The sequence below is a fragment of the Trichosurus vulpecula genome, chromosome 6 (assembly GCF_011100635.1).
Source record: "Trichosurus vulpecula isolate mTriVul1 chromosome 6, mTriVul1.pri, whole genome shotgun sequence".
NCBI classification, from domain to species: Eukaryota; Metazoa; Chordata; class Mammalia; order Diprotodontia; family Phalangeridae; genus Trichosurus; species Trichosurus vulpecula.
In genome coordinates, this window is record NC_050578.1 from 191,442,152 (window position 1) to 191,514,240 (window position 72,089).

The window sequence follows — 72,089 nt, forward strand, 5'->3', positions numbered from 1 at the left end:
ATTCATTCTTAATTCTTCAAAAGCAGTTGTATTCAATAGTCCACTGTCACATAGTAACACCAGTAGACTGTTAGTATTTTTTTGACCATTTGCTATGCAATAGGCCAGAAAAGCATATCTTGATTTTGCTTTAAAATATCATCCATGTAGCCAGATTTTCTCTTCCTATATCATCCTTTCTCTTTCAAACTCACAGCTCCAGAATGAAAAAGAGACTAAAAAATACCATTTGTAGCCCCTACTCAGGACTTCAAAATCACTAGAGATATGGTCCAAGTTTCTATGAATACATTATTTGTTCCTAAGTGAATCAGCTGAAGCAGGCAACAGTTGGTAGATTTGATGAATCTTGGCAGGGTGTCCAACCTACCAAAGACGCATGCTGTAAGAAGACAGCATAACTTCTGATTAGTCATGTCAAGTCTATATATGTCCACCTCCATTCCTGTCTGTAAGAGGTCATCAAACCCTCACAACATGTCTCTAATTCTTGGGGATGGGAGCCAGACTCACCATTTATGCGCCTGAGCTGCTAAACCTTGTTAGACTTTCATTTGCTTGGTGCCTCAATGACATCACTTTCTTCAATTTTCACCTGAGGCTCAAAGCCCAAGATTTAGGAGAGGGGGCACAGACCTACAGACCTCTACAGTGGATGTACTATAGGAAGGGAATGGGCAGAAGACAGGGAAGGGGAAGCAGGAGATTGTAGCACTGGACTAAGAATCAGAGGCTGAGTTCTAGTCATTTAATGGTTCAGCACTAACTTTCCATCTCTCCTCTTCTTTAAAATGAAGGAGTTGGATGAGGTGATCTCTAAAATTCCTTTCAGCTCTAACAATTTATGAAATTTGGCCTCTATCTAGTAGAGAACAGACCTGTGATTTCATTAATATAGGGAATTCCTAGATAAGAAAACCCTCTCTACCAGTGCAAGTTAGCACCTTCTCTGCAATATATGGTCTTTGAGTACTGAAAGTAACTTCTCCAAGCTCACATAGTCAAAGGCAGTACTTGAACCCATGCCTTTCTGTTTCTGAAGCTACCTCTCTATTCACTACGCAACACAAACCTCACTGGCTCCGTTGGACTATTTCTCATTGCAAACCTATAGAATCATTTGGCATTACATTACAAAAAATAATCCTGCACAATTATTTCTCTGTTGAGAATATATTTAGAAGACGTTAACAAAAACATTTTTAAAGAGCTACCTGTTCAAAAAAAATTTATAACAGCATAAAATGCAACTGAAAAAATAAACTAAAAATAACCTAAATATCCAAAAATAGGGGAAGGGTTTAAATAAATTGTGGTTCATTAATGTAATGGAATATTCTAATGCAATCAATGTCAACAAGAACAAGAAATATGGATAAATCATAAAAGACCTTTATAAAATAATACAAAGCAAACAAAACAGAAGTAGAATGATATACTACATACTTTCAATGTTCTTCAATTGTTCGGTCATGACTGACTCTTCACAACCCAATGGACCATGGCACCCCAGGCCCTTCTATCCTCATCTCCCAAAATCTGTCCAACCTCATGTTCATTGTTTCCATGACACCATTTATCCGTCTCATTTGCTGCCATCCTCTTTTCATTTTGCCTTCAATTTTTTTCTCAATATCATGGCCTTTTCCAATGATTCCCGTCTTCTCATTATGTGACCAAAGTATTTAAGCTTCAGCTTCAGTATTTGACCTTCCAGTGAATAGTCTTAATTAATTTCTTTAACAATTGACCAATTTGATCTCCTTAACATCCAAGAGACAGTCAAATTTTCTCAAGCACCAGGTGTTCCATGTTCACTTCTAATTCTTGCTTCTTGGCCTGTATACAGGTTCCTCAGGAGATAAGTAATATAATCTAGTACTCCAATCTCTTCGAGGAATTGCCACATTTTGTTGTGACCCACACAGTCAAAGGTGTTAGAGTAGTCAATGAAGCAGAAGTAGATTTTTTTCCTGGAACTCCCTTGCTTTAATCGTAATCCAACAAATGCTGACAATTCGGTCTCTAGTTCCTCTGCTCTTCAAAATCCAGCCTGCACACTTCCAGTGATTCTTGGTTCACATAATGCTGAAGCCTAGCTTGCAGAATAATAAGCGCAACCTTGCTGGCATATGAAATGAGTGCAATTATCTGGTAATTTGAACATTCTTTGCCCTTTTTTAGGAATGAGACATAAACTGATCTTTTCCAATCCAGTGGTCATTGTTGAGTTTTCCAAATTTGTTGGCATGTTGAGTGAATCATGGCATCATCTTTTAGGATTTTAAATAGCCTCGCTGGAATTCCATCACCTCTACTAACCTTATTGTTAGCAATGCTTCCTAAGGTCCACCTAATTTCATTCTCCTGGATGTCTGGCTCTAGATCTGTAACTATACCATCTTAGCTATGGTGATATTAAGATCTTTCTTGGATCGGTCTGTATATTCTTGCTACTTCTTCTTAATCTATTCTGTTTCTGTTAAGTCCTTGCCATTTTTGTCTTTTATCATGCCCATTTTTGCATGGAATGTTCCCTTGATATCTATAATTTTCTTGAAGAGATCTCTTCTTTCCCATTCTATTGCTTTTTTCAATTTCTTTGCATTGCTCATATAAGAAACCCCATCTCTCCTTATTATTCTTTAGGATTCTGCAAACAGTTGGCTATAGCTTTTCCTTTCTCCTTCACCTTTCACTTTCCCTCTTTCCTCAACTATTTGTAAAGTCACATCAGAGAGCCATTTTCCTTTCTTGATCTTCTTTTTCTTTGTAATGGTTTTTGTTGCTGCCCCCATCCATAGTTCTTCAGTCTATCTATCAGATCTAATCTCTCATGTTCTGATCCACAGTTAGCTGCAGGTATTGTTTTAACTAACTGTATAGAGCTTCTCCACCTTTGACTGCAAAGTATATAATCAATCTGATTTTGGTATTGACCATCTGGTGATATCCATGTATAGAGTCACCTTTTGGGTTGTTGGAAAAAGAGTGTTTGCCATGACCCGAGGATTATCTTGACAAAACTCTGTTAGTCTCTGCCCTGTTTCATTTTGTACTCAAAGTTCAAACTTGCCTGCGATTCCAATTATCTTTTGATTTCCTACTTTAGTATTCCGATCCTCTATGATGATGGTGACGATAATCTTTTTTGGTATTATTTCTAGAAGATGTTGTAGGTATTCATAGAACTGATCAATTTCAGCCTCTTGGGCATCAGTGATCAGAGCATAGACTTGTTTTACTGTGGTGTTGAACAGTTTGCCTTGGATTCAAACAGATATCATTTGGTCATTTTTGAGATTATACCCCAGTGCTGTTTTTCTCTTCCTTTTTATTGACTTTGAGGGGTACTTCATTTCTTCTAAGCCGGGATTCTTGCCCGCAGTAATATATGTAGTTATCACCTGAATTAAATTCACCCATTCCTATCCATTTAAGTTCACTGATACCCAAGATGTAGATGTTTAATCTTTCCATCTCCTGTTTGACCACACCCACATAACCTTGGTTCATAGATCTTACACTCCAGGTGCCTATGAAGTATTGATCTTTGAAGCATCAGACTTTCCTTTCACCGCCAGACACAACCATAGCTGAGCTTCCTTTCATTTTGGCCCCATCACTTCATTGGTACTGGAGCTCCTTGTAGCTGTCCTTCACTCTTCCCCACTAACTTATTGGACACATTCCAACCTGTGGGGCTCATCTTTTATCTCTTTTATCATTTTAATACTATCCATAGGGTTTTCTTGGCAAAGATACTGGACCGGTTCGCCCTTTCCTTCTTCAATGGATCATCTTTTGTCAGAACCCTCTACTATGACCTGTCTGTCTTGGGTATCCCTGTATGGCATAGCTCATAGTTTCATTGAGCTACACAAGCCCCTCTGCAGTGATCCAGGAGGGGTTGTACACACTAACTCTGACTAAATAAAAAAAGGTAAATGAGAATGAATGGAGCGGGAATTCTCAAAGGACTTGAACTGATTGAAATAGTATCCTGATACTTAATGCACGACAATCAATTTAAATGTAAATAATTACTAAGCAAGTTGAGTTGTTTCTATTGATGTTGTATTAAATTTTTAATAAATCATTTAAAATATAAAGACTGGGAATAAACCTGTTAATCTGGTGATTTTATTGGTGTAGGTGACTTGCTCAAGGTCTCCCAGCTAATATGTGTCCGGGGCAGGGCATGAGCCCAAGTCTTCCTGGGTTCAAGGCTGGCTCTCTACCCATTACACTATTCTGCCATAAGAATATATGTTTATGTATACAGTTTACTTCACCTCATCCAAACCTCAGTTTCAGTAAGAATTGAATAAGCCTTCCTCTGTGACCTAGGGCAGGTCCCTTTTCTTTCCTGGGGTTTTAGTTTCTTCTGTAAAATTAATATGATATACTAGATAATCCATAAGATTCTTTCTAGCTCTAATATGACAAGTTTTGCTTTGTTTTGGTGTGGGGGAGAATGGTTGACTCTAGGCCCTTCCCCAAAAGCATGACTCTCTGTAAGGATTACAATTCCATTCCCATTCCACTTCTGCCCACCACCCACCCCTCAGTAATGGGCTTTCTGATGTAAAGATACTACATCTGACTTTAGCACCTAGTTCTCAAGGATTAGTTTAAATAGAAAGTTACCAAATGGCCTAGTTGGTGGAGGTCAGAGGTTGGAAACTCACCACCAGTCTTGGGGTATCTTGGGGTCTCTTTGGTTGAAAGTTCTTGTGCCTAACTGAGGGTGTTTTTCATGCCGCTTGCCTTGCATGGACTTTGTAATACTTGTTCCAATTACAAAAATTCCGAGTTATGTTGCTGTCCCTAATGCCACTCCCTCTTGCTTCTTCTGTGACTTTGCTCCATCGACCATATTCTTTCATTCATTCTCCCTCTCTGCCTCACTCTGTTTCTGTCTCTTTCTTCCTCTTCAACATTTCCTTCTCCACTGTCCCCTTACCCTCAGACTTATTCAGCTATCCTCTTACTTGAATATTCCCTATCCAATTTGCTACCCTATCCAACTACCATCCCATCTCTCTGCTCCCTTTCATAGCCAAAATTTTTGAAAATGTAGTCCACACTGTCTTCCTCCTATTCCTTAGCACTCATTCATTTCTAAATTCTCTTCAATGTGGTTTCCAGCTACTCTCACTCTACTGAAACCACTTCTTCCAAGATCACTAATAACTTCCTATTCCTTAAATACAATGGCCTTTTCCTAATCTACACTGTCCTTGACCTCATTGTAGCATGACACTTTTCCACCATGTTACCTCCTCTGTGAATAAAGTTCAGATTCATCTACATGGTATTCACGGTCTTCTACAATCTACCTTTCTACCCTTATCTCATATTCCTCCTTTCTATGTGCTCTATGCTCCAACTCTGCCTCTAGAACATCCAATACTACCCAGGCTCTACTTTTGCTCACACTGTTCCCAGTGCCTGGAGAATGTATGCTATGTGGTCCTGTGGAAGGAGCAAATTCTATGGAACAAGACAAATAGGGCTCAAATCCTACCTCTGACACTTACTACATACATAATCCTGTATTAGTCACAACCTCCCTGAATCTCCATTTTCTATCTATAAAATGAGAGGGTTGGACTATAAGGTCTCTGAGGTTCCATCTGGCTCTAGATCTATGATGCTATGAATTCTTACTCAATTTTTAAGGTCTGACCCAAATGCTAGCTATCTCCTCCACAAAACCTTTTCTGATCCCCCAGGTCAGTAACAACCTTTCCTCCTCAGACCTCGCCCATCACTTTGTTTCATAACTGTCTTATTCATTCATATGACAGTGTATGTTATAGCTATCCATGTCCATGTATTTTTCCCCTAGTCAAGGGACCAGGGTTTAAACCTGGGTTCTGCTACTTACTAGCTATGTGACCACCTTGCTTCTCTACACCTCAGTGTCTCCATATAGAAAAGGAGGCAACTGGACTAGATAACCTCTAAGCTCTGCCCAGCTCTATAATCTTTGATCTTATAAATGTAATCTCTTTGAGTATATGGACTGTATTTTATCTCAAGTTTGTATCTTCTCCAGAACAGTACCCGGCATGCAGTTGGAGCTTAATTAATGTTTGTCATATTGTCTGTAAAAGGAACATGATTCCATTTACAGACCCTCTCTTGGCAGGAACATATCTATGGCACAGAGTGAGGTCTAGCTGTAACTATTTTCACCCTGGGAACTGACTTTGTCCATTGTGAGAAAGGAACATTAATGCAGCCAGACGGCTGATTTCATTAGGATTTCATCCCCGAATCAAGTCATCTTTCAGACTGGCATAAAGTTTGGATAACCCAGATCAATCTTTTTTAGAAAATAATCCTAATGACTTTCAAAGCATTGCAATAAATAGCAAATTAAGGTTTTCATTCCACTGGGTTCTTATTTGTCTCTAAGATGGCATGAAACATAATTTAAGTTGTTCACAATAACACATCTTAATTGATAGACCTCTTCCTTATGTTTTGTTCCCAAGAATTAATGTTTGTATTTAATATCATACTGTCATTATCTTGTTTCCTCCACAGTGAAAGGAGATGTCTGCTATTTGCAGGTGCAGAGGGCCAGCTGGGTACACAATTCCCTTTCCTCCCCTCCCCCTCACACTGATCACTAGTTATTATGCATAATTACATGGAAGCATGTATTAGACTTTATTATAATGCATGACAGTGTGTTTTAAGTAAATTAGGAATTTGCATATCAATTCCACAAAACCGCTTAAGATATTTTATTTACATTATGAGGAATCCTCACATTTTACAGAAGCCACTTTTATTATCAGGCTGGGTTAATCTTATGTTAAAATCTGAGAGCATCATGAAATTAATGGAGGAGGGGAAGAGGAAAGAGGGTTTGCATTTTGTGTCTTTTTCTCCTCCTCTTCTTAGTAACCAGTCAGGTAAATGGTTACTTAGTAACCAGGCAGGTCATCCATTGGCTACCTGAAAAAGCAGTTAGCATCTGCCTCAAGAGCTCAGCTCAGTCAAGGATAGCTGACGTCACTCATCGGGACTTCTGGAACCAGCAGAAGTCAGCCAACAGTCAGCCTGCCCTAACTAATGTAATTACCACCACTCTCTCTGGGGTGTCAAGAAAGGGAGGGGAACAGGACACAGATAGCCCCTATAATTAACACTACTCTTGTTCCACCCTTTGTCATCTAACACAGATTCTATTAGCTATAGTGACCAGTTGGATCTCTGACCCAGGCCAGAGAGAGACCTGTCTGTTCTATGGACAGGAGCAGTGGAAGAGTTATCTCTAAGCCTGGAGGAAGGGAAAGAAATATATTTCTGTGGGAAGAACCCAAGCTTTGTCTGTGGGTGCAAAATCATGCCTGATGGTTATTTATGTTCCTTGGCTCATTAAGATAATTTTGAAGACTATATTTTTGCCTTTGGGATGCATCATGTTCTGTTAAAGAATACAGTTTTCCCTGAGAAAGCTCCTAGCAGATCCTACTTCTAAAAAGCTTTGGTTCCAATCTTCTACCGCATGTGAAAAATTATCCATTCAGAAATTCTAGGAGATAGAAGATTATTGTTATCTTACAGGGGAGGGGGAGGGGAGGAGGAGAAGGCATGAATGCTATTCAAGGGAGAAGGAATCCTATTCGAGCCTTTCCTCTGTCCTAAAAGGAAGTTGATTTCCAATCTTTTTTTTTAATTTAACAAATATTTAATAACATGGTAGAGGCAGCTGAGTCATATATGAATAGAATACCAGAAATTAAAAGTCAGACAATCCTAAATTGAAAACCTGCCTCATATACTTAACTAGCTGCATGATCTTGGGCAAGTCACTTTAACCTCTTAGCCTCAGTTTCCTTATCAGTAAACTGATGATAAAAATAGCACCAACCTCTCATGGTTGATGTGTAGATCACACGAGATAATATATGTAAAGTACTTTGCAAGCTGTCAAGCACCATCTAAGTACTACTATTGCTGCTGCTGAAAATACTACCACCACCACCACCACCACTACCATCACCACCATCACCACCATCACCTACCTACAGGGTACTTTAAAGCTTCTAACAGCCAAAATTATTTAACTTGAAATATTTTGGCTAAGAATGATCAGAGGTTGAAAATGGTATAAAGTCTGAGGCAACAAAGAAATCTCTATTGTCACCTGCTGAAAGAAACTATTAGTAAACCCAACTAGTCAAACTGAAAGGGGAGCCTTGATAGTCACTATGAGAAGACATTTCTTCAAAATGTGGTAGCAATTGTTTTTCAGAGGTCATTAAATTAGCATCGATGCAAAAGGCAAAACATATCTCTAATATCAACCTACTTTTTAATATCTTTCGTTAAGATATTTTCTAGAGCATTTCTCTCCAGCAGTGGCTTCCTATAGCATTTTGCACAGGCTAATCACTCCCCCGGCCCTGAGAGGTAGCAGCACCTTTCAGGCGGAATGCAGTAGCTGTGGAATAGCACAAAGCAATTCTGGGATACTGTTGAGCTTGGTGCTGCCACAGGAGAAGGATACCGTAACCAATTGAAGGGGAATAGGAAATCGAAGCAGGCAGGCAGAAATGCAATTACCTGTATTACAATCACACCAGAATGCCAGGATTAATATTCTGGGGCTACAGAAGGTGCCACGGAATCTATTATGTTGCACTCTTAAGAGCCCAGATCCCAATTCTACCAGGTCACGGGGCTCTTTGAAAAGGGTTTAGTAACACAACACTAATGGGAACAAGACTGATAGGAGAACCAGCTGCTCTGTGGGATGAAAGGGTGACCTCCCATATGGTAGAGGGCAATTACATCTCACCTTCAGTCACTTTAACATTTCAACTCCATCCAAGAGGTTGTTTCTCTCGTTAACAGCCACAACTATCACAAATGTAAAAGAAACAGCTGGATCCCCATACCTTTAATCTCTAAGTAAACTGTTTTTTAAAATAATTCACCTTTGTACATAAAGCATAGGATTCGAAAGCTTTAAGGGCCATTCAGCCCAACCTGCTCTTTTTACAGATGGGGAAACTGAGGCCAAGGAAGATGAAGTAATTTGCCCAAGGTCACACCAAAAGTCAATGGAATAGCCAGTTCTAGGACACAGTTGACTCCTGATTTAGTGCACTTAACAATATACCATGCGGCCATCTGTAACTCACTAAATTCAACTGGCATTAAAAGCATTAAGATCATGGCTACAGGATATAGGTCTTGGAGTGACGTGAAATGAGCATCAAACACCACCCACAGTGAAAAATACGATTTTTAAAATATATTTATATTTGTATATGTATGTATGGGTGCCTATATATTTAAAATACCTAGGAAGGCTAGTATATTTTATATAAAGAGAATGTAGATAATTTAAACTTTTTCCTGGACAAATAGTAAAGACACTTGAGCCCTTACATCATTATGAATCTCCCAGTTCTATCGTTCTGCAAGTCAAAAGGTTGATTACAGTAGAATGTGAGCTGTTGAGGGAAGGAACTATTTTGCTCTTCTGTCTTTGGGTCCTCAGTGCCTAGCATACATAGCGCCTGGCATATAGTAGGAACTTAGTAAATGTCTGTTGAATTAAAGAATAGAAGAGGGGGGAAGATAAAATAAATGGAGGGAAGGGGAGAAGGAGAGAAGGAAAAAAAATGGGAAGAGACCTTAATAAGAACTACTTTACCTACTTTGCACATGGTTGTAAAGGTGAAATGAGATAATGCATGTAAAGTGCTCTGTAAGAATAAAATGCTATATAAATTTAACCTATTACTATTGCTGTTAATTATAAAAATGCTTAAAGTGATTTGTGGAGGCTTATTTTTTGTAAAACAAATCATCACTGTCAGGATATGCATTCTATCATAGAATCTGAGGGTTTGGTGCAGAGCATAACAAGAATTAGTTTTCTCAAGGAAAAGAGAGCTTCACTCATAAATTGTCAATATTCTCCTGGTTTGGGGATTTTTTTTAACTGATCGCCTGTACTCCCTCAGTCTCTCACTCAAGAAACAACATAATTGGGTTGTTTTTTTTTTCTTTCTTTTTCTTCTCCCTCTCATCTCCATGTAAAATGGTTCTCTGCAGTCTTAGCTAAGGAAATTAATGAGTTGAGGCAGAGCAGAAGAAAATAATAATAATATAATTAATAATTTTACTTTTCTATTGTGCTTTCATGCAAAATGCTTTGAGTGCCTCATAAATTATATATACAGGAATCACTTAACCTACTCCTCAAATGCAGCCACTCTTAAAAGGAAACACTCTATAGTCTCTGTAGCAGGAAAAGAAGGTCATGTCTGTTTATGACTGCAAGAGGGATTTTAAGGAAGTAAGAGAATCTCATTCCCTACATTGTGGCAAAGGCACTGAGACTAAAAGCACCAAACTACTCTTCTGAAAACCCTTATGGGAGTTTTAATCACTAGGAGTGGTCAACATTGTGTTTTTTGGGTCTCATCCAATTGAAATGGAAATTTCAGGCAGAAACATTCTCCCCCAAATTATAGGGAGGGGAAAACAGAGCACTAATTCACAAGCAATCTCCTTTCACAAGTGACATGAGAAAAACAGGTGATTAAATTGGAACTCTGAAAACTTAAACTTAAAATCAGTCATGAAGTTGGAAAAGAAAATATCATTTCATGAATGAATATATTTTTCTTGTTTGGGAGACCCTAACAGCACCATATGTACACCCTTCCTGAGTCCTTGAATCTACTTTGTCTTGAAAGATCTAACCATTTTGAGCTGAAATGGACCTTAGAGGTTAAAATCTGACCCCTTCATTTAGGTATGAGGAAACTAAGGCCCAGAGAAGGAAATAATTTATTTCCCCTCAAAAGTAATAAGTAATAGAGTTGGAGTTCAAACTGAGGTTTTCTGTGTTCAAACCTAGTGCTTTCCAATCCTAGAACTCTATGGATCCTTGTTCTACAATTCCCTGAACATCCAAGAAAGCTTTTCATGACTTTCCTATGTTCCTATTCCCAAAGCCCTAGATGGGAGACAGACAAAAGGCTTTAGGCTTGTAGGCTAGAACCACGCATGAGTCATCAATAGTGGCAGAAACAGCCAATTCCTGGCAACCCAAGACCAATTCCAAAGTCTTGTTCCACTACCACCACTGAGTAAAGACTCCTCCATTAAAGTTGATACCATTCAATTATACTGTCTTTTCCACATTCTCATCTATTGACCTATACAGTGCCTTACTCAAAGTAGATACTTAATACATGTTTGTTCAATTGAATTGAATTTTAAGACATCACTTCACTGCTCAAAAAGTATGCTGCCTATCAAATGAAGTCTATGCCTCTTAGCCAGGCATTCAGACCTTAATAATGTTTCCCTTACCTACCTTTCTAATCTTATCTCACATTTTTCCCACTAAGATCCTATGCAAAAGACATTGTTTGCTGCTTAGCACAGTGCCCTGGCATGTTTTCAGGGCTTAATAAAATGTTTATTGATTTACTGACTATTCTTTGTTCTTTCTTGCTTATACATTCCCTCTCCTGAAATACCCTCTGTACCCCATTTTTACTCATCAATTTCCTGGCCCTTGGATGATCCAAAGCCCAACTCAAAAGATATTTCCTAAAGTATTTCTTCCCTGATCTGCTCAGCTGAAAATCATCCCTTCCTCCTTAGTATTGGCACTTATATTGTACCATTCATGGGACTTATTGTAAATGTTCTATCCTTCCCAGTCCCAAAGCTAGATTATAAATTCCTTGAAACTATTAATTTCCCCATGACCAAACAGATACTAAATGTCAGACATGGGATTTGAACTCATTTTCTGCCTCCAAGTTCAGTACTCTTTCTACTATGCCATATTTTGGAGAGGGAGTTGAGGGTATAGGGTATGGAGAGAACCGTATCTGCAATTTCATTTGCATATGGAAATCCCAGCAAAGAGACTCTCCTTTAGCCAATATATATTAGAGGTAATATTTGCACTCAGCTCTTCCTGACTCCTAGACTCACTCTCTAGAAATTACATCATCCTTTCTCTCAATAGTTAATTCATAGGGCCTAAAGATACAACTTAACAATGATCTTCATACATCTTACCTCTCCATAAAATTTCTCCTGCAATCTCTTCCCTATGTTCAAATGAGCTCTTCTGGACACAATTATATGGTCTGTTGATTGAAAGATATATTCAAACGTCTTCTTCATAAACAAATCAATTGCTATCATTTCTATCAATAAAGTTTAGCCAAATAAAATGCCTTCAAAGCCTAGGACATGTCCTCATGAAAAAATATAAAACTCATGAAAGAAAGAGTAAAAACATTCTCATTGCCGCAAAACAAATTGGAAATGAAAATTCAGCTGCCCTCTCTAGGAAAGGGAACAATAGTTTCCTCAGAGTTCCTTCATATCATTTTTCCCTTTAAATGCTTCCTCTCAAAGTGATGAGCATGGCCAGGGAGGAAGAAATTGAGAAAAGGTGAATATACCCACTACAGCATTTCAAATTTCCAGGGATATATACATGCAAATACCAAACATTTGAATCCTAAGACTCTCATATGTGGGTATCATTTAGACTTCAGTACCTACTCATCCATTTGCCTTGTTTAAAAATTCTGTAGTCTTAAATCTGGACAGACAGAGCATCCAATAACCTTTCTCTGTAATTAGGGTAATCTTTATAAGGACATCGTATCTTATTTCAACGTCTACACAGCAATTAGATGATTATTGGTGCCCAGTAAAAATATAGCATTAAGCATTAAGGGAAAAATACTGATGAACAATAACCACACTGTATTTTACATGGTGCTCTAACCTGAAGCATAATAATTAACATGTACTATAATCTGCAGGATATAAATAACAGCGTGAGGGCAAATTGAGTGCAGCAATAAGCTGAATCTCTAGCAACCACAAAAACATAGGCTAAATCAAGAGAGCAAAAACACCTTTTTATGGGGGAGGGTGAAATGTGGAGAATTTTAATAATGTGGTCAATTGCATTGAGCTTAACATAAGCGATCTCTGTATGCAGTGATCCATACTGCTTGTTGCTTTCAGGTAGGAAAGAGTGAAGGAGTGACCCAATACCACAAAAACCTGAGACCCAAACATGCCCAGTGTGTGTTAGGTTATATCTATATTGGATGGTTTTATATTGATTATACCAGCTAAGATTTATACAGCCCTTTAAGGTTTGCAAAGCTCTTTACATACAGGATGTCCTAAAAGTCTCAGGGCAGTTTCAAGCTTTAATTTAAGACTTTTGGGACACCTTATACATGTTGTTCTTTGATCCTCATAACATCCTTATGATGTTGGTACTGTTAATGTTCTCATTTTACAGATGAAGAAACTGAAGCTAAGAGAAATTTAGTGACTTGTACAGAGTCAACTCAGGTCCTGTCTCACACTAGCACCTAGATGCCTCTGTTATCTTATGGATCTTGTTTAATAACTCAGTAAGGTAAATTTGGCAGGTACCAGCCACTCTTACTCTATAAGTGAGAAAGCAGACATTCTGAGACTGCAAATAGCTAACCCAAGGCCACACAGTTAGTCAGAACCAGAGTCAGGACCTATACCCAAGTCTCCAGACTCCAGACCTAATGTTTTTTTTTTCCATTAATCCAAGTATGAAAGTGATACACTCATTAAGGAGCCTTTCATTGTTGTCCAATTAAGATATTTCGCATGAAAAGAGCCTTTAAGAGACCTTCTAGCTAAATTCTCTTGCTTTGCAGGTTGAACCCCTCTTCCATTTCTATATATCTATACTATATGTGTATCTATACATATATACGTGTACCCAAACATACATACACAGATAGACCTAAAACTAAGATGGAGTGATTTACAGAATGTCACAGAACATTCACACAAAAAATGTTATTGTTTTTCACCTGGATGCTCTACATCATGTCTCCAGAAACTCATCTTCTTGCAGGATGATATTAAATTTAAAACTCACACCTCCTCAGTACTCCCTGCCCCTACAGTTTCTCTATCTGGTTGGAGATGGTAGAAGGCAGACATTAGCGAGTTCTTCCCAGATCCTCTTTGCATTAGTTCACTTAAGTCTTTCCAGGTTTTTTCCAAAAGCATCCTGTTCATAATTTCTTATAGCACAATAGTATTTCATCACAATCATATACTACAACTTGGTCAACCACTCTCTAATTGATGGGCATCCCTTGAATTTCCAATTGTTTGTCACCACGAAAAGAGCTTGCTATACCTATTTTTGTACATAGAGGTCCTTTTCCTTTTTGTTTTTTATCTCTCTGAGATACAGACTTAGTAGTGGTATTGATAGATCAAAGGGTATGCATGATTTTATAGTCTTTTGGGTATAGGAGCTCATATTCTAATGAGATAGAACATATGGAAGGTTTTCAGCCACAAGTCAGATAGAAAATCCCATGGTCCTTACTTAGGGTGTGGCAACAAAGCAGCTATTAATGCCTTTTCTTTAGTGTCTTTTCCACTGATAAAATCATATCAATTATGACATTGAACCATTTGACAGTGCCAAGGATGTTAATGACAAAGTTACTGAGTATTTTCCCTGGTAGTAGTAGTATTAGTAGTAGTAGTAGTAGTGGTGGTGGTGGTGGTGGTAATAGTCATAATTATGTTAATAATGGCATTTATATTGTGCTTTAAGGTTTGCAAAGAACTTTACATCTATGTTAATTCATTTGATTGTTACAACTCCATAAGGTGGGTGCTATTATCATATCTTTATCTTACAGAGGAAAATGAGGCTGAGAGGGAGAGGTTAAGTGACTTGCCCTGGGCCACACAACTAGTAAGTATCTTAGGCAAGACTGCTGATTATGCTTCTTTTTAGATGTTAAATGGTTTGCAAGTGCCTCATTTCGTTTCAATCCTGAGCTTAAATTGCCAGAGTAGCCTGAGTCAGGTCCAGACAAGAACAATGAGGAATGCACTTTGTAAACCTTCTAGAAATGTACATAGAAATAAATAGAAATGTACATAGAAATATTAGTCGGCATTATTGTTATCAGCTTAGTAAGTTAAACAATGATGACTATTGTGCAAGTCTTAGGTTTAATTCTTACCTAAGCTATGGCCACAATGGGTTTTTTGTTGTTGGTGGTGTTCAGTTACTCCAGTTGTATCTGACTCTTCTGACTCTGACTCCATTTGGGGTTTTCTTGGCAAAGATACCAAAGTGGTTTGCCCTTTCCTTCTCCAGCTCATTTTACAGATGAGGAAACTGAGGAAAACTGGGTTAAGTGATTTGTTCAGGATCACACAGCTGGTAAGTGTCTGAGGCCAAATTTGAACTCAAGTCCTCCTGACTTATGCTAATTAGCATTCTATCCACTGTGCCACCTAGCTACTATACAGTGGGTTTATCAAAGTACCAATCTTCTGTGTCACAAATGAGTAACATTGGACACAAGAGTCTCAAGGCATCAACACAGACCCATCCTTCCTTCCTCCAGGGAGAAAAGACTCAAAATGTATAGTAAGTAATAATGCTGAGCGCTCATCGTAGAGGATAGACTTTACAATGGTGACTAGATGGTGAGAGACTTTGAATCCATGTCATAAGAGGATCACCTGAATGACTTGACCTGGAGATGTTTAGTCTGGAGAAGAGATGACTTGGGAATGGGAAGAGATCAAGAATTTTAAGGGTTGTCATATGGAAGAACTGGACCTCCTTTGCCCGTAGGAAGGGGAACAATTGGCTAGAAACAGGAAGAGAGGTAGCTTTATCATGATAGGAGGGGAAATTTTTCAACCATTACAGCCATTCAAAAATGGAACAGGCTGCCTTAGTAGGTGGTATGTTCCCATCACTAGAGGTCTTCAAGTAGAAGCTGGGTAACTATTTGACAAGGATAATTCACAGGAGATTCCTACTCAGGTCTAGGTTGTACTAGATGACCTCTATGGATTCTTCCAACTTTGAGAGTCTATGATTCTCTGAAAATAAGTGCTCACATCCTTCCTGAATACCTCTAGACAGGTAAACCCTCTGTCCCAGTCAAATCAGAGTTTTCTTTGCTTTCATACCATACCATATGAATTCCTACCTCCATGTTCCTACCACTATTTCTATGTGAAATTGTGTCTTTCCTTTTGGCCTATCCAGTTCCTCACCTTGCTCTAAAACCCAGCTGAAGTCTCCTTAAAGTCCCCCCAACTCTATGAGGTTTTTCCTGATTACCCCCAGCTTAAATAATCAATCCCTTTCCTGAACCCCTACAGCATTTATTTTCTGTAGTATGCATTTGGCACTGAGAGAGAGAGAGAGAGAGAGAGAGAGAGGGAGAGAGATACTCATACATACACATATCCATCCATCCATAGATACATAGAACAGTATGTACTAGACACTGTGCTAAGCATGGAAAATAAATATAAGGAAAAAAAGCAGCTCCTACCCTCAAGGAGCTTACATTCTAATGGGGAAAGACCACACATAAAGAGAAGCTAGAAAAGAGGATGGGAGAGGCAACACTGGGTGCAGAAAACTGACCTATGAGGGCCCAACGTCCTAAAGGTGGAGTTTAAGTTTCAGTTGGGAGGTGGGGAGGCAGAAAAGGGATGAGAGGCCAGAGTCTAGGCACAATGGTGTGGGGATACTACTTTGTACTGTTCTTTAATCTTTTTATGCATACGTCCTATCTTCACAGCTGGACAGTAATCCCATAAAGGACAGGGACGATGTATAATATCTCTTTGTATCACTATTCCTAATACAGTTTCCTAAACAAAGTAGGTGATTAATAAGCATTATATTGATGATTAGTTGGAGACAGAAGAGTTGACGAATTAGAAGATTATGGAAAACAGGGCTGAGATGATAGTAGATGGGAATCTGAGTTTTATTGCCACTATGTCATTAGGCAAGAAATTGCTTTGAATATATTTTAAGATGACACTTTAACACTTCAAGGATCTGTATAATTTCATTGGTGAAGGCACTCCCTCCTGGGATGCAGGTCACCAGCATCCTTCACATCATAAGAGTCTTCATGAGTTTCAGTGGCTCAAAATATTCATTACCTCATGGCCAGTTTTCCTGGATGTGAGCCTTGTAAGGCTGGTCTTCAAATAACAGAAACAGTCTGGAACTAGAGAAAAGCCTTTTAAGTTTGGTGAGACCTGCCAGAGATTCTCACCAACTGTTGTCAACTCTCTATGATATTTCAGTTTGGATTTTTGTGCAGATCTCCCAAATCTAGGATTTCATCAGTGTTAGAGAATTCTGTGTGGAAACTCCCTCATTGATACAAATTGGCAACTAATCTGTAACTAAAAATCTGAATGAGTGACTAGGGGACACTGAAAGGTTAGCTGAATTGCCCATGGACATCTAACTTAGTCAGTATGCGTCCAAGTCAGGACTTGGACCCAGTTCTTTCAATGGGTTCACACAGATAAGTCTTCTGTCAACTGCCCCATGCTGCCTTTCTGTCAAAAATATAATGATGATGACAGAAGCAGTGTGGCATGGTGGCTAAAAGACAAAACTTGGAGGGGTCAATGGAAGATCTGGGTTCAAGTCCTGCCTCTGACCCCAGGTGGCTAAGAAACTATAAGAAAGTCATTTAATCACCCAACGTGCCAGGAAGCTCTCTAATTATATAGCCAAGTCATGGAGCTGCATTATTTGAGGGAATCTTCATGTCTAGTTCCTAACACTAATGAAATCATAGATCCAGACTCCCCTCCACCAAAAACAAAACAAAATGCTAATAATTGCCAAAGTTTATATAGCACTTTTTGGTTCGATAAACATTAATTAAACACTGATTATGTACCAGACATTGTGCTATGCATTGGGGATACAAATGAGAATGAGATAGCCCCTCCCTTCAAGGACATTACAATCTAATGGGGAAAGACAACACACAAAAGAAAGCTGGAAAGACTGGGGACAGGAGGAGAGACACCAGGACTATCTGGCAAAGGGGCATCTTGTCTGGTGGAGTTGAAATCAAGCAAAGCTGCAAATGGATATTGGAATAAGCTGGAAAATTAAAATGCTGTCTTTCATTATCTTGTTTCATCCTTCCAGCAGTCTGAGAGATTCTTATTATTCCCATTTTAAGATGAGGGGACAAGGTTCTGAGAAGTGAAGTGACTTACCCATGATCATCCAACTAATAAGCAGAAGAGCCAAGAGTTAAACCTATCTGTTATTAATGCAAATCTAGACTCTGCCCTCGATACCTCAGCGAGGTGATAAAACCACAAAATAACATCCAGCCTTCACACCCTCCAATCACACCGGGCCTTCATTGCAGAAGGTCTCAAAAATTACTTCTAACCGAGTTATTCATCACAGAATTAGTCAGATTGAAAGAAACCAATATGGTTGTGTTTGCCAAGTTAACATCTCTCTAAGTTAATTGACCTCTGCTCCTGAGAGGAAACCACACAAATTATGAGAAGTCGGGAAGGGAAGTACACAGCAGGCCAGTTCACGGCACAGACAAGGCAAAGATTCCATCCCTCCATGGACTAATTGTCTGTACGGCTGGTGATCGAGGGCACAAACCTCCAGAAAACGTTACAGGGTTAACCGGTGATCAAGGGTGAGCAGAGCAGGTCGGCGGCAACAGCTGTCATGGCAACAAGCAAGTGAACATAAAGAGAATGATGTGAAAATTAAAAATAAAAAAAAACAAGAACAGAAATTGATATATTTTTTTTCTCCTAGAAGAAGTGGATTTTTGTGCTAGGAAGAACACTGATCCTCCCCAGCCTCAGATCTTGACTGTGATCAGAGCCAATGCTAAATGCAAAGCCAGCTATAGAAAGAATTAAGAAGTTGACAACATTTGTCTTCTATGCCCCCACCCAAATCCCATTCCACCATTAGCACTTCTTTGCATCCCCCTGTGCTTTCATGTAGTCCTCTGAAGCATTTACGTGGCACAGTGGATAGAATGGACTTAGAGTAAGGAAAATCTGAGTTTGAACTCTGCCTCAGAAACTTACTACTTGTGTGACCATGGGCAAGTCACTTAACTTCCACCAGTTTCTCCATCTTCTACCTGAAGCACCTCTCTAGACCTAGAATTCACACATCTAAAGTATCCTCCATTTCTAAGGCCTCTCCCTATGATTAGATGCCTCCTCCCAGACCCTCCAATTAAGGAGGGTACCCAAGCCAGTCACTTCACTTTCCTCTCCAGGCTGAACTTGGGACTTCCTCTACTATCCCTTTTCTGCCTCCTTTTATGCTGTCTTTCCCCATTAGGTTATAAACTTCTTGAGGATAGGGACTGTCTTTGTCTTTGTTTTTAAAGCACCTTCATTCGCCAGTTGCCTTATTCTCAGAATTATGGGAATGTTCAATAAATGTAATCAAGGAGGGCTGAGGTCTCTCCTACCCAAACGAAATAGTTTTGCTAACCAGCCTTTGATGTATAGGCCATTATACTTTATTTTGATTGTTCTATTTTGTACTCTGTACAAGCAGTTCCAGACTCTTTTCAGGGAGAGGTCCCTAAAGGGAAAAAGACTTTGGCATGAAGCTGATATGTGGGGTATCCAGTTGGGAGAAATCTGCATCCATTTTTGCACTTTGTAATTCACATTTAGGGCAGCTAAGTGGCATAGTGGATAGAGTGCTGAGCCTGGAGTCAGGAAGACTAATCTTCCTGAGTTCAAATCTGACCTCAGGCACTTACTAGCTATACAACTCTGGCCAAGTCACTTAATCCTGTCTGCCTCAGTTTCTTCATCTATAAAATGAGCTGAAGGAAATGGCAAACCACTTCAATATCTTTGCCAAGAAAACCCCAAATGGGGTCATGAAGAGTTGGACAAAACTGAAATGATTAACTAAGAAAATTCATATTTACAGACTACATTATGTTTTCCAGAACTCAGAGCAACCCTATAAAGTATGTAATGTGTCATTACCCCCATTAGTAGTACCTTTGCTCAGACTGGTACTTTTAGAAGGTGTCAGAATCAGGCTACTCATAAGATTTCAGGTGCAAACCTCTTAAGACTGTAAATAAGGAAATAAAAAATTATACAGCAAAAAGAGTATGGGGTTTCTAGATAGCTGATTTAAGACTTGCCTTGGATACTCCCAAGCTATGGGCAAATCATATTTCTTAGACCCGATTTCTTCATTTGTAATATGGAGGATTATAATTTTTGCATTATTTATTTTTTTTTACCTAACAGGTGAAGGTGATTTTTTTAAGTATGTTAAACACTATACTTGTAACCCACAGTGCAAAGCTCATTGAGGAGGGTGTAAGACTCTCCTCATTGGCAGAAATTGATTATTCAATGCCATGTAACTATACAAGGGGAAAGGTTGCCAAGAGCTTGTGAGAGAAGCCATTTTCACCTTCTGGTTTCCAACTTTGAGAAAGAAGATACACAGTTCCAGACTCTTTTCAGGGAGGTCCCTAAAGGGAGAAAGAGACTCTGGGATGAAGCTGATATGTAGGGGATTCAGTTGGGAGAGATCTGTATCTGTGTATCTCTCTCTCTCTCTCTCTCTCTCTCTCTCTCTCTCTCTCTCATACATCTCACTCCCAGTGAGAAAGTTCATTCACTCCATGTATTAACTTGCATATTCTCATTTATATACCTTCTCTGATTTCTTTTTGCTAGTGGCTTGAATAAATGGATAAATTTGCTATTCACTATTTGTATTCTTTGTGGCACTTGCATTTGGTGGGAAGGGGGTCAAGTGTTGGATAAATGGTTTGAAGCATTCCTTCCCCGTTAAAAGAGAAAAATCAGGAGCTCAGCCTGAACCTAAAAGTTATTTCCCCTACACTAATAATAATAAGGGGGATGGATAGATACATATAATTCTAGCCCAGTACTCCCTCTTTCTGAGAAGAATTTCTGGCACCAAGCTTCTATTTCCCCTCCTGGGAGGAATCAAAGTCTCCCTTGGAGAAGCGTGGGTGGAGGAGACTAGAGATATGTACTCATGCCTTCTTGCAAGCCACATCCAAACAGACAAATGTGGATGCACACAACCTATATGGCAACAAAGAAAAACAATAACACACATACCCTACGTGTTCATGTCAGCTGTTGTTGATTTACCGATTAGTAACTGCTACTGCTACAAATAAAAAGACATATACCAATTACCACTGGAAGGATGCAGAGTGGAAATTTTCCAACAATGTTTTAAATAGTCATAAGAACAATGGAAAGCAAGTCAGAGAGAAAAAGTAAGTACTTAGTACAGTTCAAAAACAGCAAACTGAGAATAGAATAGGGTTCTCCTGAAACATGTATATACAAAGAGCTTCCTTATAACATGGTCCTTGATATTTCTACCATTGGACTCTCCTAGTCCTGTGAGGTCTAAGATACATAGCCTTGCCTTAAAGCATTCTCCTCTAAAGCATCTGACATTATGGCAAATGTCTAGTGTATATATGTATAGAGACTAGGAGAAAGAGAAGAACAGGTATAAGATGCCTGCAAAGACCAAGTGATAGCCAACAGAGATGACCCAAGGAGCAGCAAAAAGCAGAGGGCAGCAGAGAGCAGTGCAATGACATCACATAGGGGCATTGGCTGCTTTATAGAATCAGAGGGGTGAGTTGACCCAATCATATATGCACTCTGACTACACACGTGCCTCTATGTGTGAGCATGCCACATGTGCGCCATGCTGATGTGTGCCCTTCATTAGTCTGTCCTGGACACACATGTGTCTGGTATGCACCATGTTCCCTGGTCACATGTATCTGTTTTGTATGCACACATACATCCCCCACCACTGTTGTGGTAATGGTGGCGGGGGGTCGGGGCGGGGAGGGTGGAGAGAATATCCTATGTATATATAGGAGATATGTCCATGTTAATTTTTTTTTGCTGTGCTGTTCGATTAAATGCCTTGTTTTGAACTAATGTATTCTCTATCAGACTGGGAAAAGTAAACACATTGGTGAGGACTCATGAGCTGTGAATGGATGCAGGCCCACAGACTTCCTCAAACCTGAGATAGCTTTCCCTCCCCACCCCAGGGGCCCTCACATGAAAAGGAGCCCAAAATGCTATAAAGTTGTATAGCACTCAATGCAAAATGTAAGGCAAACAATTTTTCTTCCAAATAAATTATAAGCATTCATTTACAGAAGCTCAATCTGAGTTGCTATAATTCTCATAAAAAATACCACTTAGTGTATGACCTTGAATAAACCATCTGACTCTCAGTTTCCCCATCTATAGAATGAAGAAGTTGGACTACCTGACTGTAAAGGCTCTTCTAGCTCTAAATCTGCAATCCTATTATCTAATGAGTATTTGGTCAGTCGCCTAAGTTCATGGAATGAACTCCAACTGTTGGGAAAGCATCAGGCTCTCCCACCCATTCCCCGACATTCGACGGCAGATATTCTCTAAATGGATAGTTGCCCAGCAAATGTTACGTGCACACCACTACAGTATACCCAAGTACTCAGATCCATGATCTCATCAGTAGTCCCTCCAACATTAAGAATCCCACATATTCATATCTGCATATTCTATGTGATTCTTGTCCATATTCACCCAACATGATGGAGACCTTCCTCATTTCTCCAGATATAATAAGAATATCACTGGAGCACTCGGCTATCCACCCTTCATTGCTCATTCTTGCCACCTGACCAGTCCATCTTGTCTTTCATACACACATCGTTCCTTGTTGATTTCCTTTGAATATATTTTCCAGTGGATAGAGCAAGGAGCCAGGAGTCAAGAAAATCTAAGTTAAAATCTGACCTCAGACCCTACCCTGGGAAAGTCATTTAACCTCTGCCTGCCTCAGTTTCCTTATCTGTAAAATGGATATAATAATAGCACCTATCTCCCAGGATTGTTGTGAGGCTAAAATAAAAAAAATATATTTGTAAAGTTCTTTACAAATCTTAAAGTGCTAAAAAAAGTTAGCTATATAATAGCTATTATTTGTGTGTCATGGATCTCGTTGACCCCCTGATAAAGCCTATGGAATCTTCTTCAGAATTATATTTTTGAATGCGCAAAACAAAACAGATTACAAGGGAAACAAATTAGCATTCCTTGATCTTTCCGGTGGAGTCTATTAAGGAGTAAATTAGAACAGGCTGTATCTCAGATGAATAATAAGTGCAGAAAGAGGGCAAAGCAAACTCTTTTGGATGCTTCCAGATGAAGGACATGGCTCTTCCAACCTAGAGAGTTCTGGTCCTCTACCAGCCTTAAACATATCATTGCCAGCTCTAGCACCCATGTAAGGGTCATAGCATAAGTCTTAAGGAGCAATGAAATGTATTCCTTTTTTTCCTTTTTTTACATAGAACTTTAGTATCTTCTTGCTTCAACATCATTCTTAAAGACCAAGGAATGCTAATTGGCCAGAGTGCATGGGACTGAGCTTGTGGAAAACCTTCTCTGAACCCATCACTGGCCTTTAACATAACTCAGCTTTGATCCATATTTAAGATTCCCTGTAGCCTCAGATGCAAGTGGCTACTATCTGCTGGGAAAATCCATTATCAGTGGATTCTTACAACAGTCCAAGAATGACCTATAATCCATAACCTTAGGAGACAACAGTTAACTCAGGAAAGACAACATGCCCAGTTAAAGGATGTTTGAAGAACCAACTGTTACCTTAGAGAAGAGGTTCTTAAAATGGAGCCTGTAAAAAGTTTTTAGAAATATTCCTGTTTCAATATAATTTATTTCCCTTGTAATCTTATATGTTTTATTTTATGCATTAAAAAACATAATTCTGAGAAAGGATCCATAGGCTTTATCAGAGGGCCAAAGAGATCAATGACACACACAAAAAGGTAAGGACTCCTGCCTTAGAGCGATAAAGCATGCAGCCAGGTTGCACAATGGTTAGAGCACTGGATCTAGAATCAAGAAAATCTAAGTTAAAACTCGACCTCAGACTCTACCCTGGGAAAGTCACTTAACATCTGTTTGCCTCAGTTTCCTTATCTATAAAGTGGAGATAATAATAGCACCCATCTCCCAGGATTGTTGTGGGGCTAAAATAAGATAATATTTATAAAGTTCTTTACAGATCTTAAAGCACTAAAAAAGCTATATGATAACTATTATTATTATATTAGAGTAGGGAAGGGGATGTGACATATATAAAGCTTTCTGTAAAAATTACAAAGAAATTTTTTAAAGGTTCAACTATTAGAATGTGAACTATGTGGTTACAAGCAGTTATGCTTCAAAGAAATCTATTAATTCAACATGCAAGCATAAATGATTATAATAAGCTATATTTCATGCATATGATTCTTCCATTTAAGAAAGAATTCTCTCAAAATGGGGGTTGAACTTGTACTTTCAGTATACAAAAAGAAAGAAATGTGGGGGCTTGGTTCATCACAATCTCACTATTATAGATACTGAATCACTTATCAGTAACTCTTTAAACCGTGTGATGGGTTCTATCAGTCAAAATAAGGCACTGGCTAACGACAAAGGCATCCAGGATAGTGATGGCACCTGCCAAACATGGCGGGGTGGGGGGAACCTCGCATGAAGAGAAAGTTGCACTTTTGGCCTGCTCTCATTTTACTGAGTTCTTGACCTACCAGACTATCTTGACTTGTCCTTCTCACAGTTCTTGCATCTTTATCAACTTCAGCTTTACCTATCTATACTCGAGATGTGTGTTGTTTACCATCTTCCATGAGTGTGGCAACAGCTCTCTGATTCCCTGGTTCACATTCTTGACATGTGCTCTCTCTGCACTACTTTGCCTTTCTTCACTGATAAGTCTGGAACTGAGCAATTAACTCTTGCTTAACAAATATCAGTTGACCCAAACGTGACAGCTAAGTTTTGAAAATTGGAACCATCTTGTTTAATCTACATATATAACACAAAACAGTAAACCAAATGGTTCTTAAGTAACTTATTGTTGTGCTTCAACCCTCACTGAGCAAGACTCTCAGAAGATTAGCAGGAAGTTGAATCCACTTGGGTTCAAGTTTCAATAAGTGCATAATACGGCAATGACTACAGGTATTACAGCAATTCTGGCAAAAAAAAATTATTTGAAATAAATGCTATGCCACAAATCCATTTATTAGACAGAGGTCACAAAAGAGCGTCTCATGCCAGTACCATTGTAGAGTAATAGAAAAAACATCACATTAAGAGTTGATAGATTTAAGTATTAGCACCAGCTCCAGAAGTATCTGATTGTGTATCCTTGGCACACTTCACTAATCCAGGCCTCAGTTCCTTCATCTGTAAAATGAGAATGTTGAACTAAATGATCTCTGAGGTCCCTTCCAGCTATAAAATTCTCTGAGTCGTGCAAGCCTGGATTTGATTGGGTAATGTTGAAGTTAAGGGCTGTGAATTTGCTTTAATCATCCTGATTCCCCTAAAAACATTTTCTAAGTTTATGTTTATCTTGGTTCCTCATTTTCTGAGATTTCAAAGCAAAAATTGATATTTCAATCAAGTGGCTGTAAGATTTTAACTACCCTGCCTGCAGTCAACCATGAAACTTCTGAACCATCAAACCCAGTAAAAACATTCACTTTTAAATTAGAGCTTTCTGCTCTACTGCACCAGGTACTTGCCTTCCCTAATTACTTCTTCAGGGAAAACTTCTTCCCTCCGTCCACTCTTGTGGCAGATTCTGGCAGACATTACCTCCTGCCCACTTTCCCGGAGTACTGTGTGTCTGATTAAGAGGGAATTAAATGCACTTATTATAGCATTATCTAGCTTGTGGATAGCTTCAGATCGAGAGCCAATAAACCCATTTAATCTGGTGGTTCTCACACTTCATCAGTCTGTGGACTACTTGCTACCACCAAAGATCCTCATGGACCAATTATCACATTCCCTCCCACTTCTCATCACTCATGTGCACACGAACAAAATCACCAACCCAAGGTAAGGTAAAGTTATATGTTGTTTTTTGATACCTTGTTAATGAAACATTGTAATAAATATAATAAATAAATGACTATTTTGTGCCAGAAACAAAAGGATTTCAATTTTTTTGTTTGTTTTTTTTAGATATCTACCCATGGATCATCTGTGGGTTAAGGATTTCTGACATAAAGTACAATCAAACATATTCCTTGGAGCCATTCTCCACCCCACCCTCCATTTGGTAGGCCATAAACTTAGTTTGGATCTGCTGTCCTATTCATAGTGAGAAAGAATCTTGGTGAAAGAGGATGGGGGCAAGGTTAAGATCTCTCAGAGTAGTGAGGCTATGGGCATAAGGTACCCCTGGTATTAGAAATGTCCTCATGCCTAGATGGCAAGAGAACAAGGTCATGAATTCAACTCTGTTGGACAGGGTGACAAATGGATAATCACCTTTAGGAGAGGTGAGTACTCAACATGTTGGAGTTTCTTCCACCTTGAGATGATAATTATGGTTGGCAGCAACAAGACTTCACACTAGGCCAGGAATAAAGGAACTTTCTGCTAAGATCACGGCACTCAAAGGGTAATGCTCTTCACTGTCCAGCTGATTAGAGAACAAAGTAGGTTCCTAGGTATTAGTGAGTAGGCCATGTGACCACCCTACAGTGGAAGATGATCTATTGATTTGAGTCACCAATGTCACTTCTATTTTATTGCCAATCAAGAACCAACTTTAAAAAGAACTGTTACTATTTCTAAAATGGAGCATGTTTATCAACCAGGTTCTGACTTTCGAATCAAAAGAAGAATAAAGGGGGCAGCTAGGTGGAGCAGTGAGTAAAGCACCAGCCCTGGAGTCAGGAGGACCTGAGTTCAAATCTGACCTCGGACACTTGACACACTTACTAGCTGTGTGCCGTTGGGCAAGTCACAACCCCAATTGCCCTGCCTTCCCCCCTCCAAAAAAAAAACAACAAAATAAGAAGAAGAAAGTGATTTATATGAAAGTAACCTGCTAGGCAATATGCAATGCAAAATAATATTTGTATAATTTTCTGAATATGGATAGTCTCTACCCACTATGGTTTCTCTTTTCTTCCTTCCTTCCTTTCTTTTCTTTTTTCTTTCTTTGGAATTATTTTTGTCACCTTTTTCATAAACAACACAATTTATACCTGTAGGAAAATTCATCTAAGGGATTTTTGAAGAATCTGGCCCACTTAGAATCTAGACCCTAGTGTATAATCATTGATTAATATTCAGGGGGAGACATAACTTCTCATTCTTCTTTTTCCCTTTCTTTCCTCTTCTTGTTCTTCTGAAGCACTGCAACAAATTATACACCCCAGAGTTTGGGTGAGATTACATTATAACATGAGTGCAAATTGACACCTTAAAAATGCAGACACAGCGCCAAGTTATTCAAAATTGATTTAGTGAAAGGTGCACAAAATGCTTTCCCCCAAGTTAACAAAACTATCCAGTTACATCAGTTTTATTAACCATAAATATTTATAAATGTTTGACAGTCAAATAGTGCATTGCTATATTCACATATACAGAATACTCCCAAGTCCCTCAGCACAAAGTTCCTCTGATCACTGAATTCACTGAGCTTCATGTTCAAATGCCTTTCATGAATTTTTCTGCATTAGAATAGACTTTGCCCACGAGGATTTCAGTCCTGAGAAACATTAGACTGTTTTTTGTAACAAACACCTTACTTTCGACATGCTTCCAATGCACACTTCTCCCCAAACCTGGCTAAGTAAGAGCCATGGCAGGTGTCTCCCCAGCTACCTGTATGTTCTTTCCATCATAGTCCAAACCCATCTCCATCTAACACAAACCTTTTTTCCAAATGAGCGTGACATGACATACATAGTCTCAGATTATGCCAATATAGTAACAAGTTAACCAATCAGAAAATAGAAAATGATGAGAGAATCAATACTCTGCAAAGCTAGTTTGAGGTGGAACATCATTTTAGAAGGAAGCTGCTATATCCTTACTGTTCTCATATCTATAACAGTCCAGGTATGTAAATTGTTTTCCCACCTGAGACTTTCCAGGTCTAATGACAATGAATTCTATGCATCTCATATGAAGGAATATGGTGGCTAAGACTGTTTTCCATGAGTGAGAAAGCAATGGGAGTAGGGGAAGGAGCAAAAGCAAAGAGGAAAAGTTAATCAATGCAGTGTTTATTAAGCAACAAAATACACAGTGAAGAACTAGCTAGGTTGTGACGTGGTAGAAGGAGCATTGGCTTAAAAGGAAGCCAGTTCTATGATATTCAACAAACATTTATTAACCACTTACTATGGACTGTCAAAGAACTGTATGAGGGGCTGGAGATATAAAGACAAAAATGAAGCAGTGTCCTCAAGAAGCTTACATTTACTGGTGGGAAACCACACACACACACACACACACACACACACACACACACACACACACCATATATTATAGCCATTGTAGACTGGAAAATACTAACAAATGGGAAAATCAAGAAAGTCTGCTTCGAGTAAATGACACTTGAGCTAAACCTTGAAAAGAATTAGGGTTGCAAAGAGATGTTAAAGAACATTCTAGGTATGGAGGACAGCCTATATAAAACCCCAAAGATAGGGAAGAGTCCATAGCTCATTTTCACTGGAATCTAGAATGGGTGAGTTGAGTAAAATGTAATTAGCCTGGAACTATAAGAAAGAACCAGACTGTGAGGGGCTTTAAATGCCAAATATAAGAAACTATTTTATCCTACAGGCAAGAGGTAGACATGAAGTCTCTTCATCAAGAGAGGGATATGGTCAGACCTATGTTTTAGGAACATCAATTTGGCAACTGCGTAGAAAACAAATTGCAAACAGATAGATTGAAATGGAAGAATTATCACCCTATAAACACATCTTGACCTTTCCCATCTCTCCGTCTTTGTATATTGCATTTCCCGCCTAGAATATACTTTTCCTTCCTTTCTGCTGGCCAAATCCTAGCCATCCTTGCATGCATAGGTCACATGTTAGATTACTCCTGTATACTGACTTAAGAGTCATAGAAAATCAGAGATAATCCTAGCAATCTTGTAATGCAGGGGTTCTTAACCCTTGGAGTCCACGAATAGATTTGAGGAGTCAATGATCCTAAACGAGAAAAACATTTTGATAACTGCTTCAAAACAATAGGTTCCCTTTGTAATCTGTGGGTTTTATTTTAACCATTTAAAGACATTATTCTGAGAAGGGTGGGGCAGCTAGGTGGCACAGAGAAAGGGTCCACAGGGTTCTCCAGACTGCCCAGGAGATCCAGGACACACAAAGGATTGAAGAACTTCTAATCTCTTCATTTTACGTAGGAGTACTCTTATGGCACAAAGAAATTATTTCTTTAAGGTTATTATAATTATAGGTCTTAATAACTATAGTGCTAATTCACAATTATATATTACTTTCTAATTTACAAAGTGCTTTCCTCAAAACAACCCTCGGAGGTAGGCAATACAAGTCTTGTTATACCCATTTTACAGATTAACAAGCTGGAGCTCACGGTAGTTAAATGACTAATAATAATAATAATAGTTAACATTTATATAATGTCTGCTCTGTGTCAGGCACTGTGTCAAGCACTTTACAATTATTATCTCAATTGATCCTCATAACAACTGTGCAAGGTGGGTGATATTATTATCTTCATTTTACAGATTAGGAAACTGAGGCACACAGAGATTAAGTGACTTGTTCAGGGTCACACTGCTAGTAACAGTCTTAGGTCACATTTGAACTCAGGTCTTCCTGACTCCAGACTCAGCACTCTATTCACTGCACCACCTAGCTACAGTCATGTGACCAGAAAGTTAGTCAGAAAGTAAACAGAACCTGGTCTTCTCACCCAAGGCTAGGGAGCTCTCCAGGCCACCATGGTGCTTTTTCCAAACCTACCATTTCAACTCTGCATCACTCATCTGGCAATTAATCAGATGTTGTCAGTGACATCATTAAGACAAGAGAAGTCCCAAGGGACAATCAACTCATATACTGTAGAAATGATACATATATTCCCTAAAAATGCTCTAAAAGTCCTTTAGACTGAGAGTTTCTCTAAATTATTGAACTCATTTCTTAAATCTTTGTTCTTTCTGTTCCTTAATTCAAGACTTAAAAAGAGCACTTAAGGCAGGACTTAAAAGGAAGACTTAAAAAGAGGAATTAGCTCAGGACTTTAAAAGAACCTTGGAAATCATCCAGTTAGTGCTTTATTTTCATAGACAAGGACAGAAGTCCAGAGCAGTGAATTGACTGGTCCATATAGAAGAGTCAGGATTTGAACCTAGGTCATCTGATGCCAGCCAAACCAGTGCTCTTTTCATTACACCTCATTGTAGCATTATTGCAATGTTTATATTTCACCACAACAGACCCTGACTTCCCAAGTACTTAGTTAGTTTACTTAAAACGTTTTATTTGTACTTCAGTCTCTCACAGGACCCTGTTCTAGTGCCTTCCTTCTGCCATTCATTTCCAATTTACCCTACGTATAGCTGGAGGGTACAAATGGCTAGCATGTTGCCTCTCCTGGATTAGAGTGGGAGCTCCTCAAGAGCAAGGACTATCTTTTGCTCTTTTTTGTATCTCCAGTGCTTAGTATAATGCCTGGCACACAGTAGGTGCTTAATAAATGTTTACTTCAGCAAATATCTAGATGTTCAATAAACATCTATCAGGAGGCAAAACGATCCAGTGAAGAGAGACCTGGATTCAGAGGCAGAGTAGCTGGATTGAAGCCACATACTATCTTTGTGACCCATCATTTAACTTCCCTGACCTTCAAATGAAGGGGGTAGAGCAGAGGATGGATGAGTCCCTTCTGTCTCCAGATCTATAATCTTATGATAAATGATTTGATTAGCAATGGTGAACCTAACATGCAGGCAGTGGGTGCCAATTCAACTAGCATGTAAAGGAATTTGTGAGAATGAAAATGGGAACTTATGAAAGCTTATCAATCTCTTTCAGACCCCGGAGGGTCCTAATTCAAACACCACTGGGTAGTAAACACTCCCAGTCTACAGCGTCATCCAAAGGTCAGTGATAGGCTAAGTGATGGCAGTGGTTCCTGAGATTCATAGAATCCTAGACCTGGCCAGGACCAAATCCTGGCTCTGCTCCTATGTGGCTTCACGTCTCTGGGCTTCAGTTGACTCAATAAAATGACAGCTAGGATTGGACTAGATGATCTTTAAGAGGCCTTTCAGCTCTAAATCCTTTGATCCAAGCTTCTGTTGCCTTTTTAACGCAAGCTTATCAAAGTACCTGACTTGTTTTTGGAGTGGAGTATATGCATAAGGAAAGGCTGGTTCAATATTTAACATGTTTCATGATAGGAATACATTTAACTCCCACGATACTGTTCGAGATCATGATTTCTCCCTCTAATGACAAGTTCACAGATATTTTGTATCCTCACTTGATCACACAGTGATGGCTCTAGTGTAACCATAATAATTAACAAAGAACCAAAAAGAAAATCCAGCTCGATTATTTCAGTTATTCATTGACTTGGCAACATGTATGATGAGATTTATAAAATAACTTTGAAAGGCAGTGTGACAAGCTTTGTTGAGATTAAGTAGAATCAGGTCCAGCCCCAAAGGCAAAACCCTAATCAGGGGGAAGCTTGGAGACTGCTGCCTCTTTTTCACTGGCTTTTTCCTTGGCAGTGGCATTCATTCCTTCCACCGAGCCTCAGGTACCCAGTGCCCCCTGCTCTTCCACATCTTTTTGCCTGAGGGCTGTTTGCCATCTGTCTTTCATTCTAAGGTACAAATGCTTGATAATAGCTTAAAAATGGTTCTCTCTCTCTCTTTCTCTCTCTCTCTCTCTCTCTCTCTCTCTCTCTCTCTCCCTCACACACACACACACACACACACACACACACACACACACACCTCTATTTTAACAAGGATCAAATCTTTAGCCTGAAAAATTTTTACATATCAGTCCCAGATGGGGAAAGATTTGGAGAAGCACAGGGGGTACCAATGTACTGAAAAGAGCTCTGAACTTAAAGTCAGATGACTGAAGTTTGAGGGCCAGCTCTGACCACTGGCTATGTGACTATGGACAACCTACCTTTGCTTCTCAGTTTTCTCATCTGTAACATGGGTTAAAAACATTCACAACATACCACTAAGGAATTTTAGTAGGAAAATGGTATAGGAAACTTAAAGCACTGATAGCTAATATTTATGTAGCCCTTAAAGGTTTGCAAAGCAATTTACATATGTTGTCTCCTTTGATCCTTTCAACAACTCTATCATTTTTCCCATTGAGAAAACTGAGGTACAGAGAAGTTAAGTGATTGTCCTGGGTCACACAGCTAGTAGACATCTGAGGCAGGATTCACACTTGGGTCTTCCCAATTCCAAGTCCCATATTCTATCCACTGTACCACCTAGCTGTACTGTAGAAATTAAAGTTACTATTATTTTTACTATGACTAAAATTCCACCATTAGCAATTTATTCAGTGAAATAATTCCTCATAAGGCAGTATCTGTTCAAATATATCTATTTCTAGGAAGGGGAATGTATTAAGTTCATAGAATGAATGTGTTTTGATCCCTAATTGGAGAGCCTGGAATAGAATAATGGTGCCAGGACTAGGGAGAGCAAAGGAATAGGGAAAAGAAGGACAAGGGAGCTCCAACCAAGCTTCTCTAGCTTCACAATTTTATCAGGCCTGGTACAACAGGAGAGACAAGGTGATTCAGCAGGTAGAGACCAGGTATAGAAATCAGACTGTTCCAGACAAGTCCTTCAACGTTACTCTCAGGGCTAGACAACTTTCTGAGATGCTAAGTGGGAGAGAACATTCCCACCTGCACTGAGCGATAGAGGGAGTTTCCTCATCTGAAAGGATTCGTGAAATCCTGCATCTGGTCCCTGTCCCCATCCTTATCCACCGTTCTCACTTAGCACTGGGCCAGGCTTTACAGGGAATATGAAAGAACCAAAAACACCTGGTTCTTGTTGTCAGGGAAATAAGGCTCTGAATGAGAAGAGCTTCCATGCATGCCAAAGGAGGGCCCCACTAGAGCACCCCCAAAGCAACCAATTCAGGCAGCCACAGAGGCAGCTTTAGGACAGAAGCTACAATCCTTTAGAGCCCAGAAACATGGCAGTAAACCTGGGGGTAAGGGTCAGGTGGGAGAGGAGATGCTTCCAGGTACTTAAAATTGGAAAACTCACATTCAGCTGGCAATCTGTCTTTCCCATTGGGGTGTATGTGGGTGTGGGTGTGGGTGTGTGTGTGAAAGGAGAGGGAGAGGGAGAGGGAGAGAGAGAGGGGGAGAGGGAGGGAGAGAGAGAGAGAGAGAGAGAGAGAGAGAGAGAGAGAGAGAGAGATGTCTCCCCAGACTAGATTATAAACTAATTAAGGACAGGAATTTTTTTCATTTTTTCTTTGTATTCCCACTGCCTACCACATTGTCTGGCATATAGTAGATTCTTAATAAGTGCTTGTTGATTGGTTGGCTGATTGACATCCCCCAGACTCCTGGCTCTGAGTTCCTGACTTCAGATGACAACTTTACTCTGATCTCTCGTCTTCCCAGCCTAGTCTTCACATCCTATTTGCAGCTTCTGCCTCATCTCATCTCCCAAATGTTGTTTCCAACCTCGGTATGATAAGCCGATGCCTATTTCTGATGGTATCGTTGTTTGATGGCATAGAAGCATCATACAAGATGGTGCGAGATGCTCCATGATATTCGACTGTTGCTGATCCAGCCAGGGTCAAGGTGTACTTGGCAAGTACCTGACTCTTTCTTTGCAACAGTCTTCTGCATGGAGCTTCAGCTACAGGCCCACCACTTCCCAAAAGGAATCAAAGAGATCAGAGAAAGCAAGGTACATACAGCCTATCCTAGAGTTAAGCTCTTGTCAGTGTTGTTTCTTACCTGGATTCTGATCCCTTTCCTGCCCTGACCACTAAAACCTGTTTGTTTGTTTTTCTTTACATTCATCCAGACCTGTGATTTCAGTGTAGGGAATAGAGACATTTCAGGGAGGAAACTCCTTCTACCAGTGTAGATCTGTTACAGGTCTTAGTCTGAGTCCTAGGAAATTGTGTAGGACACTGAGAAGATAATTACATGCCTAGGGTCACATAGCTAGCATACATCAAAGCTTGACTTTGAACTTGACTGCTGAGACCAGCTCTCTATCCATTATGCTATACTGCCTTTTGAGACTTGATTATTCATTTCCAAATTCCTGGTCTCCTTATTCCCATAGCCTGCTCTTGACCACAGTGAACCACCAGCTCCTTGACCCTATGTTGGCCAGTTGATTCCTAAACTTTTGGTTTGTTTTGGATCTTTGACCTAATGAGCCCCAATACACTGACCCTAGAGTAAGCTAAAGTCCTTTTGGCTCCTGACTAACTCTGTCTTACTTACTTACTCTTGTTTTGATGGGTTCCATTAATTCAATTCCACAAACATTTGTTAAGCAAATGTCTGTATGCAGACATTTACTCAATCTTAAGGGAAGTGGGCCTACTATTAGAAGGAGATAGTTTGGCATTTATGTTTTTTACTATTCCAGCCCCTCTTTTTCTTTCTTTTTACATACACGATATCTGAAGCCCAAAGAATTTAAATGACTTAGGTGGTCATGCTGGAGACAGGATTTGAACTCAGGTCTTCTGACTCCAGAGTCAGTGTGCTTTGTCCCATGCTGCCTCCCAATCCCAGTTATGATTAATATCACCACTGTAGCTTATCAGGAGAGGCCTGAGACCTTTATCCTGACTGCCAGTCTGAATAAGAATAGCAGCAAATAGCTACCCTACCACCCTGGCTCTCTCCATCCCTTCTGGTGCTATAGCTGCTCAGTATCAGAAGTTATGTAAATGCCCTCCATGGATATTAACTTTCTGCTCTCTTATGCATTTCATTCTCTCTCTTCAATTAGTCAGATAGTTCTACATCAACTCTATCCCTGTGTTCCAGTAGGTCATACTTTGTGAAGCCTCTAACAACTAATTAAAGTTTCATTTTAGACCTTTTAATAGGCCAATCAATAATTTAGGGGAGCAAAGAAAACATTTTCTGGGAAAGCATTAGCTCCAAATTGCAAAGTAGATGCTCCCCCCTTGTAAGCCGCTCTTAATTTAAGTGAGGTGAGATAAGGAGATCAAAGACCCAATTAAAACTGTACCCCCCCCTCCTTCTCTCTCTCCCTCTCCCTCTCTCTCTCCCTCTCTCTCTCGACCCGCCCTCCCTTCCCACCTCCTTTCCTTCCTTTCCTGTCATTCCTCATTTTCTCTCCTCACCCTTCTCTTATTTTCTCCTTCCACCCTTCCTCCTGTCTCTTCCTCCCTTCCTTCTCTCTTCTTCTCTGTCTTCCCCCACCAGTCACTCTCACTTCAATATCTTTCTCCTACCTGCTGTTTCATTCTCTTTCTCATTCCCTTCCTCTCCTCCACTCTCCTCTTTCCTTCTTTCTCCCCCCCACTTTCTCTTTCTTTCCCTCTCCCCCACCTCCCCTTTCTTTCCCCCCTCTCTCTTCTCCATCTCTGTCTCCTTCTTTCCTTTGTCTCTCCCCATCCCTTCCTCCCCATTCCTAGTCCACTCCTCTCTCTCTTTTTCTTGTTCTTTCCTTCCTTCACTCTCATTCTTCCCCCTCCCCTTGTCCCTCATGCTGTTGTCAGTACAGTTTGGTATTTTCTCTTCATCCTTCTGAGTAGTGTGCTTGCTAGAGCAATAACTAATTAGTACCATAACAAATCTGTAGCTATAAATTATTTTTCTTGGAAAAAGATCAAAACCATTATCTACTAATGTTGTTTAATTCCAGTAGATTTATCAGTCTCACTTTAAATTAAAGATTAGCCTTAAAGAAATTACAAGTCTGAAATCAATTTTTTTTTCCTGATGGGCCTTGGCAACTAGAAATGTTTAAATTAGCAATTTAAAAATAGAGAGTTCTGAGATTTCTAAACCTGTTTTTGAGAACTCATATGTCAGTTAATAATATATCCAAGTTTTTAAAACCTTTGAACTTATTTCCAAGAAACTGCTGCACAATGTGGTTGTGTGTGTTTTTTCCACTTGCTACTGATTACAGGAGCACTAAGAAATCCATTTTGCTGTGGAACACGAGCTACTTCAAGGAAAGCAATCTAACTAGGATTCTGTTGTCTCAGAAGCTGTTGATCTGGGACAGATTTTAGGACAAAATCACAGCTCTGAGGCCCCATGGTTTTATAGCAGCCTCCAACAGGGTCAGTCAGAAAAAGAAGCCAGAAATGCTACTCCTTTCTTCCCTTCTGGTAATTCATCCCCAAAACAGGTCCCCAGTGTCTTCATTCTGTCCTCCTATTTGCCTGTGGCCCATATTCACAAATCATAGAATCTTGGAGCAAGAAGGAACTCGACAATCACCTTCCTCCAATTCCTTTACTTTACAGATGAGAAAACTGAGGCCAAGAGCAGAGGCAGTGATACCATGATTCAGAGGTGCAACTAGACCCTCATATCTCTAATCCATTTTCTTTAAGATGAGGGAATTGACCTTAGAGGTCATTGTGCACCAGAGAAAACCAAAGCCAGGAGAGGCGAAGTGACTTGTCCTAGGTTGCAGAGCAACCTAGGAAAGGAAGGAACCAGATCCTCAGACCCCCGACCCAGTACTCTTTTCTACCACTTTGCTCCTGACTCCAGATTCAGTGCCCTTTCCACTACATTGTGGTTTACCCTTTCCACCTTGAGGGTCCCTGGCCCTCATTTAAGCACATTCTGAAAACTAAAGCATCAAATACTCGAAACATAACCTGAGTCACAAATGATTTCACTCCAATAGCTCACAGAGCCTCATTCCTTCACTTCTATAATGGTGTTTCAGTAGACGGCTTCCTGCAATGGAAACCCAAATCTCTTTGATTTACTTCACGTTCAATGACAAACATACTGCTCTCTGATCAAGCTTTTATTGAAGGAGAGGTCATATATCTAAGACACACAACTTGGTATAACATATTATCTGATCTGTAGCCAATATAAACATAGCCTAAGAAATTTTCTTTTCATCTGTATGCTAAGACCCAAGTTAGAAACTTTTCATTTGCATTTCAATGAGAGTAGTTTTGACCAGGTGGTTTGGCTGCCTACATAATGATCATAAATTCCTTAAGAAATGCCAGGTTTTCTATTGGAAATACCGCAACGATGAAATAAGAAATCTGAGTTCTTTCCTACCATGTAGAAAATGTGAGATCTCGACCTAGTGGTTTGACTTTGCCTCAGTTTTACCATCAATGTAATGGAGATAATAACTGCCTCTTTCTACAGGACATTGAGAGTATGAAACTCCATCTATGTAAGGAATTTTGAGTCTTAATTAGAAAGAGCATTGGGAAAGATGGAGTATGACTAATACTTCTGATTTAAGATAACCAAAACACTCAGCAGGGGGAAAAGTCTAAAGCTCATGATAATTTAAGATATTTAAGATATTCAATGATGTGGTAATGTGGGAAGTTTGACATTTTAGTTCTTAATGGACCCATGTTATTACAGATTCATCATTCCCTCTACCAGTGTCAATCACAGCCCACTCATTCCTTCTTATCCTTTATGCCCTTTGTCCATATCTTTCCACAGAGGCCTTACCCAATGAGCTGAAGGTTTTCCTCTAGGTCTTTCTCATAAGCATCAATGCCAGTACTTGGACTATCTATTTATTATTCCTTACTCATGTTACATAACCAGTCCACCTCTTTCATCTAATGCCACTTCTTACATACAAGTCATCATTGACAAAATGCTGCAGCCTCTGTACACCCACCAGGTATATTTCCATTTGGACACCACAATCTTGATTCTTCAGAGATTGGTGTTCCATGATTCACGCTCCTACAGCATGATGACAGCAAACTAAAAATCGGTGGGAATGATATTAAAGAAGGTGCACCACCAACTGCTTTATCGTTGCACCCACTCTAAGAATCCAAGAAGCCTCTCCATCTGACTCGCAGCTGAAACCACCCATATGTGTTGTTCCTCCCCCCACCTCACCCCCCACCATTAGAATGTGAGCTCCCTGAGAGCAGAGACTCTCTCCTTTTCTATTTGTATCCCCTTCATTGAGCCCAGGAAATATATAATAAATGTTTTTATTCTTTCGAAAAGGAGACAATATAGGTTTTTAAAAGATGGGCTTTTGTGTCAGGGAGAATCTTATGATCATTGAAAGAATTTTGTAATTTCACAAATGCAAATTCATCCTATTTTCTCCTTCCTAATCAATTCTAGACTCAGCCCAGTATCCCACTTCACTTCTTGTCCACAAGGCACATACTGACATATTAACTTAAAGTGGTTTAAGCAATACACATCCTTTATCAACTTGGTTTTTCCTATATGAACGACCAGCACGATGTCTTTTGAGAGGTTGTATGTCTCATTAAGGAAATCTAGTAATTCAAAAAGAGCACATTTATATATAACATTATGATGTTAGCCTAAATCTAGTCAAAATAAAATACTGGAAAGCCAGACTCACAAATGGCTTTCACAAAACCCTAAATATGACCTAACTGGTTTTTCGGCCTCCAGATCAATGTTGCCAACTAGACCATCTTATTCAGTTCAATAAGCTATTGCAATGGAGGCCTGAATGGAAAAATGCTACTTTCTCTGATCCAAACACTCTTGTACTTTCACTATTTAAACAATGCCCTAAGCCTCACAATTTAAGCATTATGATGTAGGTAAAAAAAAAAAAAATCAAATGTTGAGCCAGAACACCTAGATTCAAATCCCAGCTCAGTCACTTATAAGATGTGGAATCACGTGACTCTCTTACCAAGTCTCAGTTTACTCATATACAAAACGGGAATCCCAGAATCTAAGAGAAGAAGGGCCTCAAAATTCATCCAGCCTACCACATACTTGAATTTAAATTTCCCATCAATATTCCCAATAAATTTCTATTTGTTGCTCAAAAACTTCAAAAGAAAAGAAGCTCACTCTTTCCTGAGCCAAACCATTCCAGTAAATCTAAATCTGCCTTTTTGCAACTCTCAGTAAGTCAAGAAAAAAGCATTTAGTAAGTGCTTACTATGTGCCTCCCATAGTACTAAGCACTATGAATATGTATTGTGTGCGTGTAAAAATATATATGTTTATGTGTATGTACTTTTCATATAAGCTCCCTGCGTTCAAGGAGCTCACATCCTAACAGAGGATACAACTTGTAAGTACCTAGATATATACAGAGTGGTAATATAGAAGAAGGAGGCACTAGCAGCTGAGGAAAAGACCTCCCACAGAAGGTGGAATTTGAACTGAGTCTTGAAAGAAGCCAGGGAAAATAAGAGGCAGAAGTAAGGAGAGCATTTCGGACATAGGCTACAGCCAGTACACAGACACAGAGATGAGAGATTGAGTGTCACGTTCAAGAAACCACAAATAGGCTGGCATAACTGAGTCACAGAGCGCATAATGGGGTGCAAAATATAAGAAGGCTAGAGGGGCAGGAAGGGACCAGGTGAAGAGGAGCTTTAAATGCTAAACAGAGGTCATTTGATTTGATCATTTCTTCTAGGTCTTCCCTGGGGCGGGGGGGGGGGGGGGGGGGGGGGAGGAAGGAAGAGAAATAGAATAAACCTAATCCTTTTTCCACATGATGGCCCTTTAAATGCATAAAGATGGCTAGCATTCTTGTCCCTAACATTTTCTCTTCTCTAGGTTGCATATCCCTATATCCTTCAAACAGTTCTCATTTTACATGTTGTTGAGGCCCTTTACCATCCCGATTGCTCACTTCTGGACAATCTTTGACAATACAGGTTGTCAAAGCACTGTCTAAAATATAGCACTCAAAACTGAACACAATACTTCAGATGGGTTCTGATCGGGGAAGAATACAGTGGGATGATCATGTCCCCCACTGTGGATGCTGCATCTCTCTTAATCCCTCTGAAGGCCACGTTACCATTTTTTGGCCATGTCCCACTATTTAGGAATAATGAGTTCTAAGGCCTTCACATCAGTTTCAGATGAGCAGCTGTCTTAGCCACATTCCCCCTCCTTCCTACACCACCTCTTATTGGTCAAATTTATTTATTTAAATCCAAGTGTAGGATTTTGCATTTCTCTTTACCATCTCTCATCTTATTAGATTCAACTCCTGGCTCCATTCTATCCAGTTTGTATCTTCTGCCAATTTAATGACTAGGCTATCCAAATCATTGATAAAAATGCAAAATAGTGCAGAGCCAACCAAAGATTCCTAGAGCACTCCACTGGAGACCTCCTTTCAAGTTTGCATTCAACGATTTGTGACTACACTTGGGGGTCCAACTAGTTAACCAACTCTGAATACACCTTACTGTACTACCATCTTGTCCACATATCCTACCCTTGTCCACAAGGATGGCATGAATTATCATTTAAATATAAAATATCATCCATTCTAGTCCAAACTCTTCATTTGAAAGATGGAGAAATGTGGGCCTAAAAAGGAAAAATGATCTGCCCACAGTCACACAGTAGCAGAGCCATAATTCAAACCCAGTTCTCCCCATGCTAAATTCCCATTACTTCATGGAGTCAACACTCAATCAATCGATAAAGTAATCAATGAAAACTAAGTGATTACTCTGTGCCAAGTCCTAGGGATACAAATATGAAAAAGAAAGAGTCCTGTACTCAAAGGGCTTACAATCTAATAGAGGAAGACAATGCACAAAAAAAAAGCTGAAAGGGGGAGCAGGGTGGTGGGAGGAACCCAAAGGACTACAAGATAGGAAAGGAAGACATGGCTGGTCTGGGCTCTCTCCTTAAATGAAGGATTTGGGAGGAGCTCTTCATAGCCAAAAAGAACTTATCCAAGTAGAGTCAAGTCAAAAAGTATTTATTGAACACCTACTATGTGCGAGACCGGAGGCAGCTAGGTAGCTCAGTGGATAGAAGTGGGCTTGAAGTCAGAAAGGCCTTCGACACTTAGTAGCTGTGTGACCCTGGATAAGTCATTTAACCTTTTTGCCTTAATCTACCAGAGAAAGAAATGGCAAACCACCTTAGTATCTTTGCCAAGAAAATCCCATGGACCACATTTGTGTACTGCGGTCCACAGCGTTCAAAGAGTCAGACACAACTGAGTGACTAAACAGCACTGTGTTGAGCACTGGGAAACTAAAAAAAGGCAGAAACTGTCCCTGTCCTCGAGAATCTCACAATCTAATGGAGGAGACAATAAGCAATCAGCTATGCATAAATAAGATATATATATACACATATATATAGATGGATGGATATAGATATACACATATATACATATGTATAAATGATAAATTAAAGATAATCCCCAATTTATTAAGGTATAAGACACTGTGCTAAGCATGGGGGACACAGAGAGGGGAAAACATGGAAATAACATTCCAATAGGAAAGATCACATGAAACAATTATGTACATTATGTACAAAGGTAAATCTCAGAAAGATGGTGGGAGGACCAGGAAAGGAAGGTAGTTTATAAATTATACAATTCTACATAAATATAAGCTATTTTAACACCTTTCTCATCAGACTTAAGTCAAAATTACTTTGGGCTATTTACAAAAATGAAGCTCACACTCAAATGAAAAGGATTTGCCACCAATTGGAGATATTCAGAAGAATGTGTCATGGGGTCTGGAGTCAACTCCAGACAAGGTCATGCAATCATAGACTGAGAGGCAGAACAGATCTTAAAGGTCATCCAGTATGACCCCACCATTTTTCAGATGAGGAACCTACAGAGACATTAAGAGCTTGGGATCACACAATCAGGAAGGGGCAAATTTGGACATTGGAAATCTCTTCCTGTTCTAAATTCGGTGCTGCCCACAGCACTTCACTGTCTCCCCAATACACTGTTTGAGCAATCAAAGCTTTGTTTTACTGGCTATGGAGGATGCCAAAGGTACAACACTCATCAGAACACAGAAATTCTGGATTGTGTTGTTTTGGTTTTGTTTTTATTTCATTTCTCTATTGTAACTTTCTGTGAGACTTAAGGATAAGGACTATGTTGACTTTTCATCCTTATACCCCTACCACCTCGTGTAGCACTCTGAACATAATAGCTGCTTAATAAATGTTTGTTGAGTTGAATTTATTGTATTTTTATTCTTTACAAATTAAATTTTCATATAGGTTATATATGGCTACTTCCTGCTTCTCAGAAAAATCATCCATTTAGAATAGTCTCATCTCTTGATCATGCCAAATAATAGAAGTTCCTGAAAATGGTGTTGGTTCTCTACATTTAACAATAGAGTTTATAGTCAGATTTTTTTAAGCTCCAAATGGTATTACCACCACGGGGTAGATGAAAGATCACTGCGCCTGGAGTCAGAATCATGTAATTCAGACACAATAAGGTAATAATCGTGCATTCGTTAAAAGAATACTGTACTGTTTATAATTTTCTGGCATTTTAGTTCATTCCCCTTTGTTCATTACATCCAATTAGAAATTTGAATTAAGGTTTCCATTAAGCAAACATTGATTTCTTTTCCCATGTTTATTGTGGAACAGAAGCCAACATGACTCTTTTATTCCCTTCCAAGTGTGTGTGTCTGTGAGTGTATTTTATAGGAGCAGCATTGTTGGGAATAGGGTTTGTTAATAAAATTGTTCTCCCTCTGTGAGGCTGGCTGACTTGGTAGGAAAAAACACAAACCAATCAAGTGCCCTCTCTTTTATAAAACCATTACATTTTTCGATTTTGTTCCACAGCATCAGGGGAATGTGGGGTGGCGGTGGAAGTGGGGGGGAGTTGCATTTCTGCCAGTCAAAATCGGCATTCTCTCCTAAATTTACCAATTTCTATTTGGGTGAAATGTCACGCCTGATCTGTCTGATGTTATTCGGTACTGATTTACTTAGCAATAACAGTTTCTAATAGAATTACATTGACGCTAAACTCTCGAATATATATATCTAAGTGATAGTTTGGCATTCAATAAATGTCTCATTACATCTAAGGTTCTCATTTAAAACATTTAATTTATTAATTTTAAAAAGCTTTATTTGAAGAGAATTTCTTTTTCATCAAGCAGGAATAATTGCAACTCAAAGTTAATACTTAAGGTAACAGGGTGGGAGGGGAGGCTTTAGTTTTCTTTATGTTCTCCATCCCAATTCCCAAGGCCAGAAACAAAATCTTTGGTTCCCTGTGTGCTATTTGACAGGGTATTTGTCACCAGGGCAGCGGGTGCAGAGAGAGCTCCAAATTGGAGAGGTCTCATTTTGTTTCTTTTCTTTTCAATTACTGTAGTCAAGAGCCAAGGACATAATTCACAATGGGCAGTACACTGAGATGTTCTCTCCAGAAAACACTTTAATTACAGGCTGCTGGCAACCCACCAAGGAAGGGATGGAGATAGTGGTGGGGTAAGGGAAGAGAAGGAAAAGGTAACACATGGAGGGGGTGGGGAATGGAGTAATTACCATTATCAGGAGAAAAATACAACAATGCCAGGAGTAGGCCTTTGGCTGTTCAAAAACGGGCAATTCTTTTCCGTTGAGATGCTGGGCTTGACCCCCGTCTCTGTGCTCTCCTGGAGAGAAGCAGAGTGTAACCTTTTCCTTCTTAATCAGCAACATTTAGCAGAGTAAATGTCATCTGTTGCCTGAGTTTTCATTAACTATAAAAGATCTTCGGAAATGGTCCTTGCTCTTTGGACACACACACACACACACACACACACACACAATTCATTTTTGACACATCCCCTTCAGAGTGTGTGTGTGTGTGTTGTGTGTGTGAGTGTGTGTGTGTATGTGTGTGTTCCTTACCAGCCACCTCATTTGCATGCCACCCCCAGGAGATTCCTGGAGAAGCTTCACCTGCTGTCTCTTAATCAAGAGTTTCTTTAAGCACGTATTGTTGGAAACAAATTGGGTAACCGTTTTGACGATAAGACTCCATTTAACTGTCATTGGGAAATTATCAAATAGCTTACTAGGGATTAAATGTGAAGGAAGGACCCTGAGGACTGTCATTTAAAATACAGGAGGTTAAACTGTGTGAGGCTGATTTCCTTTTGCTCATTAGTCCTTCAAGTCATAAGCATTTGAAGATCTAAGTCCCCCTGAGAGCATAGAGTTACATGGGAGAAGCCCAACCCCAGGAAAGAGAGTAGCTGAAATATTCTCAAATAAGACAAATTCACTGCAATCCAACAACCATCTATTAAATGCCTGTAAATTGTAAGGTAATTCATTACAATCGATTAAAGCAGAAACTCCTTGAGGACAGGGACTGTCATTTTCCTCTTTTTGTATTCCCAGCACTTAGCACTGTGGCTGGTACACAGTAGGCACTTAATAAATGTTTATTAATTGAATAGGTACTGCACTAGATACCAAGGGTAGAAAGACAAAACCAAAAATAATCCTGTCCTCCAAGGAGCTCACATACTGGGAGTACTGGGGAGGATTTGGGGAGGGTGGGGGAATCTAACCCATAAGTGAGTTGAGGAGAAGAGAGTATGCACTAATAGGTAAGGGGGAATCAGGAAGTTTCCCAAAGGAGATGACAAGCTGGTACAGGCTCGTCTGGGTAGTCATTGAGGTGGCTTCCAATTTTGAAAGACTCTGAGTCTCTGATCTTAATGAACAGTTGGGATTAGATTTGTTTAATTTTATGGATGGTGGCCATGTTTAAGGTTTCAAAGGATGCATCCTCCTAGAACAAGTGTCTTGCAACCAATGAATCTTCTGAAAAGCCATAATTCTGTAAGCTAAATGATATGCCACTTTTTTTAGGTTTCCTGATTACAACCAGCTTTGGGGTTCAGCAGTTCAACAAATATACTAAACCCTTCCTGTGTGCAGTCATGCCCAAATAATTCCTCATCAAGTGGCCAACCTACTGATGACAAGCATTTCTGTACATAGCTGAGTTGGCCCTCAGCAAGCAGATTTGGTCTGCAGGGATGCTATTAGCATAATACGACCTACCATAGCTTGTGATAAAATCAGCATGGCCTTAGTGAGCCCAAAGTCATTTCTGTTCCACAATAAGACATCAAAGCATTACTTTTCATGGAAGGGTAAATCACAAGCACAAATAAATCTAACAAATGTACATAACAAATTACTATGAGAAATCTGAGGGGGAAAGCTCATTACAATTGGTGGAGATCAGGGAAAGATTCATGTAAGAGGTGGCATTTTAGTTGCCTTAGAGGTTAGCTAGGGATTCAGTGAGCAAAAAAAAATGGAAGAGGAAGACATTCCAGGCCTAATGAATAACATGGGCAGGAGTACAGAGACAAAAAAAATCCCTGGGACTGTAAAAAATGAAGGCAGGGGAGGAGCAGGATGAAAGGGAAAGCAGAGATCAGACCACTTTGAGCATGCAGTATTTGAAAGGCAGTAATATCATATAAGACATATAAGACTAGAAAGGTAGATTGCTACTAGCAATCAAAGCTCTTGAGTGCCAATTGGATGAGTTTGAATTTTATTTGGTAGGCAATTCATTTTGTACTAGTTCAAAATCTGAGATCACCCAATCACTAAAATTTGTGAAATTGCTAATTCAGTTTCACAAAATATTGAGTATCAGAAATGAAGGTAATTTGACATTTTCTTTTGAGATTCAATATACACCTAGGGAAATTACTGATCATAAATACATGTCTATACTGTGCATAGTACAGAACCATATAATAACTTATTTTAAAAAAACAATTAAATTGAGCAAATATTTATTAAGCACTTACCTTGAGCAAGGCCCTAGGGGGGACCCAATGAAAACACCAAATAGTCCCTGCTCTCAAAGAGAGCATTTTACGGGGGAGTCACGACATTAACATCTGTTACATGAGTTTGGTTTTTCTTTTTTTTTCTTTTAAATTGGGGTGAGGATGGGAAAGAAATAAATGTTTGTTAATTGAAAAATAAAATAAAATAAAACCATGAACACAGATAAGTATAATTTAAGGTAGGAAGTGAAAGGGACAAAGGAGAGATCAGATTAGAGATCTCCAGGAAAATTTTTAGAGGGAGAGATCGCTAAAATTGTGAGCGAATCAAAGAAGGCTGAACAGAGGAAGCTCCACTTGAGATAAGCTTTTTCTTTCTTTAAATTTAATAATACCCATGTAGCCAGAGGTCACAGATGTGTCCCAATGCCTGCCATTCACTTATTATACAAACACAAACAGTTCGCCAGCACCAAGCAGTGTCTGGGACATAAGAGGCATTTAATAAATGTTTGTTCATTGATTGAATAGAATGCACCAATAACTGAAAATAAAAATATTCAATAATTGCAGTTTTTGTTTACACATCACCAAGCAACCAACTTGAATTTTTTTAACTGGCATACTGTTATGACATTGTGCAGACAACAGACTCAAAACAAGTCTAATAAAATTCTTAGTCCTTGAGGCCTGAACTCAATGTCTGTTAAACTTTAGACAATCTCCACAAAGTTTAGTGCTAAAAAGAGTAAAGGTGACAAGGTTACATAGCTCCATTAACCAGAATGCTAAGGGAGTAGCAGATTCAAGTCAACTAAATTTTCAGGTTTCTTCAAGCTAAACTAACAATCCTTTTAAAATTCAATCTTGCAAAAATCCAGGCTCATTCTCATTGCACAGCATTAGAGATGGAAATGAAAAGGAAAGGAAATCAGTATCTGTACCCACTCCAGGCCATCTCCTGAATGCTATCCTATACTGAGCCTAGGTCAACGTGTGAAGGCAATTAGGCAAACAACCAGGCAGGGGAGGGCAATGCCTTCCTGGGAATGGGGGTTGGGAGTAGGATGTGAATTAGGAGGAAAATAGAATCAATGGAGCATAGATTGAAAGCCAGAAAAAACCTTAGAGGTCACCTAGCCCAACTCCCTTATTTCACACATGAGAAAACCATGATCTAGAAAGGAACAGTGACTTTCCCATGGTCATTCAGGTAGCTGAGTGCAAATCGAAAAGCCAGACTGGGTCAGGACTACAGTGTATACATAATGCCAAAATCAAAAGCTCTGAGACTAATGGAAGAACCCCGGGCAAGATGGGAGATTTATTCTAGGGAAACGAGCTAAAATAAAAGACAAAATACAGAGAGTTCTAGGGGCTCTAACTTTTGTCCTAATCTAGGTCCTTAAAGCCTTAGCTGTTTGACAGAGGTGCCCTGTGTCTGTTCTCCTCCTGCCCCAGCTGACATGCTTGCATGGACCTTCATCTCTCCTCTGAGTCAGCAGTACATGTCAAGTTGTGCACTCACTAAACCTGGGAGTTGGCTTTTTTGAATAAATTCCTGACGTGAACTTGTTTTTCTTTCTTGGAATTTTTTATGTCTCCCCAAATTCAAACATAGTAGTAGTAGTAGTGGGGGGGTGGTGATGGGTGTGGGGGTGGGGGTGATGGTGGGGATGGTGGGGGTAGTGGGGGTGGGGGTGGTAGTAAATAAATGAGGGATTGAACTAAGACTCTTCATAGTTGGGTTCCCTTTAAATTTTTGGTTTTTGCTTTTCCCAATTGACCACTTCAACTTGTGGCTTAAAAAAAGTCAGAATTATTTCTCAGTATTTCCTCCTTCCCCACTGAACTCTCTCTTGTAACAAAGAATAATTTATTGAAAATCCAACAAAGTGATCAGTGCTACTCACATACGCTCTTACTATTTAGACAAGAATCACAGGAGATGAGAAGTTTTGGGCGGATTGCAGTTTGTATCATTGGTAGAATTACCCTACATTGATGAGACCACTAATGCATTGAAATATTCTTCCTACATATTCTGATACTTTAAAGGCACCATGATTACATCAAAAACACTCACTCCATTAATGAAAAAACACACCTGTACCTGATATATTCACATTAATACTGAGTTCATGAGTTGCTGCAGCTAGAAAAGTCGTTGACCTGCTTTCTGGAGATAGGTCTTCAGATGGTAGATATTGCTAGGCCTGTACGCAAGGCCTTTCTAGCTTGGTAGATCACATGTGGGCTTGTGTTGCACAGATTTCAAGAACCCAGACCACCTCTGTGCCAGAATGGAACATCAGAGTACACCTTTCCTACATATAAAAACATATTATTATATGAGTGGCAATGTGCCACAGTGGACAGAGAGCCAGCTTCAGAGGCAGAAAGGCTTGGGTTCATGTCCCACTTCTGTCATATACTAGTTATGTGACCCTGGGTAACTCTTTAACTTCTGAAGGTCCTAGACACCTCTCTAAGATGATCTAAGTTGTGGAAGGGCTGTTGATCTGCATTGATATAGGAAGTTTCAATGCCAGGAGTGAAGCAGGAAAAGGAGAAGGAAGAAGAGAAGGAGAAAGATTAAGAGGAGGAGGAGGAAGAGAAGGAAGAGGAGGAGGAAGAGGAACAGAAGGAAGAGGAGGAGAAGGAGGAAGAGGAACAGAAGGATAATAATAGAGGGGATAATAATAGTACTTCATAGGGTTATTATGAGGGTCAAATGAGATGACATATATAAAATGCTTTGCAAACTTTAAATCAACACATAAATGGTAGTTATTATTACTAGTACTATCAATTATTTCTGATTTGACTCATAAAGACAGTCTCTTGTCTACTTGATCTTTATAATTATAATTATCCATCTTCACAGAGGATTGGAAAGAGCACTGGATTTGTTGTCAATGGACATAAGTTCAAATCTTCTGCTCCCTACAATGTGTGTCACCCTGGGAAAGTCACTTAACTTCTATGGGACTCAGTTTTCTCTTCCGCAAGATGGAGAGATTGAAGTTGACAACTTCTAGGGACACTTTCAGCTCTAAATCCCAAAAAATGGAAGACATAAGGGGCAGTGGCCATGTATGTGACCTGTGTGGTGATCTTTCATGCCCTCTCCAGGAAAACATGGTGGTTGCTAACTGGTTATCTGAAGACCAGGCAAACTCTTTTTGTAGCCACTGTGGCTATAAGAGGTGGAAGGGGAATTGCATGATTTATGCAAGTGGCATTGTCATGGGATTTAGAGCTGGAAAGAATCGTGGAGGTCATCTAGCCCAACCCCCTTATTTTACAAACTGAGATTCCAGAGCAGTTGATTGGCTTTCCCACACAGGTAATAAGTGCTCCTTGACTAAGTAGAAAAGTTAGGATTGGAACGCAGGTCTCTGACTCCAAGTCCAGCAATTTTTCTACTGTACTGCACTGCCTCCCCATCTTGACTTAAAAGAAGGTCACCATATTGAGGTGTCAGTTTTGTTCTCTGACCCTTCCACGTTATTGATGTGTCCTTGGTGAAGTCACTTAACTATTCTGGTCCTCATCTATACATTACTTCAATGTCATAAAAATGAATACTCTCTTCAAGGGTGCAGAACACAACCTAGCTAAGATTCCAAGTTATAATCATGGGGATGGGCATTTCTAGAGACCCTGGATGCATTGATGCATCCCTGTAAAGTAGGTAAGGCACACATTATCCCTATTTTTCAGATGGGTAAACTAAGATATAGAAGTGTTTGGGAATAAGTCAAATTGTATCATATGATGTTTGAAGTAGAGGGACCTCAGGTATCGAGTCCAACACCTTTAGACTTCATCAAGGTGGCACAGGAGTGAGGAGTGGAGTTCATATTTGAGCCCTGATTTCCTGACTTAAAAGTCAGATTCAAAGACATACAGTTGGTTAATGAGAGACCTAGTCTAGATTTCAAAGCACATTTGATTCCTTAAAGAACCTCCAATCATACAAAAAGAGACAGAGAGCAAGTGACTCCATATTCCTGCATGATCCTGCTGCAGAATGCAGATCCCCCCATTATTTCTACTGCATCCTAACGAAAAATATATTTTTGTATCCTTCCTCATTGGTCTTCTTTGTGATGGTATTATCTCAATGCAGGTAAAGCAAGGATTAGATCAGATGAGTGGATGGGAAATTCTACTTCCCTTTAAAATAACTTCTATTTCATGATTCCTTTGATGAGTATTTAGAGTTTGTTTAAAAAAAAAGACAAGCCCATATGTTAAAAGGTATTTATCACCATCTTGGCATAGATCTGAACACTACTACTTAGATTTATGATGCAAAACTCGAAGTGCAAAAGAAAAAAATGTTTGATGAAGTCAATTAAAAATCATGGAAGTCTAGTATTTATGGATATGCTTTTGAATTTAATCAAAATATAACACTAATTTCAGAGCTCAGCGCATGCTTAAGTGAAAAATCCTACTTGCACAAAGGAATGCTAAGTGAATGATTCTACAGGCAGGTTAGCATGCCCACAAATGCACATATGGTGTGATAACCTATATGTTAGAGCCGAACCAGGAAGCCACAGTACACCATATGTGCAATACGGGTACTACAGTTTCATGGTGAGAATGCTAAATTTTTCATTCTCTACTTGATAAATGGACTTCACCAACCTGGAATACTGCCATGGGTTTCCCAGCCATCTTGGAGCATCTCTTGCAAAGAGACCTTTTTTACTCATTTCAAAACTCTTCCTGAATTGCTAAATGTAGGGCATGGATATGGAATCGGATCCGTGATTTTAAGTTTTGTTTAATTACTTTAATTATGTAAAATGTGTTGAACTTTGACTCTTCTTTCATCAAAATTACAAAGGTACCTGAGGAGGTTACTAAAGGCTGAAGTGAAATAATGGCTCATCAGAGGCAACCTCCTATAGGAAAAAGAACGCTGGTCTGGATAGCAGAAAAGATCAGGGTTCAAATCCCACCGCCAGAGCGTACCAACTGTGTGACTGTGGCATAAAGGAGAGAGTACTGGAACCAAGAGGAACTTAGGTTCAAATTCCACTTCCTCTTCCAGTTGTATGACCGCAGGCACACGGGCAAGCTTTACTTAACCTCCCTAAACCTTCCCAGTGTTCTCTACTAGAAAATGGGAAAAATAAGAACATTTAGTTCACAGAATTGTGGTGCCGATCAAATGAGATAATGATTTATAAAGTACTTGGTAAGCCTTCGTACGCTACGTAAAAGTTAGTATTCTTGTTAATCAGCCTCAGTTGCCACTTCTCTGAAAATGCATGCACTAATATCTACTTCACAGGGCTATCGAGAAGGTAAAACGAGATAAATCATGTAAAAGTGCCATATAAACGTTCACTCTTGTTCAGTCACTTCTGATTCTTCATCTTGTTACAGAAGATTTGTCCAGCTCATTTTACAGATGACAAAACTGAGGCAAAAAGGGTTAAGTGACTTGCCCAGGGTCACATAGCTAGTAAGTGTCTATGGCTGGATCTGAACTCTGGTCTTCCTGAATCCAGGCCTGGCACTCTCCCTACTGCACTACCGAGATGCTCATTATCACTCTGAAGAAGAAGATTCACCCTAAGGACAGTATGGCATCATAGTATGGCTGTAGGAGCAGTAACAGTTGACATTTTTATAGTGCTTTGAGGCACTGATTTTTCTCAAGTTGTCAGTGGCTTTGACGCAACTTGAATGTTGTTGTTCAGCGGTTTTTCAGTTGTGTCCAACTCATTGTGACCCTGTTTGGGGTTTTCTCAGCAAAGATACTGGAGTGGTTTGCCACTTCCTCTTCCAGCTCACTTTACAGATGAGGAAACTGAGGCAAACAGCGTTAAGTGATTTGCCCAGGGTCACACAGCTAGTAAGTGTCTAAGGCTAAATTTGACTTCAGGAAGGTGAGTCTTCCTGACGTCAAACCTAACATTTTATTCACTGCATCACCTAAAAGAAAGGGTCCATGCAGATAATGAAGAAAGGGGGAAAGTGGGGCAGACAAACAGTAGAGCCTGAACCCCAGAATGTAATTGGAAAACATTTAAAAAATAAAAATACAATAAGATAGATAATATTCTCCTTTAAAATTAAGCCAATATGCAGCCCACAAGGCAGGGATCCTTAAGTATGAATTAGTAGTCCTCAGTTTTATTTGGTTTGGCACCACTGCTGTAGAGTGTGGGTGTTTAGTCAATCCCAGACTGCATCCCAGACTGTCTAAACAAAGGAGCTGGACAATGGTGATGACCATAGTCCCACCTACAGACCAGAGGGGAGACTGGAGAGCCCAAATTACAAGGAGTTGAGCTCAGATCAGATGGGATCTTAAACCACTGTGGGTAGAACAGTATGGTGTGAGATGGTGAAACATACGTACCACATGCAAGATACCTTCCTTTCCCTTTTCTGTCCTTGATGAATTAGCCCCACCTTAACTGGTCAAGCATTTACTTCTGATCACTATTACCTGAGCAACTCACAAGTCTAGCTCTCCTGGCAAACCAGGGAAGACCTGGCCCTTAGCTTTTTAACTGCAGAATCCTTCTGCTGGAATTGCATGGTGGTGGTGCATCTTCACCTCTGGGAATTGGTGAACCTTCAGGAAACACTTCCAACTGGACTACTAGAATACATTCTTAGACTAAGAAAATTGGACAGCAACCACAGATGATGGAGATAAGTGCTCCCCTTTCCCCTGTCTCCACACTCCTCCTTTCCCACAAATTGCTGGCAGTCCCACGGAGAGTGGGCATTAAGTTGTCGCTCCTCATGGCTTATTGCTCACAGAGTCAGCGGCTCTTTCTGGTTCAGTCATCAATCCTCTTTGGTACAGCCCTGCCTCATCTCCTCCCCAGGGACACAATTACCAACCATGCCACAACTGATCCCTTAGCAAGGGACTAGACCATGTATCCCTCCCTCAGAGCCTTAGCTCTGAGAGCCACCACACTCCATCACATTAGGTTGTTACCATGATCATCACTGTAACAACCTTAAATTATAGAGATTACATTTATAAGTTACAAAGCAGATACTTAAGGGCCAGGATATGCTACAGAGGTGTTACAGAGGGAGAATTTCCTATTGGGAAGATTTCCACACCAATGCAATCATAGATCCAGTGGAATAAAATACCACCTTACAGGTTTTCATATAAGGTGTCACTGAGGTCATACAACTGCTCTGTGGCAAACTCAATCCAGGCATCCCTAAGCAGGGCAGGCAAAAACCACTCAAAGCCTGGCAGGGCACACTGAAGGTGGGCTCTGAGCAGGGCAGCTTAGTTCTGGGATGCTGGGAAATAGCTTTATCCGCTCACTGATCTGAGCAGGTGCCCAGTATAATGGTGTGGGGTGACTCTGAAGTAGAGGGATCAAGCAGCCCAGAAGCAAGGAAAAGTTGTAAATCATTGTAGGTGCCACAAAAGAACAGCCTAAAGCTCTGCACAAAAGCTCCTTCACAAGGATACTTTTCCTATACACACTTAATAAATGCTTATTCCCTTCCCTGGTGATACAAATGGATCACATGACCTGACCCCAAAACCCATATTCATTCTACCATATAAGAATACTTCTGTCCTTGCTCCCCCAATCAGTTCCCTGAGTCACTGCTAAATTTAGTTCAGTAAATGGCAAGAGCCTACTGTGCATGACTCACTGCATTAGGCACTAGAGGAGATACAATATGATAGTCTTCCTGTCCTCCTGTAACTTATGGTCTAGTGCAGAGTTGTCCAACCTTGGGTTTTTATTGAAACAATAGACAATATGTTTTGATTTTCCATTTTAGAGAGAGCTCTGCAGTAGCTCGGCTTTGCTTACTAAAGCATTTATGTGAATTTCTATGCTTGTAGGCAGCAGCATAAATCGCATCCCATGGGCCCCATTTTGGACAGCCCTGGACTCTAGTAGAAAGGTGGTAGCTATTTCCATGTGGATGCAAGGTGGTGGGTCTATAGGATACTTACCTCATTCATTTTTAGAATTGTAGTCCTAAGCCTGTACATTAATTCAGCAGTGTTTATCATGCCTTGCTTAAAAGGACAGAGGAAATCTCATGGGGGAATGGGGATATGATTAGGTTACCAAAAATCAAGAAACACACACAGGCATACCTCATTTTATAACTTTTCACAGATACAGCTTTTTTTTTAATTGAAGGTTTGTAGCAACCCAGCCTGGAGTAAGTGTACATTTTTCCAATAGCATATGCTCACATCGTGTCTCTGTCACATTTTGGTAATTCTCACAATATTTCAAACTTCTTCATTATGATTATATCTGTTGTGGTGATCTGTGATCAGTGATCTTTGAGGTTACTATTATAATTGTCTTGGAGCGCCACAAACCATGCCCACATAAGATCTTGAACTTAATTGATTAATTTTGTAGGTTTTCTGACAGCTCCACCAGTGGACCATTCCCTGTCTCTCTAACTTTTCTCAGGCCTCCCTATACCCTGAGACACAAAAATACTGAAATTAGGCCAGTTAATAACCCTACAATGGGCTTTAAATGTTCAAGTAAAAGGAAGAGTCAATCAATATGGCAAACTTCATTGTTGTCTTATTTTGGGAAATTGCCACTGCCACCCCAACCTCCAGCAACCACCACCCTGATCAGTCAGCAACCTTCCACATTGAGGCAAGACTCTCTAATAGCAAAGACATTACCACTCACTGAAGGCTCACATGATAGTTAGCCTTTTCAGTAATATTTTTTAATTAAGACATGTATATGTTTTTTAGACATAATACTTTTGCACACTTAATAGATGACAGTACACAGTAAGCATAACTTTTACATGCACTGAAAAAGCAAAAAAAAATGTGACTCACTTTATTGCAATATTTGCTTTATTATGGTGGTCTGAAACCAAACTTGCAATACCTCTGAGGTAGGTCTATACTAAAAAGGGAGCACTTTGAGGCATAGAGAAAATAATCGCGGAAAGAAGATTTGCAACCAAAGATAAGGAATAGAAATGGAATGATGAATAGAACTAGCTCTGATATTTGGAGTTAGAATACCTGAAGCACATCAGCTACTGATCCAAGACTGAGAAGGAAATAACTGAGCAAAAGCTACTTGTGAATACTACTCATTAGTACCCTAACACCCAACTGGGAGTTCATCTGAACTCTATCTTTTTCCTAACACATCGGGACACCTAAGGGTTATACACAGCTGGGACTCCCCAGTTGGGGTGGGGGCATGAGAAAGCAGCAGCCATCTGGGTATAGGTGCCATGTACAATATCTGACTTACTACTTTGCTATTTAGCTTCTTTCATGTCTTGCTTGAATATTTTATTTGATTTATATATCCCTTTATGTCTAGCAATAGAATAGTCATCACATGGGATTCATTAATTGTGTGTTTGAAGAATTAATAACACAAAATAGTACCTGACCCTGGGAAGCAGCGAGTGGTCCAGAATGATGGAAAGGCTAGGCCAGGGGTGGGGAAACTGTGGCCTTGAGGCCATGTGTGGCCCTCTAGGTTCTCAAGTGTGGCCCTTTGACTGAATCCAAACTTCACAGAACAGATCCCTTTAATAAAAGGATTTGTTCTGTAAAACTTGGACTCAGTCAAAAAGCCGCACCCAAGGACCTAGAAGGCCTTGAGGCCGCAGGTTCCCCATCCCTGAGCTAGTCTACATATGTATATGGAAAGGCATCATAGAAAAGTGAAAACAAAAAACAACAAAACACACACATACTCAGAGAGAGAGAGAGAGAGATTGGATACGGTTTCAGAAGATCAAGGTTCAAATCTTGGCTCAGCTACTTCCTATCTGTGTAATCCTTGAAAATAACTTATTTCTCAGGAGGTCAGCTCTCTCTCTTCTGTAAATTGAATGTTTAAGGTTCAAAAACAAGTCCCCATTCACTCATTCAGCAAGCTTTTTATTCACAAATGTGTCACCTGCAAAACAACGAAATGCTAATGTTCCTTGTATACCTTGTCATTAATATGTTACAGATGCAGCATAACCCTGTGCTCGGCACCACAGGGAGGTGAGGCCAAAGAAGAGTTAGGCCCGAGGTTGCTATTTAGGCAAGTCTCTCCCTTAGAATTGTTCTTGACAAGCAGCAATTTTCATAAATAGGCCACATTGGAAGGGAGGGGCAGAGAGGAGTTTCATTACTTGTAGCAGATATTTGATCACTTAACTTCAATGTCAAGAACAAGATGTCAGTCATCTTTCTATTAGCAGTAAATATGTCCTTGGAAGATGAAGCCCTTTCCCCTTTAAATGTTGTCATGCTTGTTACACTGTTTGTATAATGTCAACTGCTGAGATAGGGTGGGAGATAATCCCGTGGTTGCCAACATGAAATGTTCATTGATTGAGACCAGACATACGAGAACAAGTCAATAACTGTGGTCTCTTGTAATCTTTTCTCCAACTGGAGCGTAGCAGGCAAGCTGGTACATTAAGTATTTCTGGATTCAACACCTGGCTGTCGAGAGAATATTATCTTTGGAAGCATTTATCAGAACTCAGCGCCGGAGAATGTAAAATTGTTCCATTAACACATTGTGTATATGGAGAGAGAGAGAGAGAGAGAGAGAGAGAGAGAGAGAAAGAGAGAGAGAGAGAGAGAGACTGAGAGAGAGAGAGAGAGAGAGAGATCCTCAGTTTCTGTAATGTCAGACCCCCCTAACCTCAATCAATCACCCTGGGGCACAGTTCAAGTCTATGACCAAGTCAAATTTCAGGGACTCCTTTCAGCACACAGATTGTCTTTCTAAGGCCCATGGGAAATCAGACTATGTCATGAGGAGGCTTTGGCAAACCATTTCCACAGAATCAGATTTGTAGCTGAACTGTCTCTGTAACCAACTTATTAAGTAAATGTCATTTGCATGGGAAGCCCATGTTAAGTGAAAGAATATGAAAGAAATATTCCCTTTTCTGCAGGCAGTTTAAAAATGGATCACCTTTCCTCTGGGCCACTAGACCTATTTCTTGTAAAGATTTCTCGTTGTTGTAAATAAATTTACTTTATATGCTATGTTTTTTGGGAAAAATTGGGAGGTTTTTCCAGCTGATTTCCTATAAAAGCACAGGAAAGGTCATACTAGGTCACATTATTCTTTTGTCAGTTGGGGATTCTGTCTCTTGAATTGTCCCTAGAAGGACACAACCAGGTTTCAAATCTCAAAATATAGGAAGATGTGTGGTGTGGTTAGAAGAGAGAAGACCTGGGCTCTAAACTTGTTTCTGCCTACTAACTCTGGGGAAATTACCTTCATTGACTAAACCTACATGAGCTTGAGTTTCCTCATTGGTAACATGGGGATCATAGTCTTTTAGGGTAGGAAGAGACCCCAGAGGTCATCGAGCCCAACTTTCACAGACGAGAAAATCAAGTCACAGAAGGATTCCATTGACTGGTCCAAGGTCCCTCAGACTCTTGTTTCAGCTCTTTCCATTGTCCCGGTGACTTCCTCTCTTTTGCAGACTCCTTTTTGATCCTAAGTCTCACATGCTGTTCATCACTTTGCAGTCTCTGATCCTAGATGGTGATGGACATCTCCCATCCCCATGCAGATCTCAGCCTCGTTATTAAACCTTGCTTTGCCTGGCAGACTGACTAGACAAGAAACCCTTCTCATACAACAACAAAAAACGTATATGGTGCTTTAAAGTTTATAAGGCATTTTCCTCATCCTCTGTGATGGTTGTAGTACAAATATCATAATTCCCATTTTATACCTGAGGAAACCAAGGCTCAGAAAAGTTGTTAATTTTTCATATTCACCCAGATAATAAATGGCTGAACCACTATTTGAACCCTCAACATATATTTTAATTTCCCTTTCTTCCCACCTTTTGGAAAGACTTCTAGATTTGGAAAAGGAGGAGAAGAGGGCAGGGGTTCAAAGCCCAGCTTCACCCTTTAATATTCCGGTGGCTTTAAGCAATCCACTTTGCCTTTCTGTGCCTTCATTCCTCTCCAGGCTGCACTTGGCCCTTTCTTTACCATACCCCACTTCCTTTCTGTGATGTCTTTTTCCATTAGAATATAAGCTCCTTAAGGGTAGGAACTGTCTCTTTCCTTCTAATAGTATTTGCATTCCCAGTGCTTAGCACCATACCTGGCACATAGTAATTGCTTAATAAATACTTGTCCACTTAAACTATAAATATGAGTTGGATGAGGAAGACTCTCCACATCCATGAAGTCAAAGATCCATTTCATTTGAAAATGATCTCGTGGTCCTTCCTGGCACTATTACTATTCCTTCTTTCTTGATATTTCCTGCTCAAAAAAGTACACGTGGTATCTCAGGTGCACCTGCCCCACGGCTTTGTACTTGTCCTCCAAAAGGAAAAATAAGGCTACATCTAATATACAAACAAAAGTGATAGACCAAACAGGCAACCCAACAACTTGAATAAGCAAAGGGGAATAGAAAAAGGTTAAATCTTTGCAAATGACACAAAACAGAACACTATTCCATCTTTCCCAAGGAGTTTTTAAGTTAAACCTGCCACAATCTTTAAAAAAAAAAAGTCCCTAATAACAGAGGCGAGCTGATTGTTAATACAATGCATGGCAACATCTGTGGTTAGCACATTGTTGAACTAAAAGGCTTTAATGTGCTGGAGCAGAGGCCAAGGAACCGGTATCCATGGCAACCCTGTATTCAGCTTGACTCTGACAGTTGTGGAGTGCATTCAATCGCAATCCAGTTGAGCAGATTCTTCTAGTTTTCTAAATGGCTCCCATAAATATTTCCCATTCCCGGCATTTTTATCTTGGCCTAAATACAAAGGAAAACTAGGCACAGGAAAAAGATTTTTTTGTGTGTGTGCTATGAAAGGACTAACTTCAGGAAGGTTGAACTGAATCTATTCCACGTCAAATCAAAAAAGGAATTCGGACTGTTTTAAAAGGTTTAGAGGAAGGAAAAAGCAAAGGAAATGATCAGGAATCAGAATTCCCCTGATGTTTCTAATTCATTCAATTGTAAGCTCTTTGAGGACCGGGACTATCTTTTGCCTCTTTTTGTATCCCCAGCCTTAACACAATGCTTAGCACATAGAAAGTGCTTAATTAATGTTTATTGATTGCTCAATTATCCCCATTAAAATATTGATAAGTGACCAAGCAATCATTTCACCTGGCTGTGCCAGTGACAACCCCATACGTTTTGGGACTACCAAATATAGCAATGGGTGGCAGGCATATCCTATCTTTACATAAAAGAGGCCATGATAACATTATTATTGGCATTGCCATTTATTCTCATTATTTTTTATAGAGTTCAGATAGAAATAGTTCTAGGACAAGTGGCTATCCTGTTATCATCCTTTCATATTCAATGTTCTGTGAACAACCGCATTGCTAGATAAAACAACTACTTTTTTATAATTGAATTTAAAATATTTGGATGCATGCTCACCTTTGATTAACTCCCTAAAAGCAGTTTCAAGATAACTCCAGGGGCAAGCAGGTTGATAAAGGAGGTATACTGCAATCTATTGACTTCTTCCACTAGATCCTTATATTTTGAAAGCTTTTTTTATTCCTCCTAATTTGGAAATCATGAGTATTCACTACAATGATATCTCTTCTAAAAGTTGGATCTTAAATTTTCATGGATCAGTATTGTTTCCATGTGATTATGGCAAATAGTTTTATCTAAGATAATACTTCAGTTACAGTACAGTCTTTTCATGGAATTCTTAAGATTAGTTTGAGGACTGTATCGATAAGACAGAGATTTGTCATCTGTTTATTAAAGACAAGTGAGCTTGTAGTATAGAGTTCTGACCACCTGATTATGTCTTTCTAGGTATTCTTATTAGGTTTGGATCTATGATTTTATTAGTTAAGGAAACTGTAAGTTTGTAGACATCCTTCCTCAGATAGAGATAAGCAATTTGTCTGGAAATTATCATCTTAGAGAGTTGCCTAGGGGACTTGCTCAGGCAGCCAACAAGCATTTATTAAACTTGCTATATGCCAGGCACTGTGCTAAGCACGGGGAGCTTATTGACTCATGGTCAAATAATAAATATGTATTCCAGCAGGACTGGAACCCATGTCTTCATGACTTCAAAGCCAGTCACGTTGACTCTCAATCAATCATTAACTCACTTCAAATTCAACCTAGAGTACTTGGATATAGCATCTGCTTACTAAAATAACTACCTAACCATTGGCTGAAAGGAATCTGTAGATTTGCATTTGTGTCATTTGCATGTAATTTGTTTATGGATAATTTATTGTCAATAAGGAACACAATAAAAAGGGGCAAGCCTTGACAAACTGACCAGATCAGTTAGATATCAGGAATACAAGGACAAAATTCAGCTCCATCCAATTCCACAAGGATGCAGTTTACTATGTATAAGGCATTATGTAAGTTTCTGGGGATACCAATGTGAAAAATACTTCTGCTCCCAAGAAGTTTATAAGCTAGTAGAGACAAAATACCTTAATGCTAGCGCTTCCCTCTGTTGTTTCCTATTTATGAGAGAGAGAGAAAGAGACAGAGAGACAGGGACAGAGAGACAGAGAGACAGACAGACACAGAGAGACAGAGACAGAGAGAGAGAGACAGAGACAGAGAGAGAAAGAGAGAGAGGTAGGGAGGGAGAGAGAGAGAGAGAGAGAGAGAGAGAGAGAGAGAGTGAGTGAGTTTGTACATAGTTATTTTCATGCTGTCTCCACTTTTAGACTATGAGATCCTTGAGGGCAGAGACTGTCCTTTGCCTTCTATTTACCCTCAGCACTTAGCAGAGTGCCTGGCAGTGGCACTTAATAGATACCTTGCCGACTAACACAAACAACTATAAAGTTAGAAAGTCTTATGATCAAAAGTTCACAGACTTAGAGTTGGAGATACCTTAGAGATTATTTGTCTAACATCCTCATTTTGCAATTTAAAAAAAAATCCTCTATCAAGTATCTGCATGTACAAGGCCCAGTGATAAACAACAAAGCAGTTCCTTTTCTCAAGGAGCTTATATCTATCTACTGAAGGAGGTATACATATAGACAAACAGGAGGAAAATTTAAGGAGGAAAAAAGCATTACAAGCTTCTGGGGAATCAAGAAAGGCTTCATGAAGGAATATGATAGATATCTGAGGTGAGCTTTGAAGGAAGATCAGAATTCTGAGAATGAGGAGTTGAGAAGAGAGTGCATTCTGAGCCCACACAATAAGGCCACTGTCAGCAAAGGGGTCGGTAGCAATATAAGCTACTATAAGGGTATATATCAAATACATGCTCCATTCTTTGTAAGCACAAATAAGTCGCTTAACTCATCCAGTGTTCGGTTTCCACACATGTAAAATTAGGTGTTGGACTAGAAAGTACTTTCCAGCTCTAAATCTATGCTCAATTCTAATGATCTAAATCTATAAAGCAAAGAAATGACAACCACCATCATCCAGTCAACCAATCAGTCAAAAATATTTAATAGGGACTTATTATATGACCAGCACTGGGACGACCTAGAAAGGTTTTGAAAAAACAGTTTCTGCTCTCAAGGAGCATATAGTCTACTGGGGAAAAGAACACATGAATAGGTAGGTACACATAAGATATGTACTAAGTAGATAGAAGGTAATATAGGAGGGAAAGGTAGCAGATGAGAGACAAGGAAAAGCCTTCTGCACAAGGTGGGATTTGAGCTGAATCTTGAAGGAGTCCAGGGAAATTAAAAAGTAGAAGTAAAGAGGGAGGGTATTCCAGGAATGGGATTGAGCCAGTAAAAGGGTACAGAAAAGGAAGACTCCGTATCCATGTTTGAGGAACTATAAGAAGGCCAATGTAGCTGAATAATAGAGTGAGCGTACAAAGGTAGCAAATCACAGGACCAGAACTTGAATCCAGGTCATTTGACTCCAAATCCAGAACTCTTTCTGCTCACAAATTTGGTCCAACAAAGATATATCAAACATCTACCATGTGTGAGACAACTAAGCGGTGAAGTAGAGTATGGGACCTGGACTCTGGAAGACGTGAGATCAAGTCTGACCTTAAACACATACTAACTGTGTGAACCTGAGCAAGTCATGTAACCAGTCTCATTTTCCTCATTGACAAAATGGGGGTAATAATAGCCCCTTCCTCCCAGGATTGCTGTGAAGATCATGTAAGAAAATAATAAAGTTCTTTGCAAAAGTTAACGCACTATATATGCATTAGCTGTGATGATGAAATTCAATGGTTCTAGGCACAGGAGAAAATAAAGACAAAAACAAAACAGTCAGTCTCAAGGAACTATATACACACATACATATGTATATGTGTATACATATGTGTATATGCACCTATATATCTTGCACAGGTATGTGGATGAGGTAGGATACTCAAAGTACACAAAGTATAAAGTCTATACCATCCTTTAAAGTGGGAAGACTGACGTTAATCCATCTGTCTTCCTTGCTGGCTCTTCTTCCTTTTGGTGTCTCAATGGAGGCTTCCTCCAAGGCTCTGTCCTTGGTCCTCTTTTCTCTCTCCTTGACAGTCTTATGCACTTAAGCTTCCATTAAAGGCTACTGATGCTACAGAATGAGTTTTGAATCTGCAGTCAGAGAACCTAGGCTCATGCCCCAACTCTCATATTTTATGAGTTTGGGTAAGCCATGGATTAGTTTCCTCATATAAAAAACGAAGGGGAATGCATTAACTGACCTCTGAGATCCTTTCCACATGTAATTCCTGTTATCTAACCCAAATCATGCTTTTTTAAGTGAGGAAAAAGATAAATAACTTGTCCAAGGTTACTGGCAGAAACAGAGTTAGAAGTGATGTCTTTTGACTCCTGTTTATGGAGTCATTCCATTATACCCCGAATTTAAAGAGTTGCCTTTAAAAGTCAAGATTACTATACCATGTCACTCTCCTATAAAAAAAAAACTCCAATGACTATTTATTGCCTACTAAATTAATTTCAAATTACCATGCCTGGGATTCAAGGTCATCAACAATTTTGGCCCCCATCTAACTTTACAGATTTATTTTCTAAGCCTTGACTTTACATGGAATAATGTCAGGAAATACAGTATAAGAAGCACGGGGAGGAGGGCAAAGGACACTAAATATCAGCAAATGACAATTTGTCCCAGATGAGGAATCGTGCCCCCCCCAAAAAAAATATTCTCTCCAGTGTGCTACACATCCTACTCAAGGTAAAGCACCAATGATTAGGCAAATCCCTAGACAGAGGAAATGCATGAATCCAAAGAGGCAGGATAAGAGTTGAAAAAAGAGTCGGCAAAAGACAAAAATTCCAGGCCAGGATGGTACCAAGGTGTCTGCAGAATGCCAAGATTCAAGCAAACCAGTTGCTACATAAGAATTCAGGGTCAGAAAGTCAACATGAGATCAGGTAACCAAAATTCAGGGAAAGTCACAGAGTTTGCCATTTCTCTGATTCAACACAGATAACCTGAAGTTTCAGTCATTTTAAAAATTTTGTCTACTTTTGTTCCCCATCCTTGGCTAGTCCATTTGTGCTGGTTTTTTCATGGACAGGTACCACCAAGCCTCTTCCTGACTCAGCTACTCCTGTCGGGTTATCAGTTTTTTCATGTGTTATTCTTGTACCTTCTTCACACTAGCCACATATCCTTACTCAGCTGTGAACACCTGGCTATGGGCCTGGACACATCTCCCACTACTCTTCTCTGTATAATCTTCAATCCTAGTGATTACTGTTTGCCTAACAAGTTTCAAATTTCCTGTCCCTAGTTTAGACCTTTGCTTACATTGCACTGTTTTGTCTTGGTTTTTTTTTCAGTTGAAATGTCCTATCCTACCTTCTCTAGCTCTAAAAGCTCCATGAATTTTTCAGGAATTTTATACTACCTTCAAGAAACTTAACATGTAAGGAGAGAGGAGAGAGAAAAGAGGAGACAGAAAAACCCAGAAAGAGTGAGAGAGAGCCAGGGGAAGAGTGGGCCCCACATATGTAGGGAGGCCCAGCTATGGCAAGAGGCCTGTAGTTGTGTTTGTGGCTTGCAAGGAGGCAGAACAGATATCTCTAGCCTCTTCTTTCCCCACCCTTCTCTATGGGAGACTTTTATTCCTCCTGTGAGGGGAACCAAGAAGTTGAGGCCAGAGGCCATTCTGCTCTCCTCTACCCTCCCCAGAGGAGGTACCAGGCTACACTATCCACTCCCTTAAAGATTGCTCACCTAGGTAGATGACCAGGTTCTATCCAACTTTTGATCACTTTGTCTTTTGGGTGAGGAGGACCTCAAGTTCTATATCCAAGGCTTGACCCTTTCCCCATCTAATACCAGTTCTGTAATGACTATACGATGAATAGCAAAGAAGCCCATTTATCCAAATTATAGGAAAACAGACAGGAGAAAAGACATAGATAGGAGAATATATACCAGGCAATACAGTGTGAAGGTACTCTCCCATTAGAAGCAAGATAACTCACCTCAAGCAAGAGAGAAGGTCCTGGATCTCACCCAAATGGAAACTGTATCTAGAGTAGCACGCTGAGATTAGGAACATGATGAAGACTACTCCTCTTGTGTGTTCCCAAAGTCTTTTCCTTTAGCAACCTGAAGTGGGTTTATTGACCTCTTCCATCTTCTCTCTGAAAGCTGGAAGCCAACTCCATGCTCCCAACTCACTCAAAGAAAATTCTCACTTGAAGAGTCCCCAAAGGAAGACTGGCTCTGGCTGAGAACTAAAGCTCTCACTTCTCACCAACTCCACTCCACCCCTTACAGGTCAGGGTCTCATCTTGACCAATAAGGATAGAGTCCTATAACAATGGGCTTTGGGACAGGGCTTATAAATACAATTCCTCTCTGTTCAAAATCCCCACAGTAATTTTTTTTTACAAATATTCAATCAATCAATAAATGCCTACTTTGTGTCACACTCTGAGTTAGGGGCTTAAAAGACAAGTACAAAAATAAAATTTCAGCTGCCCTCAAGGAGCTTGTGTTCCATCCATAGTAACAAAGTGCACACATATAAGCAAAATAAATGTAAGTTAATGTTTGGGGAAAGGCACTATCAGGTAGAGGAATAAGAAAGGGTCTCATATAGGAGGTGGTTCATAAGGTGAATTTTGAGGAAAGCTAGGAATTCTGAGGTAGAAGTGAGGAGGGGATACATTGCAGACACGAGAAGTGGAAACAGGAGACAGAATATTGTGTGTGGGATTGGTCTCCTGACATCAGGACCACTCTTGTCACTGTATCCTAGACTGATTTAACTGAACTATATAAGAGTAATACACAATAAACCTAGAAAGGTAAGTTGGATCTGAGTTATGAAGGCTTTAAATGTTAAATGGAGGAATTTATATTTGATCCTAGATCCATTGGAGGTTACTGAGTAGACAAGTTATATGAACAGATCTTTTCTTTAGGAGTATCACTTAGCTGTTGTAGCACTTATCCTACTGTAACTTATATAATAACTATTTGTATACTATAAACTAGCTGCTTAAAAATTGTGTAAAAGAGATCATCTAGGAAACATACATTCAGAAAAGGATGTGGTTGGTCATATAGTGAGAGTAAAGAATAGCAAATGGAAAGCCCTAATACTCATAAAACCTTTCCTAAAGTGCCTAGAAGAAGTATTCCAGTACTCTAGACAGATTCTCTATGAAGCATTTATAGGATGACAAGAACCAGAATCACAGAGAATGAGAAGGTCTGAATAATTTGCATCCATTACCACTGGAGGGAGTAACACTATTGACGAGACCTTGGAGTCACTGATATTTTATTAGAATTATTACTACCACTTATCTTATTTCCCCTAATAGACTGTAAGATTCTTAAGGGTTATTGGTGTTCATCCCCTAACATAATACTTTGCATATTAGTTGGCACTTAATACATGTTTATTAAATTGAATTGCTCATTTTATTTCCATCCACCCCAGTACCTTGCACATAGTAGGGCACAATAAATATGCATTAAATGTAAATGAATGGAATACAGCTCAAGTGGAAAAATGTGTTTGAAAACTCGTGTGTATACTGTGTAGCCTGATTACCTTACTTGCTCTCCAAATTGGTTGACGTACACGTACAAACTCATTTTCCCAAAGAGGAAAGAAAATACATGCCCAAGAAAGGAGGAAAGTGATTTTAAAATCAAGCCTGCCCAGATGCTATGGAAAAGAGAAATATGATTGTGGAATGGTGAAAATGGAGGAAGTCAATGGCCTCTTGAAATCTATTTGAAAATAATTGAAGTGAATGTGTCCTACTGATGTTTGCTTTGCCTTCCAACCAATGGTTGAAGAAGATTGAACTTTTAATTCTCATTCCAATCTTTCTTTTCAACTGGATGGAAAATGCAGCTTGAACTTGATCCAAATGGTAGGCTTTAAATTTTAATCTTTAAAAACCTAGTATTCTTCTTGTCCATCCAACAGTTTTTCAAAGAACTTTTCCAAGGCTTAAGTAAAGCTGAATTCAATTTCCCCTGAAGAACATATGGGCTTAAGAAAGTCCAGGGAAGAGGTGATTGGTACAATGTGTTTTAGGTTTTAACATACAACTTTTGAAAAAACAAGACAAAAACCTCAGCTGCATTTGCCCAGCCCCATAAAAAATCACTAGTTTCCTTTAACTGTCCTATAACTATCAACCTTCTTTTTTTAAAAAAAAATTATCTTTTTGGGGACTGATAGAAATTGAGCAGATGTAGGAAACTGACAAGTTTTATAAGGCAAGGTCAACCTCAACCTACCACAAACTCAAAAAATCAACAATTTACTAGAAATCCTCTGAATTAAGCAAGTTAAAATATTTCCTTATTTTCTGAAACTGACAGAGGTAATTATGGATTAAATTCCAAGATGTTGATTGCCAACCTTCATTATTAATTTTATAAAATAATAGAAATACGATACTAACCTCAATGTAACTCAATATGGGAAGTTGGCCATTTGGACAAATCAGTCTCCACAGACAGCCAAATTGAGTTTCTGTTACTATATTCATTATGTTCTCCAAACTAATAGGACCTACATTTGGTTCAAGAACATGTAGGCAAAATCTACAGAAGACAGTCATTTTGTGGAAGTGGCCTGGTGTAATACAGAGGACACAGGCCTAGAAGTCATGTTATAATAGAAAGAAGAAGATGAGACAGAAATCAAGAGATTTGGCCATGAATCTGCTTCTTTGTGATGTTGGTAAGTGACTTCACCAGTTTTCCCCTCTCTAAAATGTCACGGTTAGACAAGCTGATCTCAGAGCTCCTTACCCAGCTGTAAGATTCTATGATCTGTACAGCAAAAACTGCATACTTGAACCAATTAACCAGAACCTTTAGTTTACTGAAATTTTTCAAATGCATTCATCAAATATTCAGTTGTATGTTATTTGGGAAGGAAAGGAGGAAGGAAAGATCAACTCCCAAGCCATTAGCTTTAATTCATGTTTGACTCATAATAATGTCCTAGATAAGAAACACCGTTAATCAGAACAGTCACCATGATAGCCAACAAGATGATGAATTATCAAAGATTCAATTTTATAACATCTACTTATTAAAGGACTCAATTTTTTTTAGTTCTCATAAAAAATCAAAAACAGAAAGAATTTTCTGCTAGCCCAAAATTTCAACTCAACACAGTATCCTATCCCACAATATTTGATTAGTTTAGTCTAAAAAAGAGTAAGAGAGGACATGACTATTTTCTCCCACTATTGGAAAAGCTCTCACTAGGAAAAACAAATGTCTACTTGGACTCTTCAAACTATAACAGGATCAATGGGCAGAAGTTTCAGGGAGGTAGATTTAAGCTCACTGTAAGGAAAACAAGTAGCTAACAATTGAAGATGTCTAAAAGTGAAATGAGCTTCATCAGAAGGAGGAAGTTATTCTCTCCTGGGGTTTTAAGTGGATGTTGGCTGATCATCTGCAGGTGATATAAAGACAATTTCTGCTTCAGGTCTGGCTTGGACTGAACAACCTTTAGGGTCCCATCTAACTCAGAGATTTTGCAAGTCTCCAGTGCTTTCAGAGTAGCACTGCTTATAATTATATTGCTAGATGCCATCTTGTCTCTCCCTTGGAGTTTTAAAGGATATTACATGCACAAATTAATCATCACCTACAGATATTAAAGGTTGGACATTAAAATAAGCATGTGTACTTCCCTAACTTAGGCAATGAAGATTCCCAAAGCAAACAGGCCTTGATCTAAGCTTTGAAAGAGAGGAGAATTTGTGTTTCTGATTAGATAGATTCCAGCATTTCATACACACTGTTCCCCACTCCACCCCAAAGAGTCATTTACATACAAAAATAAGTCAACTTTAATTAGGCACATGAAAAATATATCATAGTCATTCTATAGAGCTTCCTTATTTTTCTTCATGATTTGAGCTGTCACAAAATCATATATTTTTTTAAGTTGGAAGAGCCTTTAGAGAACAACTGTTCCAGCCCCCTCCTTTAAAGATATGAAAACTGAAGTCCAGAGAAATCAGGTACATGGCCTACTAGCCAGTAAGTATGAGGGTCAAACCTAGAATCTAAGTCACCTGACTTCCAGTACTCTTCCTTGTGCCACCCTGCCTAGATAACACCCTCCAATCAAGTTACTAAAGAACTTGTGTAAGTGTAGTCAAGAGACACTGGAGAACTGGAAGGATGCTACAAGTGGTCAGCAGCCTTAGATTGTTAATACTTATTATTGTAAATAATACACTTTTATTTCTGCTATGTATTCATAATTGACACATGATATTTAATATAAACCAGACATTATCTCACTGGTGTCTCATCAAAAGCTGCGCCATCTGTCCCATAAATTCCAGAGATGTGTGTGTATGTGTGTGTGTGTTTGTGTGTGTATGTGTTGGAGAACAGAAGTGGGTGGGGTAGGTAATACATAAGGTCTCCACTCCCTATTCTTCCTCCAAAAGTAACCTGAGAAACAAACACTAAAGAACTGTTGGTCTGGATACCTTTCTAGACTCACCTGAAGATTTTTTTCAAACAAAAAAAGAGGTCTAGTGGTCTCAAGACAAAAGTAGCTGGTGAAGTTCTGCTCACATTTGTGTGTCTTAGAATCATGAAAGTCTTTAGAAAGGGAGCTGAGATGAGAGTTAAATCTCTTACTGAGGAAGAGTTGGATGGGAAAGATTAGCTAAAATGAAGTTGTATGCATTTCAATTATTCATTTCAACATCCCTGGATTTGGACCCAGAATATATGGGTTTAAAACACCAGCTCTACTACTTACTCCATAGGTGACTTTGAGCAATATATGTCCCTTCTCTCCTTATCTGTAAAATAAGAGTTGGACCAGTTGATCTCCAACTCTATATCCCCAAACTGATCCTCTGACTTCGAATCCTATGGCACTGGATCATCAAAAGCTTTCCGAGTACTCATGCATACGAAGCCTTCAAAACAGCCATCTTCAAGACCATTGGGAGTAATGGAAAGAATATTATAATACTGATCTAATGCAGATAAAGAACAGTGAAGTGGATACTAAGAAACATAATTTCTAGTCCTAACTTATACTTAACAAGCTATGCTCCTCTGTGGGCCTCACTTTTCTCATTTGTTAAATTGGAGTTCTTAAATACTAGATTATTAGTCTCAGAATGAAATTGCCTATTTGCTTTAGGTTAACAGCGCTAATAATTTCTTTCTAAAACTTTGTTTCTCTAAGAAAGGCTCGTTAATCTAATATGTTCATCAAATCAATACGAATGACATGCGCTTGAAATCCCTTGAGTTGATGAATTCTAAGGTTCCTTCTGTCATTGATTCAAAGTTATATATGAAAGTTGTCATCTAATCTTTAACAGAAGCATGCAAAAGTCTGTAAAAGGCAGGGGTTGTGGAGAATGACAGTCCTCTAAAATCCAAGTATCTTTTGGAAAGTCATTCAGTGATATTCATCAAGTACCTACTGACAATTAATAAGCATTTGTTAGGCACAGGCACTGGAGACACAAATACAAAAAACTCCCAAGCAGAATTATATGCTAATAGGGTGCAGTAGATAGAGTGCCAGGTCTGAAGTCAGGAAGACTCATCTTCATGAGTTAATATCTGGCCCCAGACACTTACTAGCTGTGTGACCCTGGGCAAGTCACTTAACTCTATTTGCCTCAGTTTCCTCACCTGTAAATGATGTAAATGAGCTGGATAAGGAAATGGCAAACCACTCCAGTATCTTTGCCAAGAAAACCCCAAAATGGGGTTACAAAGAGTCAGACATGACTGAAACATCTGAACAGCAAGCATAATTTGAACATATACTTATTCTCTATAAAGCGAATAAACACAGATAAAAAAAACCAAAGTAGTTAAATACAAGGTAGTTTGAGAAAGGGGAAGGAATAGCTTAAAAAAATCAGGAAAGGCTTCATGTAGAAAACGGCTCTTGAGTTTTCTTTCTGGAAAGAAAAGCAGGATTTCATGGGGGGGGTGAGGAGGAAATGCATTTCAGGCACAAAGGATCTAGTGCAAAGACTGGAGATGAGAGGCGAAGTGTCACTAGTGAGGAACATGGCAAAGCCATTTTGGCTGTATTGAAGAGTGAAGGAGAGGAAGTCATGTCCAACAGAGCTAGAAAGACAAATTGGGGCAGGTTCTGAAGATCTTTAAAAGGGAGAGACTGGAACCAGGTATATACATGAGAATCATCAGAAGAGAGATAAAAATTAAAACCTAGGAAGTTAATGAATTTCTCAATAATGATCATAGAAAGAGAAGAGGAGAGGGGCTAGGACAGAGCCTTGGGAAAATTCACACTTTGGGGTTATGATTTGGGTAATTAGCCAACAAAAGAGACTGAGAAGGAGCCAATAGACCAGTAGGGGGCAGAACAGGAAAGTGTAGTATCGTGAAATCTTAGAGAGGAAAGGGTATAAAGTAGGAAAGGGCGGTCAACAGTGTCAGATGCAGAACAGAGTTTAAGGATGAGGACCGAAGAAATACTATCAGATCGGGCATTGGTAACATTGGAGAGAATCGCTTTAGTCGAGTCACGAGCTCAGAAACCAGATTGAAAAGCAAATTTAGACAGCTTTTTCTAGGAGTTTCGCTATGAAGGAGAGGAGAGAGGTACTATGTGTCAAGCACTGTGCAAGATGCTTAGAGAGAGACACCATTTTGGATGCTTTAGGTCCCCTGTTTTCCAACCTCTTACAATCTAGATTTGGAGAGACAAAGACCTGGTGATGTAGTGGAAATTTACTGGATTTGGAGTCAGACGCCTAAGTCTGAATCCTGGCTCTCTGACTTACTATCTACCTGCCCTTGGCCCTCTCTGGGTCTCACTCGTCTCATTTGTAAAATGAGCAGGTTGGGCTAGAATTCAGGGGTGGGGAGGCTTCAAGGTCACATGTGGCCCTCTAGGTCCTCAAGTGTGGCCCTTTGACTGAATCCAAATTTTCACAGAACAAATCTCCTTAATAAAGAGATTGTTCTGTAAAACTTGGACTCAGTCAAAAGGCTGCACCCAAGGACCTAGAAGGCCACATATGGCCTCAAGGCTGCAGGTTCTCCACCCCTAGACTAGATGGTCTCTTCAAGCTCTAAATTTATGATCTGATGACAGTCATAAAGCATATGTCAATCACTTGCTATGTGCCAGGTATTGTGCTAAGGGTTGGGAATCCAAAGAAAGACAAAAACTGTGCCTGACTTCAAGAAGCTAAGTCTTCAAAGTCTAATGGGGAGAGGATGGGTAAAGAACTTGTTGAGTCATCTCAGTTGGGTCCAATTCTTCAGTATACCATTTGGGATTTTCTTGGCCAAGATAGTGGAGTGACTTGCCACTTTCTTCTGTAGCTCGTTAGGAAATAAGGAAACAGAGGCAAACAGGGTTAAGTGGCTTGCCCAGGGTCATAGAACTAGTAAGTGTCTGAGGCTGGATTTGAAATGAGGTCTTTGGGCTCCAGGCCCAACACTCTATCCACTATACTCCCTAGTTTCCCTTCAGTAAATCACTAGGTACATACAATATAATTGAAGGCCATCTCTGAGAAGGCTAGGAAAGGCCTCCTTCAAAAGGTGGGATTTAGATTGCCAGAGAGGCTAAGAAGAGAAGATGAGAAGTGAGAGCATCCCAGGAGGGTGGTCGATGCAGAGGTATTTTTGTATTGAAAGAAGAACAATGTATATTGTGTATATACGTGTGTATACACAAGCAACAAAAATATATGTGGTATGTATATGTATGTATGAATATACACATATGCATATAATCCATCTATATTATACTATATATAAGAAATGTATATATGCACAAATATAATGTATATACATATACTGCCTTTTTCAAATAATGTGCACATATATCATATAAACTATGTGCGTGTGATCCATATATGTGTTTGTACAATACATACGTAACAAATATGTGTATTAGGGATATGTGTGTATATATATATATATGTAGTTTTTTTCAAGCAAATTGCCTATTTCAAAA